Raw genomic sequence first — 72089 nt, 5'->3', positions numbered from 1 at the left:
TCGATGTTAGGACACATTATATAGCTACAGTAATAAAAACAGTGTAGTATTAACAGAGGAAAAGATGGATCCATCAGTGGAAGAGAATAGAGAACCCAGAAATAGACCTTACACTCTGTCACCCTCAGTAGCCTGGCTGTTGTATTACACTGTAGTTTTGCAAGATGTTACCCCTGGGAGGAACTGGAAAAGGGTACGAGGGATTTCTCTGTATTATTTCTTATACGTGCATGTCAATTATCTCAAAATAAAAAAGTTTAACTTAAAAAGACGCTAAAATAGTAGCAACTAAAATATCATTTTTCTGGTTTCTTTTTAAATGAAATACAACATTTTACAGTTCTTGGTGGTTTTTATTATAAAGACGAGTTTTCACTTAAAAGGGGTGTAAAAAATAACTTTTCATTATTTGAAATTTCTATTTAAGTGGATTTCAACAAATGGGCATTGACTGCACCCAAGAATTGGCAGCGATAAGACCTCAGATAGTTCTGGAAGTTAATCAGTAACCTTTTCCAGGGGTCAGGAAGGTCAGACTCAGCAACTTATTGACCTAGGAAGCTGCCGGTGCCTCCATGCATAACCTACGTCTAGGTCATCTAACTGGCTTTCATATAATGCAGTAAGAGCAGGATTTTCATCAGCGCGCTAGAGTACTTACATTTTGCCTGTAAGTATTCCAAAATCTTGAAATGTATAAGCAAGATTGTCAAGAATACACCATTAAAATATGCACACCCTGGCCGGTGGCTCAGTTGGAGCGTCAGCCTGTACACCAAAAGGCTGCGGGTTTCATCCCTGGTCCGGGCACTCGGGAGGCAAACCATCGATGTTTCCTCTCATATCGATGTCTCTCTCTCTCAGTCTCTCTCTTCCTTCCTCTCTCTCTCTAAAATCAATGAACATATCCTCAGGTGAGAATTAAATAAACAAACAAACATTTGCATAAGATTATTTTCACACATTTGCAAGTAATCTAGTCTGGGATGTTATAATGGATATTTGTTAAAGTTTCTTGTTTTGTTTTTGCCCTAAAGTATGGTTTTTCTATGTTTTAGAAGAGAGTAACATTATAATAGTGAGCTAGTTAAAATGTAATTCATTTTGAATTAGATAAAAAAATGTTTTCAAACATAACCTAATAAACGTTTAGAGTTTTAAAGTTATAAAGATTTTTGGAAATGTTTCAAAAATACTTTATAAAAACAAAGTTGTAAAAGTTGAAAAAAGGTCATCATCTGTGAGATATTAGACAATACATATTGGTCGTTGCCCCCAGGTTCTGGCACAGAGCTCCTGAAATCCTTGTCATTTCTTAAATGATAGCATTAAGAGCATCTCTTTTTCTAATATTTGTCTTTGACTCCCTGCATCAGGGAGGGATTCAAAGGCAAAGAGAAACCCTTGTAAACTCCTATGTGGTAAGAGCACTAGGAATATCCTTTGTCCTATTGAGATGACTCTGGGTTGGCTCCTGGATGGACTGGTCACCAGAAGACCAAATCATGATTAGAAACTTAGAATTTTCACATTAGATTTCACACCCCATCATCCAGACAGGAGAGAGGAACTGGAAATAGAGTTAATAATTGATCATGCCTATGTTAGGAAGCCTCCATAAAACCCCAGTAGTATGTTTTTGGAGAGCTTGCAGGTTGGTGAACACATTGACTCTGGGAGGGTGACATACCCCAACTCCACAGGGACAGAATCTCCTACTCTCAGAACCCTCCCAGACCTTGCCTTATATATCTCTTCATCTGGCTGTTCATCTGTATCCTTTACTGTGTCCTTTAATAAACTGGTAAGTGTAAGTGTTGTCCTGAGTTCTGTAAGCCACTCTGGCAAATTAATTAAACCTGAGGAGGGAGTCATGGGAACCTCCAATTTATGGCCAAGTCAGACAGAAGTTGTAGGTAACCTAGGGACCTATTACTTCCTATTGGCATCGGAAGTGGGGTGAGAACAGTTTTATGGGACTGAGCCCTTAATTGAGTTAAATTATAGGACACCCAGCTGGTGGCACAGAGAATCACCTGGTGTGGGGAAAATCCTCCATACATTTGGTGACCAGAAGTGCTGGTTCTGTGTGAGTAGTAAAGGAGACACACAGGGAAGGGACACAGAGGGAAGAACTGGCTTTTCCCTACATAGGACGAAAAACAACTAAGTTTTCACAGTGTATCATTTTTTCTGCTGCTCCATCCCACTGGAACCATCTGATTCATGCTCTTATTTCACATGACTTGCCTGATTACCTTAAATAGACTAATGATTTCTTTACCCTATTTCTAACCTCCCAACTCTAGTTCATCTTTCAAACTGTTCCCAGTGTGATCTTTTTAATAAGCAATCTGCTCACCCCTTCTCTTTTTGAAATCCAATCATTGCTTCTGATTGCCTAGTATATAGCCTAAACTTTGCTGGCCATTGAAATCTATCTAAAATCTATGCCCAACCTACCTGCCCCTCCTAAATAAACCTCCCACGCTCCATATCAGCCACACTTCTCCATCTTTTCAGAACACGACACACTTTTTCTTGTGCGGGTCCTTCCATCTATAATGCCCATCTTGGTCTCTGCCTATTTAATGATCTCACTTCCCCTCTGAAGCTGTCCTCAATATCCTAAGACAGTTCATCACTCCTTCTTTTTGCTCTCACGGGATTTTTATATGGAATAATAGTTACTATTTATTGAGCGCTTACTAGGTACCAGGCACTGTGCCTAACTAAGCATTTTACAGACGTGATCTCATTTAATCTTCCCAGCAGCCCTATGAGGTAATGTGGCACTTTTCAGAGTGTCTTCTCATTCATTGTTTGCATGTCTATATCCTCATTAGAAGAAACCAGTCTTACTCATTTTATCTGAACTACCTCCTCCTGTAATGTCTTATTAAATCGGGTGCTTAATAAATGTTTGTTGAGTGAGTGAATGATGGAATGAATAAAGTGAAATAAATATAATAGGGTGCTTTAAAAAATAACTTGTCAGAAAGGACTGGCTTTGCCCTACTGTATGTGGCTGAAATACTGAGAATATGCTTCCTAATTCAAATTTCTCTCTCCTTGCCCCTGGCATGCTGCCTGAAATTCCATCGTTCCCAAGAATGTTCTGTCTTTATATTTTATTCTTGCCACCATCAGCCTAGATTAGATTCTGTCTTGATCTATTCATCTATTTTCCAATCTTCTCCTCTTTAATTATTACTAGACACTTTGAAAGAAATCAATTTTCCTAAAATACTAGTCTAATTATATACTTCCCTTGTTCAAAAGCCTTGCATTTTCTAAAAGGAATCCTTTCTCCTTAGTCTGACTTTCAAAAATCTCCACAGTCTGGTCTCAACTTTATCTCATACTCCACTCTGTGGTCCAGTCAGTCTGATATAGTTGCCATTCTCACTTTCATGCTTTTGTTCACTATAATCCTTCTGCCTGTGTAGTTGGCCTCTTTCCCTACATTTTCTATAAAAAATCCATCCATTTCCATGATGTTTTCCTAGAACACAGTAGTCAGAAATTACCTTTTTTTTTCATACATGCTTGTTCCACTGACAGGATTATGAGAGACTCTTGAATGTTAAATTTATCTTCCATATTCAAAAGTTAGCTCTTTGAGGGATTAGGATGACCTTCTCAGTTAACTTTCCAACTCATGAATGACCCCTTTTTATTTATTTATTTTTTATTTTTAAAAAATATATCTTTATTGTTTTCAGAGAGAGAAAAGGAGAGGGAGAGAGAGAGATAGAAACATCAATGATGAGAGTCTTTGATCGGCTGCCTCCTGCACGCCCCCAACTGGGGATCAAGACTGAAACTCAGGCATGTGCCCTGACTGGGAATCAAACCACGATCTCCTGGATCCTAGGTCAATGCTCAACGGCTAAGCCACACCAGCTGGGCTGAATGACCCCTCTTTAAAGAAGTATCGCCTTCCCCATACAGGGGCAAGTCCTCTGCAACTGTGCTTCTGCCATATTAGCCTGCTTTTTGGAAATAGGTGAGTAGGTCAAGGATGGGCTCCTACCCCACTGGGCCAATAGCTTCTCTCTCCAGAGACTATGTACTTATGACAACAACAACAAAGTTCTTAGCCTGGATCTGTCTCCTACACAGAGGCTGGAAGCTAGAGAACTCTGAGGCAGCCATATAGGGCCACCAGCAGTGACATGTCTGTGAGGCTGCGTCCTCCAGAGGGACCTTTTTGTTCACATCAGGGCAGCCCTCCAGGTGACACAGCTTCAAGTGCACAAATATGTGTATATAGTGACCTTGGGTAGCCATAGTATTTGTCTTCTTAGCCAGGGATGTGGAGAGGGCTGGGCTGCAGGAAGAGAAGAATGAACCAGACATCTGGGAAGGAAAAAAAATAAACCAAAAACCTGCACAGGAGTTTAGCATTCATGTTCAGCAGGGATACTGACCTATAATTTCCTTTCCTTGTAGTATCTTTATTTGGCTGAGCTCACAGGGCAGATAGGAGTGCTCCGCCCCCCCTCCCCGCCATGTAGCCACACAACCCAGCACCCACCTGTCTGGTTCCTGATAAAGGCCTTCCCAGGGCATGCTCTCTGAAAGCCCCAGCTCTGTGCAGCACTCGGATCCCCCTGTGGGACTGAACTCAGCAGGGTGGGGCCACAGGTAGCGGAAGTGATTCAACAGGCGGGGGTGGGGGAGTCCTCTCCCCTGGGAAGGCGGCATCTGGGTCTCAGGTAGACGCTGTTCTTTCCCAGGTGGGCTGAATCCCCACTGATTTTCACCACCAGATGCTACCAGGCTCCTTTTCTAGTCCCTGCTGCTCTGGGTTGGGGATTCTAGTATGGGGTTGAGACCACATGCTCCTGGGACAGGGAGTTTTAGAGCTGAGATAAACCTCCGGCTTTGTGGGTGTCTCTGCCCTTCTTACCAGTCTCTGTGTAGCTTCTGCTGTTAATCTTTGGATATAATATTTCAGTTCAGCCAGCCTTCCGTTGGTTATTCAGGTTGATTGCTCTATAATTTAGCTATAAATCTGACTCAGCACTGGGAGCAGGTGAGGGGAGCTCCCACCTACTCTGCAGTCGTCTTGGAATCTGCAGTTGGTATTTTTTAAAGCTTTCCCGAAATAAGATTAGGATTTATCTTCATTGGATTAGATGTTATCAAATGCAAACACTGAGGGAGAGCTGGTAGCATATGAAGCCATTTTATTTGTTATCTATACTGAATCATCTATCAGATTACAGTCTGAGAAAAGATTTGGACAGTAGGGTAGAGCAAGGGTCACAGCAGGAGCAGTAGAAAAAATATAAAAAGAGGGAGGGTAAGTACTGAGTTGCGTACATCTTTTTTCAAACAGAAAATTATTAGAGAACTGGGAGTAATTGCCTAAGCCAGAAGCTATTAAGGTGGAAGAAAATGGGTTATAATCATTGTCATTCCAAAAATATGGAATTCTCTTAAAGGAGTTTTCATAAAAATGATAATTTTTGCTAAAATTTTAGTTTGAATGTCAAGCTAAAACAATATAACATCTTAGCAAGATGAACGTAATTTCTAGAGCAAGCAGCATAATTAAGCAAGTGATCATAACTTAATGCCCAATTATTAATTCTATGTTAATAATTTAATTATCAATAATGTAATTATTAGAAGACACCAGAAACTCCTTTTGTGCCTGATTTCCCTACATTGTTCCCAGAAATCAAATGTGACTTTATTCTGCTTAAAATGTCATTGTTACTGTACCTCTTCTTAATCCATTCTCTCTGGTATTGTGGCCATTTTAGTGCCTGCTTTTTGCCTTCTATTTGACTAGAAGTTTCTTGAGAGAAGCAATCGCGGTATTCATCTTTCTATCTCTCACAAGGAACTTTCTTCAATTAGAACATTTTAGTTTTATTTATTGTATTAAGCAGTATTATTTAGGTATAAATTCTACTGCAAAAAATGGTAAACCGCACCACAGTGGCTTAAAGCATGGGTTTATTTTTCTCATAGAGCAAAAACCCAGGTACAGGCAGTCCCAGGTTGGCAATATTCTCAAGGAAACCATCAGGAATATATTCTTTCCATCTCTCTTCTGCTGTTCTTGCTGTTTTGCTTGTCACCTCATGGCCACAAGGTAGCTGCTGCGCCTTTAGGCTTTGCATTTTTTTGCAGGCAAGATGGGATAGATTCAAAAGTCCCAAAGGAACATTTCAGCCCAATCTATCATTTTAAAACTTTCCTGGAACCTCAGTCAGTAACAGCTAATTGGTTAGAATGAGACATATGGCTGCCCCTGGACCAATACTGGAAAATGATTCGGGAGAAAGAAATTCTGGATAGGGGTTGAGTCAGCCAGAAACATTGTACCATACAGTTTGATTCTAATTGGAGTTGAAAGGAATATTACAGATTATTTGGCACCCCATACTGAGATCTGACAGATGGGAAGGCCATGGGCCAGAAATGTCTGAGCTCCACTGCCAGGTAATGGCAGAACAGAGACTAGACCAAGATCCAGCTATCACCATTCCTAGGCTGTTGAACATTCCATACATCTGCGCATGGACCATTAGCAGGTCCTACTTTAGAAGCTATGAGTCATTTGCAAAGACAGAATTTAGAATATTGGAACTTTGTTTCAGCTTTCTCCCAGAGAACCTTCCCCTTCCTATAAACCTTCAGATTAACAAATGAGGAAACAGACCTTCCAGTCCCCCTTTGACTGAAAAGATGGCAGAATAAACTGTTCAAAATTTCCGTGGGACGTGTCCTCCATAAATTGTTCTTTTGCTCTGTGAAACTCAGAAGGTTGTTTTTTAAAAATCCCTAAAAGAAAACAAATCCTTTATACAATGAAAATCCAAAGTTGTTCAAGGGTTTTTCCAATTATCACTCTTTTCCCTTAGTATATATTACTATTGATTATTTTTACTAGAGAATTTTTAAAAATTACTGTTGATATTAAATGACCTTAATTCTGATCCTTGACTCCCCCCAAGTAAAGTTTTGCTAAATGTATGCCACCTAAAGAATTATTATTACAATTTTTCAGTTTCTCCAAACAACCAATAGCTTCCTAGCTAGGATAGTCATATTTCAGGAAACAGAGTATATCTGCATTTCAACCAACTAATGTTCGGTGAGAGTGTTATCATTTCTCCATATCTATAATTGCTATTATTATAAGTGCTGAATAAATGGTAGCTATTGTTAAGTTTATTTTGATGTAAGTTCAACAGGATACGAGATACAAATCTTTGAAACAGTTAATCATATTAAAACAAAAATAAATTAATTTTTATCATGTTCAAATATATTTGGGCCAGATTTTTGGGACTCTTACAGTTTTCATAACTGTATCATTACCTTATACATATATGCTTAGCTATACATATTTAAGCCACTCACCTATCTGCTGTCAAGTGCAGTTATTTTATACCGTTTTAAGGATTTATTCAGCAATAATCTTGCTACCATCAGAAACTGTTCGGGAGAATAGTTTCTATGAAAATTCTACTTTATAAGCTATCATTTTAAATAGAGGGAGGTCTGGTAAAAAGATGTGTTAGCATATATTGTGTAATAACCCTACATGGTTTTTCTAAGTCAATTTTAATCTGTTTGGGGTGTGTAGTTTATCAGTTATATTTTGGTCTCTGAGATGAAACTTGCAAACAAAGCAGCGTGTGAGGGGGCATTGTCCTCTGGGTGTCCGCGTCCACTGCACCTCTAGGGTGCCAGCCTCAGGCGACAGCCAAGGCGAGGCTCCCAGACGCAGCTCTTCCTCCAGGTGTTTCATGGAGCAATTGAGGCATCTTCGCTGCGGGTGTAAAGACACCTCCACCTCTGCTTTCAGGATTGGGACTTGGGTTAAATAAAACACAATGGAAACTGTACCCTAAGTACCTGGTTTTCACCCATTTCTTAAGGCTTCCTGTGTTTCTGAAGTGGAAATTTATAAATACACAGTCAAGCTGTTCTGAAAATAAAATGTAAGTGATGTTGAAAAATAAAGTTGTAGAAGTCATTGCAAAAAAAAAAAAAAAGTAGGAGCCAAAGGAATTTCTGTAACAAAAATTCCCTAAGAGTATTTCACGATGCCCTGAAACTGAGATTGTCCGTTCACTTGAGCTACTTCTGAACCAAGGGAATGTTTTATACGTAGTTGACTCAGCCCAAGGACAGGAGCTTTAATTTTTTGTTATAGAAAATTTCAAAAACACACAAAAATAGAAAATACAGTGAACTTTTATGTACCCACCTCCCAGATTCAGTTACTATCAATATTTTGACATTTGTTTTATCTATAAACACACACTTCTTTGGCAAAATTATATTAAATTAACCATGGCATTTCACTCATATGTATCTACTATATCTCCAATTGGCAGGGATTTAAAAAAAAAATAATGATGCTATTTTTCATTTAAAAAAATAAAACAATTACATCATATATACTTAAAAATGAGCAATTCTTTCCTTAATATCAGAAATATTCTATTTTGAATTAATAATATGAAAGGAAATTGATGGTAAGAGGTGTTCTACGTTAATTAAAAGGCTTATAAATAAATCCCTTCCATGAAAATGTATAGCTGATTTATTTTTCCCATGGAGAACAAAAGACTTTTTAAAAATTGTTTTGTTTTCTTTTTTTTTTCCTAAATTTTTCTCTTCCTCTCTCTAGAGGAGGCATCAACTTCCAGTTCCTATCATTTTACAGTGGTGACTACCCACTGAAGAAGTTCATTTTAATTGACTGAAATGACACGGGGGAATCTCTGATGCATTCTTCCTGAGAGAAGCTCAGAGGTAAGTCCTAAGGGGTTATCATCCCTATATGCCTGTCATTGCTTAAAACTGATATGTTTATGAAATCTGTTCCATTAAGAGCCATTGATTAAGCTATTTCTCTATGAAAACCTCTCTTAGAATGGCTCATATTCCATTTGTTGGGTGCTCGTCTATTTTTGGCTTTCTACTTAACTTTGATGAGACGTTTTCTGAGGTTTTTCTTGTCTCTCTGTTCTTCACTTGCCTATTTCTCTATTCTGTGAACATCCTCTATTCTTAATTTTAAAAATAGATGACAGAAACATTTTGGCTTCTCTAAGAGAAAAGAAAATGTTTTTTTCACTTGATTTCCCCTCCCCCCTTCAAAGTAGTAACTCTCTTAGGGTGTTTGTTTAGAATACGTTTAGCCATTCTAATAAGCTATGTATTGTTAGAGATGTTTTCCAAAGTATCCTGAGCAGTTTCGTAACCAGGAATTTTACTCACTCTCATGGCAAAGATGCAAATACGAAAAAGAAAATTGTGTGATGCTCTGATATTTTAGAAAGGATCATGCAGTTTAGAGAATTTCAAAATACCACTCAGCAGAGGAGTGCAGACCCCTTGCAGGTGCTCAATGATTTACTTAATAAGTGTATAGTTATTCCAATTTATTTCTGTCATCAAATACAGATTTTGTGGGCCTTATTAATGTTTCAAATCTGGAAGGCATCTCAGAGAACTTTATAGCCTAAAATTCCTTCAGTTTACTGGTTGGGAAACTGAGACCAAGAGAGGCTAAGTGACTTCCAAGGTTCGCCTGAAGGTTAGAAATGGAGTTAGAACCAGAGCCTCAGTTTAATGACTGTCAGTCCTGTACTTTCTCTACAATTTTTGAAAATAAGGAATGATTATGTTACAAGGTGTGAGAAGACAGTGCTCACTCACATTAGTATGTCATACTGTGAATTGTTTATTTCAGGACACCTGAGCCTTTCACACTCTTTGACCCAGTGAATCTAGAACGTCTGACACAAATGGACAGCTGGCTAGAGCAGGAGGTAGGGTGGAGGAAGGTTTAATCTGCTTTCATTAGCATCGTGCTGGAATGCAGCTAATGGAAACTTACTCAGGTCAGGATACCTTCTCAAGGGAATTTAAAAATGAGAGACTCCCCCCTAATGAAGCAGGAAATATTGAAATAATTTCATAAAACCGCATTCAAGTTTGCATCTGAGAAGGAGAAAGGATATCCTTCACCTTCAATAATTCAATGTATTTGTTGGCTTAACACAGTCCCTGTCATTTTTGTTGTTTCATTAATACGTTCCCAAAGAGCATGTCACTTGCTTTGATTATACGGTGAAATGAAAATCGGTACACAAGCCACATTTTTGCTGTGAATAAATGTCCTGTTAATAGTGATGAGAAGGAGGTAATAACACATATGTCTAAAGACCCACTTAAGTGATTTAGTCCCAATCCCTTTTCCTCTCCAATGGCAGCTTTAGGAACTGTGTTTAGTATTTCAACTTCCAAATGGATGAGCTTTATTTAAAGCCATTAACAGCTTTATTTAATATTGGCTATTATTTTCATGTATTTTTTAAATTGTTAGCTTTATTTATATTCATATTTAAAATAACTCCCTTTCATAACACACAATTTCATTGAAAAGATACATAATCAACAACTCATGGGAGTTTTTCTTTCAGTAGGCTGGAGTTAGCACTGCTCCTAAAAAACTACTGTCCTTCACTCTGTGTTTCCAATGAGAAAAACAAATAAATAAATACTAGAAATGTCACTTTGGTGAGGTTATTAACAACCTCAAATTAGAGGGAGGCTCCTCTAAGGGGGAAAAAGGGTGATAAAACACGCCCACTTGAAATGGCCTCATAGTTGAAGCAAATGGCATGGCCCAAAAAAGTCCCACCCAGCAGGAAATGGTAAGAACAGCCTTAAAATATTCCAGAGAGATAGGTTGTTTCAATAAAAAGAAAGGGGGAAAAAAGTCTGCCCATGGCATTGATTGAATTTCAACTGAGTCTATCAAAAAGTTGGGCTGGAAAAACACAATACTGGGGAATCTAAAATCCTTCAGCATCATTGGAAATTCAGCCTCCTGCCCCCCAAATAATGGAGGCTAACACATAAAAATAAGGTATGGATACTGTTCTTATGTTGTAATTCAGTCTTTTTTTTTCTGACATTAAGCTTTAAGTATAAAATTGAACAGTGTCACAATGTAGCTAATTAATTTATTCCAATATTATTAAAATCTCTATACTTCACATCAAAGTCACACTGTGCATTATTAAAATGGTCTCTTCAAAAATATCCTGATATCCTGAAAAATGTTAACTCGCGGTAGCTTTTCCTTAACTATAGTATCAAGGAACAACCAAGAAATATTAATAGTCCTAGAAGATGATATGATGATATAATGGGAAGAACTGGGGAATTCAAAGTTAGTTTAAAGGTTTACATCCTAGTCAGTGACTTTGGATGGATCACTTAACTCCTCTGAGCCTGTCTTCCTTATGCGCGAAGTGAGACTGATGATATTTACCTTGTTGGATCTCCTCTACTGCTTAAGGAAGATTACATCTTGGCTTAGTGCGTGGGAGATGATCAATTAATGTTTATTTCTCCCAATGTATGATAAGGATAGAGCCTGAATTAAAACCTGAATATCTTAAAGTGTAGGCCAGCGCTCTTTTCCTCGAGATTGCATAAATTGTTACAGTAAGCTGGCAGGCCACACTGAGAAGACTGGGAAGGTTGGGGAGTAAAGATTGTCTAAGAAAAAAACGAACCTAATAAATTTTTTAAATGTCCAGGTGGACAGTATGATAAGGAAGAAGAAGACCATGTATGAATTAAGTGTAGAAATGATGTTTCAGGCTTCTGTGTCTCCAACATTTAGTATATTGTAGGAATCTTTGTGGAAACACAAGTACTCTAACACACTGTGTTATGTTCTGCATTGTACTTTAAAGATGCTTTCTTATAAATCTCTAGTTTTCTCAATGAAGCCTGGGTTGTTGTTGTTTTCTGTTTCTTATACTGTTGAGACATTTATTTTACAAAATATACAGGTAATAGTTAAGGGACTGGTGAACATTTGTATAGAATACTGCCACCTTTTGGTTAGATTTTAATGAGAAAGACGTGTGTTGAGCAAACTGCCTAAAAATTCAATTTTACAAATGGAAAATTGAATGGACTAGGCAAGAACTATCTCAAATATATTTACTTTTATTTAACAACTCCATTAGTGGTTGGATATAGTATTATCTGGTCAAGTCAAAAGGATTTTCCCTCTTATTTTCTACTTACTCAGTTTCTGGAGAGTGCTTTGAAAATGCCACTCTTTTGGCAGCAACTGGGTAAGATTAAATGCTCAGTCTTTGTCCTGTGCTATGGAAGGGCATAGTCACTGAAGGCGGTCACTCCTGCATAAGAGGTCATGTTGAGGGAAGGCAAACTAAAGCTTCACCATCCTTGCTGCATGTCATCACTCATACATTCCAGTAAGAGATTTGTATTTAAATGTTCTTTCTAGACCCACCTTTAAGAGCTTGGCTTTACATTTATTATCTCCTTTTTACAGATCAGGAATTTTTAACCTAGAGAAGTTAAATACATGAGAAGTCACAACTTGATTGGGACAGAGATGTACTGGAAACCCTGTCTGCTGACTCCACAAATATGCTCATAAGACCTACACTATATTCCTGAAATAGGTACATTTTCCCCCCAGTGACAACTCATCATCTAGGGTAGAAAACAATAATTGCCATGCCAGTTCTAGAGGAGGCTGACTTTGGCTTCCATTCTTACTTCTACCCGCCCTTAGAAATTCCACGTTGTCCAGTGACTTCCCTTGTCCCGTCTATTCACCCCGCCACCTGCCCTCAGCCTCTCTCTCGCACTCCCATTCCAACGCGCGGGCCAACTTCTGGCTCCATGTCTTCTCTTGGAATCTTCACCATCACAGAGTCTGCATGTCTAAGCTGAATGCTCCTTTTTCTGATGTAATTTTTCCTTCCATACTGCCCCTAAATCACTCTAGAGTTTTCCGTTCTGCCCTTCCCCAATCCTGCCAGGTACATAATCCTATTAGTTGGCTAATTGATTCTGCCTTAAAAGCACAAACCCAGGAGCTAAGAATATCGAGGTAAGTCCCTGTCCTCTAGGCTCACAGTAAATGGATTTTAGGGTCTTTTTCTTTTTTTTAATTTTAGATTCTTACTTAATGTCTTTCACATCCAATCCTTTCTTTTCATTCCCACTGTCAATATTTTAACCCAGTGTATAGTCTTGTCAGGATCAGACCCTTGCACGTGTTTCCCAGCTGGTGGTTTGTCTGCCTGTACTCTCCCTGCTCATCCCCAGCCTGAGCCTGGATCCTTTAGGCTCTAACCATTCTATTAACTCCCAACAGAAGAATCTTCCTGAATCCTGCTTTCCAATGTTGCTTCTTTGCTCATAGGCCTTTAATGGCTGCTATTGTTAGACGAATTATGTCAAACCTATTAGCCTGTTTTTTAAGGATCTCTATAATCTACTACTCTTGTTTAGCCTTATTGCCTACCATAGAAGTATTTCTGAAGGCTGGATCCTCAAATTCCCTCAGTCAGATTCACATAGGCATCTTATTAGAAACATAGGTTTCTTGTCCACCAATGAGTCATTTTCTTGCACTGCATCTGAAAATTGAAAAGCAGTCCCTGACATCTGGAAGCTGGTCTGGCACTCACAGCTAGGACATGGTGTTCTCCTGTGGAACACAAGCAATTTCACTCAGTGACCATGATGACCAATATGTAATCAAGTATCGGCACAGACAAAAACAAGAACATTGTCCAAACTACATAAATGGCCAAATATCCCTTATCCTGGATGATATGACTGATTGCTGCTTCTTTACTAATTACAATTACAGCATTGCTTGTTTTTCCCCCATCTTCTAGGTAAGAATTATGAAGATACCTATTCATAGAATTATCCCTGCTTCTTGACAGCATCTAATCTAGAGCAAAGTCCTGCATCCTTGGATCCTTTCCAAAATCACTAGCACAAACTCAAATATAAGTTTTTTCCTAACAACCTATTACTGAGGCACTGCATGGTTCTCTAAGGTGTGCGGTCTCCCTCTTTGCAATGAATCAATAAACCCAACCTCTTTCAGCTATAGGTGTGTTCAGGTTGTCTTTGGCTGGGCATTGACAGACAGATCACATAAATCTTCATTTTATTGAACTCCTCAAGTGATTCCAAAGTCGAGGTTGGGAACCACTGCTACAACCAAGCTATGCTCTTATGTTTTCCTGTAAACAAGTCATATTCATTATTACTTATCTAAGTTTTTTCTGTTCTTCAAAGCTAACTTATGTTACCCTTCACCACTGAGGGTCCCTGTACCCTGCCATCCCATGTCATCTCCTCCATCACTGAGCTCATGTCAGTGATACCCTTTGGGAGCTAAATGCAAGACGTGTCATAGCTTCCTTAAAAACTACAGATCTTCGCCCGGCCGGGCGTGGCTCAGCTGTTGAGCGTCGACCTAGGATCCAGGCGATCGGGGTTCTATTCCCGGTCAGGGCACATGCCCGGGTTGCGGGCTCGATCAATGACTCTCTCATCATTGATGTTTCTATCTCTCTCTCTCCCTTGCCTTTCCTCTCTCTGAAATCAATATAAGATATATTAAAAGAAAAAAAAGAAGAAAAAAAGAAAAAACTACAGATCTTTAACATCAGACTCTCCAGAGACAAAACCACTTCTAATCTCTCTCCATGGAGGAATCTTCCTGAACTCTGCTTTACAGTGTTACTTCTTTGCTCATATACCTCCGGTGGCTGCTATTGTTGGCAGAATTACGTTGAAAAATTTCAGCCTGGTATGAGTGAGCAAGCTGGTGCTGTTCAACATCACACTCTTCTAAGTAAAAGGTAAAAGGGAGTCCAGAAATGTCAGGCCTTTCTGCCAGGGCCAAATCTAGTAAGAGGCTCCCAGGAAGGCTCCAGAGGCTACACAGGAGAGGTAAAATCTGGCATTGTTTAGTATGCAGGAAGAAGGTAATAAATGAATGAAGAAATGTATGAAAATAATGAATGCTTGCACTCCTAGGAGAATTTTTATCATCGGACATGCTTCAAAAGCCCACAATTTATTGCATGGCAATCACAATGAAATATTAAATTACTTAAATGTATGCTATGTATAGAACAAGGGCTCATGGGATAACATGGGTGGGGTTCCTAGAAGGAACAACTTTGTACACGACCACCTAACAGATTAGGAGGAGGTAGTCACTTTATAGGATTGTAAGGAACCATTTTACATACGTGTTAAGGTCTTTTTCAAATACACTTGCTCAAGTAAAAATTTTTAGATACCAAGTTTAGGAGTCATTTTCTAAGGTCTTACTTCGCTTTGGCTTGCTGTGACAATTGCTAGCTCCCTGCTTTTAAGATACTTTCATTTTCCTGTCTTTCCTACATTTGTGTTCTTTCTATCCTTTGATGTGAGTGCATCCTCCTGTCCTGAAAAGAGTTCTGTGTAAGAAGATCTTATGAACTCTTCTTTGTTAGGAAATATTACTTTCTGCATAGTTTTAGATCGAAAAAAGGATCCTCCGTTAGGGAATATCGTGACACATCACGGGTGCTGCCTTCCGACGTCCTCGGAGCTGCAGCCGCGTAAGTGCGTTACGGCCCAGTTACCTTCTCCTGATGTGTACAGACTACGTGGGCAGCAAGTGGCAGGAAGGCAGGGTCCAGGTCTGTCTTATCGGTATCATTATGTCCCCCACATATTTCTTGCACCACATTATAATGCCTTTAATATAAAAGAAATTATAATACACCTTTGCAGAAATTGGAGAGAATGTAACCAATGGCATAGAGAGGCGGGAGAGGGCAGAAGCAAACAACCCGGAGGGCTTTGGCTCTCATCAGAATCAAGATGGTGGCAACTTGGCATGGTTCATGTGTAGGGATCCAAAATGTCTGTGGTTTCGGAGAAGGTATACAGAAATAAGTCCACACATGCTCACATTTCAAATAAGAGCTTGTGGTTGGAGGCGGATTAGCGAAGGAGACATGGCCCTTTCCTTCAGCAGCCCACAGTCTCGCTGAGGAGACAAGGCCAGCGAACAGGCCCCTGCCGGTGGTAACCAAGTGCTAGGCCCAGCCTGAGAGCTGAGCGCCGCTGGAGGCGGGGAGTGCGGGGAGGAGGGGAAACGCACTGAGAATTCAGTCACTCCCTTTCATATGCTTGCCCATGTCAGTCAGTTTGCCCATTAAAAAATATAATTTCCCAGAGGCTAGCAGCCATGCCTGTTTATTTATTTACTTATTATTGATTTGAGAGAGAGAGAGAGAGAGAGAGAGAGAGAGGGAGACGCTGATTCATTGTTCCACTGATTTATGCATTCGTTGGTTGAGTCTTGTATGGACTTTGACCAGGGATCGAACCCACCACCTTGGCATATCCGGACAGCCTCTAACCAACTGAGCTACTTGGCCAGGGCCTAACCATGCCTTTTTAACTGACTGAATTCTGATAACTAGGACACCTTCCACATCACTCATCTTAGAGTCTCTAATCTGTGAGGCAATTCTAGCTTCCCTGTAGCTGTCTCCATTAAGGTCCAATTCACCTGCCTCCTCTACTCACCTTTGGGGTTAAACTCTTAGGTACCCACTTTACAAAGTGTGTCAGTTTTGCTGGCTCTCCAAACCTCCAGCTTTGACATACTGGCTATCGAGACCTGCACCGCATTTGCTTTTCTTTGCCTTAACTGGCCTACTTAAAGGTGATATATTCCTGTCTAGTCCTCTCGGTGAAATGAATTCCTGGCCCAATCCTTTCCAGGCTAGACTGCCAAGCTATCACTCCTGCCCCCTTGTATTAGTTATCTCTTGTTGCTCAACAAATTACCCCAAAATTTAGTGGTTTAAAATAATGAACTTTTACTACCTCACACAGTTTCTCAGGATCAGGAATCCGGGAGCAGCTTAGCTGGATGGTTCTGGTTCAGCCTCTCAGGAGGCTGCACTCAAACTGTCAGCTGGGGCCATGGTCACCCAAAGGCTTGAATGGGGCTGGAAGATCCACTTCCACACTCACTCAGATGGCTGTTGGCAAGAGGTCTCAGTTCCATGCTGCTAGGGCCTCACCATAAACTTGTTCACGACAGGGCAGCTGGCTTCCCCCAGAGTGAATGATCTGAGAGAGACAAAGGCCACACTGCCTTATGTGACACATACTGCTAGTCCCACTTTATTCTGTTCATTAAAAGTGAGTCACTAAGTCTAACCCACACACAATGGGAGGGAGATGACCTAAGAATGAGCCTACCCAGGGGCAGGGACCATTGGGGCTGCTCTAGAGGCTGCAGGTTACATCCCTTTATAAGGTGACTTCTCAGTTCTTCATTTGAAATTTGTTCATATGTTTAACTCCTTGATAAAGGTGAAGCGAATTATAATCTGTTTGCCTGTGAAGCTATATGAAGTTAATATTTTATACTTTAGTCTCAAAATAAGAGTTTTCTTTCTTCCTACTGACAGATTTTCCCTTTTTTAAAATATACGTATCTTTTTACCCAATATTATCTTCCACTGAAAACTGTAGGTTACCATTTCTTGCTTATGCTGATTTGTAAGCCTGTCAGGATAACAGCACAAAGTATTCCTTAAACAATGCTGAGAAGCAAATGGAGAATTCCTCCTCCTTCTTACTGCCAGCTGAAAATATTCATATCCATATCCAAATCCTTTGCCACTCAGCTAACAAGCCAAACCCACTTCACTGTAAAAATGAGCATTTGGCAAACGTTTTCTTCGCTTACTTATATCAAATAAATAAAGGACTGTATTAGCGTGAGCATTGGTTTATTTCAGAAATAAATGAAAAAAATTCAGGGCTTGAGTCTTCAGTGTTTAGAGGAAGCAAAAATTCAGCAACTAAAACATAACCTACTACTGTCATCTTTTAAGCCAGGTATAAGTTAGAAGTTGAAAGTCAAAGCCATGGCCTCTGCCGTCAGGAGCTTACAGTCAGTGAGCATGTTAGAGCTTGGTTCCTAAAACACCACACGTGCTGTCATTCAGAAAGCAAAGTCTGGTGTCATGCCCCCATTTTATCTTTAAGGAAACAGGGATTTTGTCCATTCTTAAATACATGCCTACTTAGACAGCACTGAAAGAGTTGTCTAAAGAAGGAATGTTGCTAAAATACCCATTTGTGCAGAGCTCTCGCACACTCATAGATTTGGACATAGACCCTTGGGCAAGTGTCTGAACAGAATGAAGACAGGACTGGATTCCAGTCTCAGTTCCACCACAGCTGGCTGATTTCAACAGCATCCCTGAGCTTAGTTTGCTTAAAAGTGAAATGAGAATAACAAATACCTATACTTGCCGATTTGTTTTGATAATTAAAGTGTGTTAAACTTTTAGTGAAAGAGCTGGCACATAGTAGGCATTCAGGAAATGTTAGTTCTTCCTCCTGTATCCCACCAAAGCATACTGAATTTCTCTGCTGGGGAGCTTTTTCATACAGTTAGTAGTTGCCTCATCTTCTGGCTCTGCTGGCAGATCTGGGTGTGGAGGGGAGCTTTTCTACCTTCTGCATAGAGGACATCATTAGATTGTTAACTATATTCTGGACACTTAGGAGAAATTGAGCTGAATATTTAAGTACTCCCTGAAGTCGATGCACGATTTAGGAAATTATGCATATTAGAATGTTATGCTGCAACACGATACATTAAGTCCCAATGAAGCTGTGGTCCCTAATTCAGACTGTATTAAGTTTCTCTGCTTAAATTTTATTACCGTGTAGATCATCGATATCAAGTGAATCAAGCCAACTATTAAAGCATCACTAACAAGAGAAAGACATTTTAATGTATCAAGAAACCACTCTACGAAATTTTACACAAGATATACCACTTATTTTAAAGGTATTGGCTGAAAAGTTGCTAATGTCAAGTTTTATATTAATTTTTATTTACCAAATGCTTTGCAATCACATTTATTTCCCATCTCCAGAGACTTCTGGCAATGGACCAAATCAAACCACCACCTTGGAGAAGTGATTCTGCTGAGGTGGAAGGCACCGTTACACCACATGCCGATTGAACATTCAGGGTAATTTCATCTACAGTATCCTGTAGTGCCCCTTCTACTGTCAAAATAGCCAGACTATAGCCTTGAACCTTTTCTCGAACATGCTATCTCCCATGAATTGAAAGCTATATTGTCTCCCAAACCCCCTTCACTTTGCCACAGAGCCAGGTAAGAGAGTCAGAACACTCTACACCTTGTCCTCCTTCCAAGCCATTTATTGTTTCACTTTTGCTTAACTGCTTTTCTTACTAGAACTTAATGTAACCCTCTTCTTGTCATAGAATCTGAGTTTCCTTGTCACATCCATGCTTGATATATTTTTAAACAATATCCCAACCATGCTCAGTCTTAATCTCACACTACTCACTTTTCCAAAGGACTGATACATAAACCATGGCCCAATTTTTACATTTACAATGATAACTATGACTATGAAGAAAACACAATTACTCAGGTTGAAAATGAGTCCATTTGATCCCTGTAGACCAATTTATGAGGGAGCCACAGTAGAATCAGAAAGCTGTTGGGTGAACCTGTAAGCATAGTAGGTAAAGTTAGTTATATGATATTCTTAGTTAATGTTGTTAACCTGTGATTGCCTGATGCCTTTCTTCACTGACAACCATGTTGTTAAACAGACTAAATATTTGACCAGTTCATAGTAGATAATGCTTTCTAACCATATTGGAGGCACACACAAAGTTGCTATAGTTCTTTCTGCCTTCCTCTCAAAAGGCCCCATGCAGACTTGGAAACATGGGATATATTCTTTGGCTACAGGCTCTTTTCTTTACTTAAACACAATATGATTGATTTAGACTTAGGCATTCTTCCTTATAGTCACCTTGATAAATCTTGGGTATTCCTCTATCATCTTAACCATCCAATGATGATTATGCCATGTTTTTCCCCCAAAATTCATCATGAGGGGATATTTAGACACCCCTTTTGCCCTACCTCATGCTCCCCTAACATTTCCAGCCCGGGTGTCATTATGACAACCAGGTGTACAGTAGTATTACCTGGCAGCACCTGCCTCCACTACAACTTCTTGCTTCCTGCATCAGGGAATTTTTGCTGTAATGCCTGTGGGAACCTACTCAACTAAATTGTGACTCACATACAAACCTGTAAGTCGGAGGGACTTAACACAGTGAGGGATGAGAGGCAGTAAAGAAATAGTTCCCTCTTTCACCCTCTGAGTGGACAGATTCTGAGGTGTGGTCAATATACCTTCTCAGACTGTCCCCATATAATGAGATCACACTGGTTGATTGGCCATACTCCTTAAAAGGAATGTATGTTTTTCTCAATTGAAAAATGTGGGGCGCAGGGGTAGTTCTGTTATGCCCATTTTCACATTGGCAAGTAGAAATGCCATCATGATTTTCAGAAGTATTTTATCAGCTCCCAAGTCAACATGCATATTCTCCAGAATATTTAAACCCATCAAAACATTTGGACAATTTGCAAAAATAAACAGCATGAGAAAAATTTTAATTAGGAAAACTTAGTAAATCAAATGTTAAATTGTCTACATGATTCTCTTCTGTTCAATGTTGTAGCATAAAAAAGTGAAAAACTGGAGATTTGCCCTTAGAAATTAAGTGTTTTTCTCTTTTTAACTGATGGAAACATGCTATGGAAACTAGTCACAAAATAAAATTGCTGCATTATAAATATATGTAAAAAATAAAAGCCCTAGTACATGACATGATCTTTGAATTTTCCTCAAGAAGATATCCCATTTAATACCTTCCCTTAAATACTGATACAAAATCAGAGGTCAGCCAAACATCTTGGCAATGCTAAGAAATTATACTTTAAATGAAGTATGCAAACTCTTATTTTCATTTTCTAATCTTAGTTCAGAGAAGATGGAAAATGCAAGTATTCAGTCCCCAAAGAAATATTAACTCCTCAAACTGGGCTGCTTTGGAATAAAAAGTCCTACATGTGTGCCCTGTGAACTTAGTTAATATAACTACAAGTACTGCAATTTCTGCATTTCCTGATTTGTACTAAAATTGCAAGTATATTAGTTTAATATTTTATAGGGGTTTTGGAAGACTGCTCTTGAAATTTTCAAGGTCTATACAGGGTTGCCATTCCTCTGGAAGCAAAAAGCCAGCATCTGACAATAATTCTCTATAATCTTTTACTTGGTCAAAGGCTCTGGTTGATTATAGTTGTGACTTTTACTCACACACAAATTGAACACTTTCACAAGTAAAGAGGTTCTTCTTTCTCTTTTGTTCAAAATAACAAAAATTAGCCCGGCCGGGCGTGGCTCAGCAGTTGAGCATCGACCTAGGATCCAGGCGATCGGGGTTCGATTCCCGGTCAGGGCACATGCCCGGGTTGCGGGCTCGATCAATGACTCTCATCATTGATGTTTCTATCTCTCTCTCCCTCTCCTTTCCTCTCTCTGAAATCAATAAAGATATATTTAAAAAAAACAACAAAAAAAACAAAATAACAAAAATTATACACCATACCCTCTCTCTATCTCTGTCCTAGATTCATCAAAGTATTACATCTAATCCCAGGCACCCTGATTAGTTACCCAATCACCACAGATACTTTTAAAAAGGGACAGTTTTTATCTGAACACTCAAATTGTGCTTAAATGCTTTGCAAGAGTTCCATTGACTTTATTCTTTATTCTGTCCATTGTTTGTGGTTTTTATTTCTTTGTTTTTGTGGCCCTATACATCTATAGGGCACTCTTTTATTGACTATTGACAAAAATCTATTCAAATAATAAATATTATCATAATTCTAAATTATTTTGTAGAAACAGGTTTATATTCAGATGCATAGACTAGCCTACATAAACCTTTCTCTCCAAAAAAAAAAGGTATGTAATTTTGTTTTCACGTGGTTATAAGAAACGGTAAACTTTCTGTTATTATTTTGCACAGCAACATTCATAGACCTTAAATTTTGGGTATATTGATGACATTACCTGGAAACTTGGTAGAAATCAAATATTCCAAAATTCAAGAGAGTTGGCAAATGATTTCATAATAATTATGACAAATACTGTATTACTTCATTTATCCGAGGTACCCAGAGTAGTGAAACTCATAGAAACAGGAAGTAGAATGGTGCTTGCCAAAGGCTGTGGGAAGGGGGAAATGGGGAGTTGCTGCCTAATGGGTGCAGAGTTTCAGTTTTGCAAGGGAAAAAGTTCTGAGGATCTGTTGCACAGTGTGAATATATGAAACACTACTGAATTATACGCTTAAAATAGTTGAGAAGGTCTTAAAAACTTACCAAATTGCATATTTTAAATATGTGTGGTTTATTGTATGTTAATTATACCTCCATAAAACTATTTCAAAAACATTGGAAAGTGTAATTTTAGCAAGTGACTAAAAGAATATAGACTCCCAAGTCAGAATGCCCGGCCTCAGACCCCAGCTCTGCCCCCTCTAGTGCTGTGACCTTGGGCAAGTCATTTCATAACTCTGTTCCTCAGCTTTCTCGTCTGTTAAATGAATTTATAATAGTACCGCCTTACAGAATTTTCTTTGAATTACATGAGCTAATAGTACTCATACAGCAAGTAATCTAGTACATTGTTTGTGCTAAATAAAAGAATCCACCTATTGATCTCACTCCTAATGTATTTCTACGTATGGATGTTAACAGAGATTTTTTTTCTAAGTGGTTGCTCTACCAGAAATTTTAATTATTCTCTTAGCTTATCTGAATTTTAAAATCTTTTTATTACATATAATTTTTATATGTGTGACTTTATAATAAAAACAATAAAAGGGTTTTTTTAATGAATAAAAAATAAGTCACATGGTCCATCTAGTTTAGAAGTTTTTCTCTCTTGATAAAACTGAGCAAACGTGGGTTGTTTTAGAAATCCTTCTAATATCTTTAGCACTATTATTGAAAAAAGATACTATTGTATATGTATGAGAAAAATAGTTTACAATAACAATCTGCAACTGTTATGAAAATTAAAGTTTATAATCCTCTAAATTTTTATAGTTATATCATCAATTATAGAGTAATTTCCTAACTGTGTGTAGCCTGGGTGACAATAACCCAAATTAAATGCAAGGCCGCAGAAGTTTTTCATATGGATGTCTTGCTGACCCACTGTTTTTGCTACAGTGGGAAAAGCCACGGTAGATTTGGTGTTAATCCTGCTTTTCCCCTGGACAGAGTCAGTTCTGGCCTGCTCTATCTCTCATTACTGTGATGACGGCTCTATCCAGATGCTAAATACTCGGGAGACACTCCAATACAGTGTTAAAGACTGAACACTTCATCCCCAAAGAATGTAGCATTCCAAGAGAAAACAGGCCTCCTCTGACACTGGTAAAATTGTGAAGGTGTGTGATAAATTAGGCATCAAAATGAGAGGCCACAAATTCTTAAAGGTGCTCTGGCCCTCACAGTGAATCCCTCTTCCTCTCTTTCCAACACAGAAACAGTCATATATTTTAAATAATGATAATAATAATAAAGTGTGCAAATAATCACTAGTAGAAATAACAAAGTGTTTTCAAATATAAAGTGTTACAATAAGCTTTATGCAATTAAGAAGGCTGTTCTACATGGGAATTAGAGAATAAATAGCTAGAGATATAATTAACAATCAAAACTGAAATATCTTAAACTATTTGAGGAGATTTATTTTGAGAGGATGGGCAAGAATACTTTGTCCTTAGGGCACTGGTTTCTTCCATTGTCTTTCCTTCTTGTCTTTCATTTCTCCCTCCCTCCCTCTCTTCTCCTCTCCTTTCCTTCCTTTGTACAGAAATGTTCATTTCTTTACATTCAAAAAACAAAGGATTTTAAAAGTACCATTTACTTGAAACATCAACTTACTAAAGAAATACAAAAAATTTTAAATCTAAAATGAATTTTATTTATATCAAATAAAACAAACGATGGCTTGTTTTTCAAACAGATTTGACTATAAACTAGAATAATTGTATTTCAAATCAAAAGTACGCAAAATATCATTTCTAAAATGATCAATGCCTATATTTGCTTTAAAAATGCAAAATAATCTGCTTCAAAAAAACAAATTATGACAAGTGTTAAAATTTACTAAATAAGAGATTTATTTTGCTAAAGCAATGTATAAGTCCAAGTATTTTTTGTTCCTTCTTACTTTTTACTGCAGTGTAACTTAAAGTATACAACCTAAGTATATATTTTGATGAATTTGTAAGTTATAGCCATGAGCCACCAACCAGATCACCACAGAGAACCCTTAAAAGACAATGTTTCCTTCAATTTTAGGTACAGAAGTCTTCCCTGGAGATACGGTTTAAAACGTAGATTCCTAGGGCACACTCAATATCATTATGTCTGGATGGGTCCCTGAGACTGAATATTAAATAAGCACTGCCATCTGGACAAACTCTGCCCATGAAGGAAGCCTAGCTTGACTCATAACTCTAGACATTCCATTACTCTCAAGATAATTTTATTGGAAAATCTAGGTGGTTTTCTACTGAGGATGAATGTTTATGACATTTTCTGTCCCTGAGTAATTTTAAGTTTTAGTGTTATTTTCTGCTTCCTTGAACCAGAGTCACCTAAATGAAGTTTCCATCAGTTCACGGCAAAATGAAAATTAAGTGCCTAGTGAGTTTTTAATAAAAGTTAAATGTATTTAAGGATTGTTCTTAATTTTGAGATTATGTTTTCCTACTTTCAGGATTTTGAAATGCCCCCTATTTTATGAAATCATTTCACAGTAAAATAATTTTTGTTGTTGTTTTTTAATTTAGAAAAATAAGGACTTAGTCCCTGTTGTTCCTCTGAGCCTTCAGGTCTGCTCGTGAAATTTGACAGCCACCGGGTAAAGCAGAGTGCCACAGCCTGTACAACTTAAAAGTCAGGGTATTTTCTCTGCCAGGGCATGTCTAATTTGGCTGAAAATTTTCTACTGCTCCAAAAAATGGCATTGGCACCTTTGCTCTCCTTCTGTAAGTACCACATCCATTCGAGGAATGGGGGGGAAATAAAACCACCCAACCACTGTTAATATACGGATTCATTTTTCCCAGTGCTTTAATGCACAATTTTTTTAAAGTCAAAAATATATACATGAGCACTTGATATTTTTCTGCAACATTTTCCAACATCACTAAAAATGTTTTCACTGTAGTTTGTCTGTAAAATCTCTTCTATGAAAGCTCCCTAATTTATTACTCCACATTTAAATTTTAAATATAGAGGTGGTTTCTACTTTAAAAACATTTCCCCTTAATCTTATTTTTTCCATCATCATTTATCTCCCCTATTGTTTTTACTTTAAAAATATATATATAAATAACACTACAGTGAAAATTTTGTACACATTTAAAAACATTTCGTTAAGAGAATTAAAAGAATGAAATTGATCAGGGAGGGTATTAGCATTTTTTATATATTGTGATTCAGTTATCTATAGTCGCATAACAAAAATTCCACAACTTAGTGGTTTAAAACAACAATCATTTATTATTTCTGTACGTAGAATTGGCTGGGTTCAGTCATGCAACTGTATTCAGCTGAAAGTCAGGCTGAAGTTGGAATGTCCAAGACAGCTTCACTCATGTGTCTGGCACCTTAGCTGGAGTAGCTCCAATAGCTAGGGGCTGGCCTGGCCTCTCTCTACATAGTCTCTCATCATTCAGTTCTCTAGTCCGAACTTATTTGTATGGTAGCTGGATCCCATGAGAGTGAAAGTGGAAGCCACCAGGCTTCTTCAGACCTAAACCGACAACACAAAGCAAGCATGACACCAGACCAGATTCAGAAGGAAGAGAAACAGACTCCACTTTTTAATGGAGAAGCTACAAAATCACACTGCAGAAGGGCACATGGGATATTGCCGTGGCCATCTTTGGAATCGAATGACCACATATCCCATATTTTTATTTTTTAAACCATCAATTTATAATAAAAAGTGTATGTAAAATATACCTCTCAGATTGGCATGAATTAAAAGAGTCAGCAAAGATGTGTATCAACAACTGTCAAACGCTCCTGATGGGAGTGTTATCTTGAATGCCCACTTTAGAAAAGTTTGGCATTAACTGCCAAAGTTCATTGGTATATACCTTGAAGAAATAGGTGCAGAAGTAGAGCAGAATAAATATATAAGAAGGTTCAAAGCAGCATTATTCATAGTTCATTACAGCCCCAAAGTGAAAACAATCCCAAAGTTCACTGTCTCGAATAGGTTTTTTAAAATGTTTTTATTGATTTCAGAGAAAGGAAGGGAGAGGGAGAGAGATAGAAACATTAATGGTGAGAGAGAATCATTAGTCCGCTGCCTCTTGCACGCCCCCTACCCAGGATCAAGCCTGTAGCCAGGGCATGTGCCCTGACCGGGAATTGAACCATGACCTCCAGGTTCATGGGTTGACGCTCAATCACTGAACTACACCGGCCAGGCGACTCTAGAATAGATTTTAAGAAAATGTAGAATATTATAGAGCAATGAAAGTAAACAAACTATATACTCCGCAACGTGGATGAATCCTTAATATTGAATATAAAATACAGGTCACAAAAGATGCATACCATGTGATTTCATTTATGTAAAGTTCAGAAGTAAGCAAAACTACACTATGCTGTTTAGGGATGGATACATAAATACTATAATTATGAAGAGCATATGAAAGCTAAAGTATGAATTTGACCTGGTAAGGAGGAAGGTGAATGGAGGCAGAGGAAAGGAGTAGCTGGGTGACAGGAGGGAGTTGGCTGAATTTGAGGGATTGAAGCCAGTGAGCAGAAGGATAAACAGGAATTTAGGTGCCAATTTAAGCAGTTTCAAACTTCATGCTACGAGCAATGAGAGGCCATTGATTGGTTTAAAGCAGATGACAATATGATCAGGTTTTCATTTTCAAAGAGTAATTTTGCCTGTTGTGTGTAAAATAGATGAAAGAAAGTCAATCGTGGGTACAGGAATATAATTAGTAACCTATTTTAAATGGCTTCAGGTGAGAGATGACATGGCTTCCACTGGTGCACTGACAGTGATAAAAGAGAGGAAAGGGTGGATCGGAGATAGGCTTGGACGGTGGACTCAATAACACTTTGATGTTTGGGGAGTTTGGAAAATAGAGCGAAGCAGTGCGACTTCTACTTTCTGGCATGTTCAACAAGGTGCCATTGATCAAGAAAGGGAACACTAGAGGAGAGCCGGATCTTGATTTTTGGATTCCTGGGCTATGTGCAAGTGTAGATGTTACTGAAGCAGCTGCATGAATGATCTGAAGCTCAGAAAAAGTGCCTGAGCCAGAGAGAGAAATGATATTTTTCCTTTTAATGTACCATGACAGTAAATAAAATAGGGCATAGCTAAGGTACCAAGAGCAGATAAAATGACTCAGAAAACAAACACACACACATACACACACACACACACACACACGGAAGCAAGAGGCAGTGAAAATGTTAATATTATCTACATGTAAATCAGTCTACATGATGAAGGGGCACAGAGGTGAGTAAGATATGGTTCCTAGTGTACTGTCGATGGAGGAGACAGACACTTTAGCATATCATATATATTTTACCTGGTTTATTACAAGAACTACAAGATGCTGTGAGATCCCAGAGGAAGTCAGTTAAGTCTGGAAAGTTGAATAAGAATTAGAAGAAGAAAGGTGGGAAAGACATTGCAGGCAGAAGCAAAAAGATGCACAGAAGCACCGAGTCTTGAAACAACATCATATACAGTATGTGTGATCACAAGCAGTGCAGTAGTATTAGTACACAGGGTTTGAAGGTTAGCCATCTGGGGGTCAGGCATAAGAGAGAAAGACCCCCGCTGTAGCCAGTCTTGCATGCCCTGTGAAGGAAGGAGTGTAGGATTTACACCGTGGGAATAGGGGAGGGACATGGTCATATTTGCATGTTAGGGAGATGACTTAAACCAATCATGGAGAGCTCGGGCAAAGCTGAGCAGAGCAGAACTGGTTAGGAGAGAAATAAGCTGCTACGTGTACAGGGAGTGTTGAAAGGGATGAAGAGGGGCAGTACATTTAATAAATATTTGGGACTGCTCTCTAATTCAAAAAGCCTGTGTGGAAGATCCTATTTTCTCAGTGCAAGGTTCTTCCCAGCTTTCAATTCAGTTGACAGGGATTCCGGTGATGAGGAAGCCCAGGTTTTAAATCTGAATTCCTACAAAACAAAAAGCAAAAACAAGCAAATAACAACTATATGGGGAACTATATAGCACAGCAACTATATGGGGAAGCTAAATCGCCTGGGCAATATTTACAACAAAGGTAGGGCACCCCAAAACACAAGTGGGTGGAGCCAAGCCCCCCATAGTCATAGATTCTCAGAGTCTTTGTGGGAGGAAGAAGGGAGCCAGCGGGCAGCAGCTGTAAAGCGCAGGCCCAGCACAGTCAAGGGCAGGGGAGCTCAGCCGCCAAGGTCGCGCGGTGCTCCGGGCTCAGCAGCTGGTAGCGCTCAGCCGGGGTGGGGGCTGCATGGCTGCAGGGGCTGGAGCAGCAGAGTCCCCCTGTAACCCCAAAACTGTGACTCCCGGGTGCTCCCACCTAGGACGCGACCCCACACTGAGGAGGAGAAGCTGCCAGGACAGTATAATCTCAGCATCACCTGTACAGCTGGGACCAAGTAAAGACCCAGCAGGCTGGAAACGTCCAGGAAATCCCAGAGCGCAAGCCACCCAGGTTTTGACAGCTACACAGAAACAACAGAAGAGGGAGCATGCCGAGGCCAGAAAAGTCTTTCTCCACCCCTCCCTGTCAAAGCTCAGAAGAAACACTAATTCCCATAGAAAGGATTAGTGTCGAGGAAAATCCCATACAAAATTATAATTTAAAAAAAGGGAGCAAACTAACATCCCTACAGACAAGGAAAGCAGGCCAGGAAGATGTGCCCACAGAACAGCCCCAAACTGTAACGTGCCATCCAAAACAAGCCTCAAAGACACGAAGGCGCGAAAGGACACCATAAATCAGTGAGAAAAGCTCAGCATGGAGGTGACAGGACTCAGAGGAATTGGACACGCTCAAAGGAAACAATCAGTGCGAAACAAAGGCGAAACCAACGGAACAGAACAGGAAATAAGCCAACAATGCCTTAAAATACAAAGTAAAAAAAGAGGATTTTTTTTTTTTTAATTTTTAAAAGAAATTATTTTAAAAATCCAAGAGAGATGAAGGGTGAGAAAGAGCAGCTCGTACGCAGGTCTCTGCCAGCTACCTCAGGCCGGGCCTCTGCTTTTCACCTGCCGCTGCTTCGCAACCCTTCTCTTAGGCACCTTTGTATCTTGTGGCCCCGCTCAGTTTTTGTCACATGGCAGGCACAGAATACTTTTGTTAAATAAATGGTGCTTGACGCCCTCCTACCCTATCTTCAGGACTCAGAGAAGCCTTCGAAGATAAGAACACCACGAAGCCAGCTCCCGCCCTTCCCTGGCACGGAGTTAATTTTCCACTGCCACTTAGCAGGAGGAAGGGGCAGATCGCCCTTTCAGGGATCAAATACCAGGAATCGGGTTCTTTCCTCTCAACAGTCCTACTTCCCCCGTGCCCACTGGACCCTGTGACATGAAAGTTTTGTCTATCGTGTAGAAATTTTCAGGACACAAACATATTCTTTTGCCCTAAATCACATATATTAATTCATTCAAAGCAAATAGTTATTATGCAACAAACAGTTATTGGGCGGTAATGAACAAGACTACAGGCTAGGTTCCTGCCTTCACAGAATTACCTTAAGGTGAAAAGTATGCAGACCGGAAATCACATGAACAAGATCATTACAGATGGTGACAGCACTGGGAGGGAAGCTGTGCTAGACAGCAAAATCAGGGAAGGCTTGTCCAACCATATCCACAGCTTCCTATCATCCTGTTAGTTTGATGTTAAAGTTCTCACATGCCTTTCTGTGAATCTCAGTTGTTGTTGTTCTTTGGGGCTACCTATAGGCCTTCTTTCCCTTGTCTTTATTTCCTCCAAAAGGTACATGGGTATAGAAATAAATACACCCCACTCCTGACCTTGTAGAAGTCAGTTTAGTGGGAGAGACAGAGGTGTCAACCGACAAGTAAATACAACATAACAAAGGGTAAGCCACAAGTATGAACACGGTTACCCTTCCTAGTAAACTCTTCTGCCTTGGGCCTCTGGAGTCCCTGGAAAATCCTGTTTTTCTGTTTGGATTCCAGGATGAAATTCTGCCTGGCTCCCTCCATCATCTCAATATTTACTTTTTCTGAAGAAACTTGATTTGCATATAATACTAGCTTAATTCCCTCATATCCAGTAGATCCTAGCATTGGCTTGTGATATATAACTTACAGTAACATGGAAAAAATATTTTTAAACACCTTTCTTAAAAAGTCCATATTTTTCACATCACAATTTTCAAACAAGTGCTATATACAATTTTTAGCCAGATAACTGAAGCTGGCTGCTGTAACACAAGAGAATGTGTTCAGAAGGTAACTGTCATTGTTAGAAGTCTGTACTGCATTTCAGTATCACTGTATTTCTATCAGTATGTTAACTAACCACATGGGTCTGGTAATCAGGCAGTGAGTGTTTACCTGGACTGCAGGAATTTTTAAAGACAGATAACACAGACACAGAATATTATATAAAAGACACAGAGAATCAGAAGTATTTAAACAGATACGTAGGTGTTTTATGTTCTGAAGTGGCTCGTTGTTTATATCCGCTTGTCAACTCCTAGAATCATCACAATTCTTTCAGGTCCCTCTCAGATACTCCCAACTCCTGGGAACTCCTCTTTTCTCCCAAAGAATGGGGTAGCCCCATTCCAGGCCCTAGCGTTGGGGAGGGCAGTGATGAATCCCTCGTCCCACACCCTTCACTTCGCTTATTACAAGGCCCCAGGACAGAGCAGAGTGAGCTTTATATGAGGTGAGAAGTGAAGAAGGAAGGGAATTTAAGTCTTCTGAAGGCGCCTTCTCTCCCGTGATTCTTTCATGAGGATGACAGCAGGACTGAGGCTTCTGGAAATTCTCACAGGCGTGAGATGGCGTCCAATAAGGTCCCTCCAGAGCAAGTGCACAGGGTCAGGAAAAAGTCACCTTCTAAAGATATACACTCCAAGAAGCAATAATTATTTTGGGAGGAGAAACTTAGCAAACACCTAGATGTAAAAAGTCTGCGCTTTCCACATAATTAAAGCACTCCACTAATACCTCCTGCACATCTCTATCATGGCACTTACTACACTGCAGCATAATCGGGCTGAGGATCTATCCCTCCTGCCTACCCGAGAGTTCTTTTATGTAGTAAGAGCATTTTAGTTGTTTTCTTAACTTCAGAATCTAGCATTGTGTCTGGCACAGAATAGGACCGAATAAATAAATGTGCATTGAATGAACTGGAAATACTGTGTAACTAAAGAAGGCAGACATATTAAAATGCAACAGGCATCTCCATGTGGTATATAAAAAAGGCAACTGGATTAAAAAGAATGTTATTTAGAAATATCTAAGACAACTAATCAGCCATGAGTGTCTAAAAACATATCCACTGCAGTAGACAATTACAAAATACGGATGACTTTCTTTCAAGAACATGTAGGTCTGGACATCCAGGCTCTACGCACAATTACTCATTTCTACAGCATTTCTTGAGGACTTGTTATATGCCAGGAATTAAGATAGGAATTGGGTCTATAACAGATATTCATAGTCCTTCTACTCAATATGTTTAGTCTAGTAGGAGGAAACATGGTTTAAAAAATGGGCTCAAACCTTAAGGCCCTGAGATAAGTTTGTTGCCAGCAGAGAGAGGCAGGAGGGAGTGATTAGTTCAGATGTGCTCTGCTAATGGGAAACACAGAACAGGGGAGATGATGCTTCATGTGGGTCTTAAAAAGTGAAGAGGTGATCAGTAGAGTGGGAGGGGGCAGAAGGGCACTTTAGACTGAAGGAGCTGCTGGGGAACAAGTGAAGAAGTTTATTTTCTTACAATTCTGGGGGCTAGAAGTCCAAGATCAAGGTGTTTACAGGGTTGTTTCTTCTAAGGTCTCTCTCCTTGGTTGGTACATGGCTATTTTCTCCTTGTGTCTCCATATGGTCTTTCCTCTGTATATGTTTGTGTCCTAATCCCCTCTTACTAGGACACCAATCATATCAGATTAGAGGCCACTTAATGACCTCATTTTAACTTAATTGCCTCTTAAAAGACCCTATCTCCAAATACAGTTACATTCTAAGGTACTGGGGGTTAGGGATTTCAACGTATGAATTCCGGGAGTGGGGCACAATTCAACTCATAAAAGTGTTAGATGTGCATTTAGATCACCCAGGCAGCAGGGTGCAGGACAGGTAGACAGATGCAGAATCTGGGATAGGGAGACCCCTTTGGAAGACTACTGCAGATGTCTATGTGACAAATGATCAGAGCCTGAACTAAAAAGACAGATGCGTGTATCAAAAGGAGATATTAGAAGAATCACTATGAAAACTGGTCTACAGGATAGAATTCAAACTTATCAGCACCCTTGACAATAGACCCCTCAAGTCTTGCCATTTGACATTACACATGCTACCCTGCAGGCACAAAGGCCTTCTCAGAGTCTCCAATGTCACTGTGCCTTTCTCAGGGCTAAGCCTCTCTATGCCTGCTCTTCTCTCTGCCTGAAACCTTCTTTCCTCTTTTCTTAGGCAGCTGAACACCTGTTCAGGTAGAGGTAGTCAAATGTTGCCTTCCCTATGAAGCTCCAACTTTCTCTGGGAGCAAGTCACTTTCTCCCCTAGACTCTAAGGAGCATTCTGTGCACAGACTTTCTCACATTGGGCTATGAATTATTTTACGTCTTACATACTTGCTACCCCCATTAAACTGTAAACTACTTGTGGGCTGGGATTAATTTCCTTTCTTTGATTCCCCAGAGCCTGAGATGGTGATCAGTGAATGGAAAACATTCAGTAATACTCGGTGAATGTATGAGAATCAAAGCCTTCACCTGATACCACCTAGATACTACCAGGTGAGCTCTTGCCTGTCTTTCCAATGTTATCTCTCTTTTAAACTAAAACACTACGAAGAGGCTAAAGCAAAAAGTCAGATTTTCCACATTTGGAGCTAAATCTCTCTTATAAAAAGAAACAAGATATTTTCACAAACCAGCAAGGAAAATTCCAGAGGAAAAGCCAGGCAAATCAGCAGAGTTTCCAATCTGTCACCACTTTAAACCATCTTGTAAATCACTTCAGTTTAATTTTAAAGGACAAAACACCACTGTCTTTATGTCTTTTTCTTTTTAAGAATTTAATGAGAGGCTCCCATTGCTTATCTGATCAAATCCAAGTTTTCCAGTCTGGTTTTGAAGAACTTCCACAGCCTGGCTGCATTTCCACTGTCCAGGCAGCTATCAGAATTACCTTCCTGACACACAGACTGAATTATTCACTCTCGTACTCAAAAGTACTTCAAGGCTTCTCATGACCTGAGATAAATTTCAAATTCCTCACATATTTGGTGCTGGTCTTTCTTTCCGGTGTATCTTCCCTGACAGTCTTCAATCTTCGGCTAACTTCCCAAGTTGTCTTTCTCAGATATTCCTTACATTTTCCTGGTTGTGTGTGTCTACAGTGTTCAGATTGTTCCTGCACCACCTGCACTACTCTCTTCCATACCTGTTGTAAAAGTCAGCAGTCCCAATACAAAAAGCATCCAGTCTACCAAACTTCTCCATTTTTTCTGCCTCCTTGAGAATCAATCTCTGTTTGAGGCCAGTGTGACTGGAACCCATGCTGCTTCCATATCCCCCGTCTATTTAATACTCTATCTTTCCATTACAGTTATTTAAATAAGTATTGTAACATGTCTATCAGCATACATACACACATCTTTTAAAAAACTCTCCCTAGACCCCATATCTCTCGCTACATTTCACTGCTTCCTTTCCTTGTAAAATTCCTCAGATCTATTTATGTTGTTTCACTTCTTTCCTCCCATCTTTTAAGCTCACTCCAAACAGCCTTTCATCTATGACCCACTGAAACGGTTCTTATCAAAGCCATCAATAACCTGCATATTTTCAAAGCCGATATGCAATAATACTCAGTTGTCACCTTGAGCTAACAGCGCCATCTGACACAGTACATTGCTTCTTGCTGCTTGGACCACCCCCCGCTTTCGGTGCCTAGGACACCACTTTCTCTTGCTCCTCTCCTCTTCTCCATCTACTGCTCCTCTCTTTTCCCAAAACATTTACATTCTAATCTTCTCTAGTCCCATGGCATTCCAGGAAATTTCAGATTACAACTGTCATTTCACAGTTCTTAGAGGCTACAAAGACTATCCCCCCCCAGTTTAGCAGCCTATGCTATGAGGTAGTCTCTGCTTCATGGGAATTCTGCCTTGCTTTCCCAACAATACTGTACATGGCACAGTGGCAAAGATCATATCACACTCCCAAATCCTGGAAAACACCTAGCTCAAGGTTATGTGCACGGTGAGTAGCAACTACATCAGCTGAACCAAAGCAGAATCTCCATTTTCATACTAGTCATCACCTCTTAGATATCTACCAAGGATCTTATTCTGCCTCAAATAGTATTCCTGATATTAGTGCCCATACATATTCCTTTGCCATTCTTCCCCCACACTCTAGTCACCAGTAAGTGTCTGCTTTGTTAAGTCCAAATTCTAGGAATCATGTTTAGAATTAAACTTTTACTCTGAGGTAGTAGATTCTCATGCAGTTGTAAGAAACAGTACAGGGAGATCTTGTGTACCCTTTCCTCCAGTGGTAACATCTTGCAAAATTAGGTACAGTCTGTCAGTTCCTCTAGCAATTAAACACAGGCTCACTATATAACCCAGCAATTCCACCTCTGGGTATATATCCAAGAGAACTGAAAACATATGTCATGTATATGTATAAAAACATATACATGAATGTTTGTAGCAGCATTATTCTTAGTAGCCAAAAGGTAGAAACAACACAAGTGTTCATCCATGAATTAACGGGTAAACAATATGTGATATATCCAGAAAATGGAATATTTGGCCATAAAAAGGAGTGAAGTACTGATACATACTACAACTTGGATGAGCCTTGACTTGAACACATTAGGTAAGTAAAAAAAAAAATTAGACACAGAAGGCCACATATTATATGATTCCATTCACACGAAAATCCTGAATAGGAAAATCTACTGAGACAGAAGGTAGATGAGCGGTTGCTTAGGGCTTGGGGAAAGTGCACAAGAGGAAGAGGTGGGGAGGGTGAGAGGTGATGATGGGTCCAGGTGAACTAGGGCTTTTTAGGCCACTATTAGACGTATCTTTTACTCTGAGTGAGGTAACAAGGCTTGGAGGGTTTGGGGCATAATTTGACTTTGGCTTTTTTTTAAAGAATAGTCTGTTGATTTTTAGGGAGAGAGGAGAGGGAGAGAGAAACATTGATGAGAGGGAAACACTGTTTAGCTGCCTCCCCCACACCCCCTTCTCACCACCCTGAACCGCCCTCTTCAGTCGCACGGGACGTTCCGTTTCTGAAACACAGGAAGTCCTTTCCTGCCTCAGGGCCTTGGTTTTCGCTGCGCCTCCCGCAGGGCACGTTCCCACCCAGGCCCGAATCGGGGTCACCCCCTCGTAGGTAAATTGTTACCCTATCCCAGTTTTCTCTTAACTACCCTCATTAAAACGGCCCAGCCCGCGCATCCCCACTAAGTTATGGCTCTGCCTGTAATCTGAAATTATCTTGTTTCCTATCTAAAAACGACTTAACAAACGCTTACAAGGCGATTACTGTCTGCGAAATTAAAGCTCAGGTTCCCCCTCGCAAGTACTTTCTGGAGAGCACGGGCCTCGTCGTGTCCTCTGCCCGCGTGACAACGCACCCTGCGGTGCCCCAGCCGTCCGCGCCGCGTCTTCTCCGTTTGCGGAGCGGGTGGCAGGACAGACTTTCCAACAGAGGAAACGCGCCCGCCGCGCCGCCGGGTCCCGGAGCAGCCCAGAGCCTGGGAAGCGCCGCGCCTGCGCGATGGGTCTCCCAGCACCGGGGACTGAGCCCCGCCCCTTAACCGGGGCCGGTTTCACCACGGCGCATGCGCGCTACCGGACCTGTCTGTTCGTTTGTCGGCGCTACCAATAAAGTTTTAGTGAGCGGAGGCTCTCCTTTTCCTTCGCAAGATGGCGGAGTACGACTTGACTACTCGCATCGCGCACTTTCTGGATCGGCATCTGGTCTTTCCGCTGCTGGAGTTTCTCTCGGTGAAGGAGGTGAGCGGGGCTCTACGCGCGAGGAGGTGGTGGGAGCGCGTGAGGCGCGGGGCGAGGCCGGGGGGCGGCGGCGGCGCCCCGGGCCGGCCTGACACACGTGTGGGGCGGCCGCGAGTTTGGTCGCGGGCCGGCAGTGAGGGCCGGCTGGTGGCTCAGCGTCGTCGGGGTTGATGGGCGCCGCGGCCTCGCGCCCCGAGGAGGGGCGAGGTGGCTGCCGGAAGTGCAGGGCCGTGAGCGGCCTCGGCGTCACCCGTGGAGGTGCCCGCGCCCGGGGCACTTCCGCGCCGGTTCCTCTCGGAGGTGGACGGTTCGCCGCGGGCCTCGCTCCAGGCCGCCTGCTGAGAGCAAACGCGGGCTTAGAGATTCTCCTTTTCCTTCGGGAACTGCGGGCAGGCCTGCGCTGGGCCTGCCGGATCGTCTGGATTAGTTTTCTTACACGGACACCCAGCACTTGAATTTCCATGAAGTTGCGAGTTCTTGGCACTGAGTTTCCCTGCTCGTCCCATCAGCAGCCACTTCTAGCGCCGCCGCGTTTTGTTGGACGGGGACGGGGACGGGGGCCCCACCCGCCCGGGAAGCGAAGCCGACACCTTTTAGCCTAGAAGTGGTTTTCCAGTTACGGGTTCCTAGACTTCGAGTGTTTTGAATTGGTGGTTAACGTTAATTTAGCTACTCAAGGAAAAGTTTTGAAATGTTGAGCTTAGGTTATACTTTGAGTTTACCGGGAAATTGATGAACTTTAGTAATCATCCAGTAGTATTACTGTGATGAAGGGATTCGAATATAGGCCAGAAAAATAAACGAATTCTGTTCCTGGAAGCAGGTTACAGTGTGTCTACTTAGGGAACTCTAGATGAGGGAAATAGATTGTGTGTCCCAACAGCAGTAAGACAAAGAAACCCAACAAATAAACATTAATTTGTTCTGATAACTTTTCAAGTCTTTCTGTACATGGTTTATTGGACAGACATAGTCCTCAAATTCACATGATCCTTTCCTAAACAAATATAGACAACTCTAAAGTTGCTGATGCTAGGGAATACCAAGTTTATTTTCAAAATGTTCAAGAATGTCTTTCCTTATGAAGCTTTATTTTGAAAGGACTTATTTTTGCCGTGGCTTTTCTTCACATAGGACGTACTTACACCCGTAGAGCTTGGATATAATACTCCAGGTCTGCCTTCTGTTTCCTTTTCTGGATAAGTAAGGATAATTTGCCACAGCTCAAGGAATAGAGAAATAACCATATTTTGAAATCCTCTTCCAGCTACTTGTAGAAATGCTTTTAAACTAACCAGATTTCATATTTTTATAATGTGTTCTTTATACTTTCATTTTTCAAGACAGATAAAAGGGAGGAATATGTAAGTGTGTATCATAGGGCAAAACAAACTATAAATGGCAGCTGAGAATCAGTGGAAAACAACTGTGCCCAGTACTTCCTTCCCTGGAGAGAACGTTGGTGAGATGGCCACAGTGCACCCAAGAGGCAGGCAGACAGTTGCTGGAATATTTATTTAGCAACTGCTAAGTATAGGGCTACCGTGGAGATGTGATAAATCCCAGGTAAAATCCAGACACCTCACCGCTAAAACCGCACCTGTCCTTTAGAGGAGAAAAGGTCTGTACGTATAAGGTAAAAAGTAATGTGTGAAAGAAGTACTGGAAGAGTGCTCTCAAAATTGAGATTCTAGTCAGTGGGCAAAAGGACTTTGAGGAAGAGAGGCTTTATGTTGAGTTTTGAAGGCGGTGAGGAGAGTCAGTGATCAGGATACATGAGGGCAGTTTGATCAGTTGCAGAATATAAGCTCCATGAGAGCAGGAACTTTGTTTTGTTCTTTGCTCTGTTCTCAAAACATAGAGTCTGGCATAAAGGCTTTTAGTGATTATTTAATAAATGAGTAAATCAATACATATTTGTGTCTGCTGTTTTATATTCTCATGTGAAGTGGAAGGCCAAGTAGTGTTTAGGATTCTGAGCACTACTAGACTCCTACTTGGTTTAGGATCCTGGCTCTGTCACTTAATACTGCTGTGCCCCAAAAGAATTCCATTCTTCTCATTGGTAGATCTATATTATGAAAAATTTCATTCCATTGTTATAATATTTTTTTATTTCAAAAAGAATTGTGAAAAGTTTTTCTTTCTTAACAGTACTTATATATAGTATCCTTGAAAAGCCTAAAATAATTTCTATCTGCCCTTTACAGAATAAGTGTGCTTAAGAGGCTAAATTAGAGAGGGTGATAGAGAAACCAGTAATGTCTGATGGCAAAGGAGCAATACTTTGACTCTACAGTAGAGAGAGACAGTACAGATGAAAAGCTAATAATGGTTGGCGAGGAGAGGGGGCATGCTAGGGAAAGGATGTTTTCACCTAAGATGAGGGTTTCTATAGAGCAGGTTGAAAGGGCACGTCAATTTTTTTTTTTTTTTTTTAGTATATCTTTATTGATTTCAGAGAGAGGAAAGGAAAGGGAGAGAGAGATAGAAGCATCAATGATGAGAGAGTCATTGATCAATCCCGCAGCCTGGGCATGTGCCCTGACCGGGAATCGAACCCCGATCGCCTGGATCCTAGGTCGACGCTCAACCGCTGAGCCACGCCCGGCCGGGCAGGAGCGTCAATTTTTTAAGTAAACTTTTTATTATGTATTACATTCATACAGAAAATTACCCACATACAAATGCTTTTTTCAAAGTGAACACAATCCAGATCAATAAATAAAACATTAAAAACACCTTAAAAACTTTTTTTCTGACCCCTTTTAGTCATTACTAACATCTCCCAAAGGTAAGCACTAGTGTGATGCTAGAATAGTTTTGCCTGGTTTTGATTTTATGTAAATGGAATTAAGCATTCACCAGCATGTACTACTTTGTATGATTATTTATTTTTTTTGTGTCCAACATTGTGAAGGTCATCCAAGATTTAGGATGGCAGTAGTTTGTTGATTTTAAATGCTGAATATTAATTCAGTCTAACATTGGTAGACTTGGCTGTTACAAATACTGCTGCTATGAACATCATTGGAAATGCTATTTCTCTTGGGTACCTAGGAGCAGAATTACTGGGTCAAAATATATATTTAACTTTAGGAGATAAAAATAGCTTTCCAAAGTGGTTGTATACCAGCCAGCAAAGTAAATGTTTGTTACTCTACATCTACCCAACACTGGTGGTGTCAGTTTTTTAGTTTTTAGTGTCGTTTTAGCTTGCATTTTCTTTTATGAGTAATGAAGTTTAGAACCTTTTGAATGTCTGTTGGCCATTTGATTAAATTTTCTGAAGTGCCTATTAATCTTTTAGCCATTTTCAGTTGTATTGTCTCTTAGTATTTTGTAGGAGTTCTTTATGTGGTTTGGAAGATTCAGTTTTGATCTCATGGGTATACCAATTTGACCACCTTCATCTTTTTGTGGTGTGAAATGTGGAATCTTCTGCATTTTTTTCTCCTTGACAAAATTAAACTTAGTATAAAAACCTTTCTTTTGCTGAAGCCCGTGTTGATGACTATCTGATTAAAAAAATATTTTTATTTTTATTGCTTTCTCCCTGAATGCTATTGTTAGAATTCCTAAATATTGCTTAATACACTTCATGTTTATGAGAGTTTGCTTATTTGGTCCCTTTACTATGGGTTAAATTATATTTCTTAAACTCTTTGCCAAGCAAAAACCTGATATGACATGACTGACTTAGAGAATTGGTTGCTAATTATGTTTCAGTGGTATGGATGGGGAAGCATTATAAAGGACTGTAACTAGTGAAAAAAAATGTGGGGGTAGAAGAGAGGCTACCTTAAGTAGAAATGGTCAGGCATCACGTGGATGTTGAGATATTAAAATGGTAAATAAATTTAATAGTGGATTTCTAATTACCTGGATATGGAGAGGAGACGACTGTTTGTGCTTACCAGTGGAGTTGGTGTGGTTTTTTACTTAGGCACTGCAAAGGATAAAAAATGGCTTGTAGGGACACATAAAAAATAAGGTAATCAGAAGTCGGTGGGAATGGATCTGCAGTGTGCAGTTGCCTTCATTTTTAAATTATTAGGTAAACAAAATATTCTTAGTTTCTGTAGGTTGATTGCTTGTCTTCTTACATGAGGGTGAATTGAAGTATATTTCCAGGTCAACTAATCTTAGTACTAATCATTTTATTTGGAGGAACTTCATTGTACTTATTAGAAAGTAATTTTCTCTTGCAGATTTATAATGAAAAAGAATTATTACAAGGAAAATTGGATCTTCTTAGTGATACCAACATGGTAGACTTTGCTATGGATGTATACAAAAACCTTTATTCTGATGATATTCCTCACGGTAAGTTTTGTCATTAGAACTGAACTGAAGCTTGTCTTGTGAACAGAGGATGTGTGAATTAAAGTTTTGTGATTTATAAAAGGGCTTTAGCCATAAGTCTTAATAATTTAAAAGTTCTTTAAATGAAAGGTAATGTAGGTCTTCTAAAGCATATTATTTTCTCATCATCAAAGGTGTGAAGCTACTTTGAAATGTCATCATCAGATACCTTTGGTTCATAGTATAATGAAAGTTGTGCTTCTGAATCAGATTGTTACCTTAGAATTATCTGAGAATTTGGCAGTTTTTTTGGTTTGCTAGCTTTTTCAGTAAGTATCTTGTGTTCCTTATAGATTTATTTTTCGTCTGGGTATGGCCATGGTCCTCAAAAGTGTAGTCCCCAGGACCAGCATCATCAGTTCTCTTGGGAGAGCTTGTTAGAAATGCAAATTCTCTGGCCATACCCCAGATCTACTTAATCAGAAGTTGTTGGCTGAGGCCCAGCACCCAAATTGGAGAATTACTGGTCCAGTGTTTACCAAATCCATGTTTTCTGTGTTAATGTTCCTTAAAAAAAGGTGGTCTGTAAGTTTGAAAAATACTGAAAAATTCTATATCATTTCTTTTATGCACATAGTATTTTAAAAGAATCTAAGAACTCTTTCAGTAGAGAAATACAATTTACTTTGTTTAAATTGACATCTCTCAAAATTTGATCACAGATCCCCTTCTGTATTTGAGAAACACTGGTCTAGTGTATACTTTGTAATATGTAATGCAGAGTTATTACATTAAACATAATCATCTTTTGACTTATATCACAGTTCCCTGCAATAACATTCACTCTTTAAATTTTAGTTTGTGGTGAAAAAGTTCTTATTGAAACTTCAAAACATGCTAGCAGAGAAGGTTATATGTGAGTTTTCTCTGACTCTTCATGATACAGTAAAAAGAAACTATAGAATTGGGTTTGAGAGATTACAGAACTAGTACATTTATAGCAACAAGAGAGATTACTGACTGGATTTTAATTCCATTAAACCTAGTTGAAAACCTGTAGTAATAATGTAAATTCCTCTGAACCTCTGTTCAGAAACTCTCGGATAACATATTCACCTGAGAGAATTTATCGAGAACAAATATAAACACTGGGAATGAAGTCTCTGAAATGTAGAATGAGATCATTTTTCCCTTGACACTCTTCCCTTCTTTCCTCCCCTCCCCCAGGCTGTATCTGTATATTCCCCAGTTTCTCTTAAGAGTAAAAGGAGGATTCCTTCTTCCGTTATGTGCCTTTGCAGTGCTAGAAAGAAGAAATTTGATCTGGGGAAGTTATTGAGTTGGTGGTTATTGGCATATGAATCTATAAGGGTAAATACATATATGCAAAGTTTAAATAAAATGAAAAATTTCCAGAGACATCCTCCTGGGGAGCAGTTATAGTTTAACATTATAGTACTCCTTTGCATTTTTAATTAGCTTTGAGAGAAAAAAGAACCACAGTTGTTGCACAACTGAAACAGCTTCAGGCGGAAACAGAACCAATTGTGAAGATGTTTGAAGATCCAGAAACTACAAGGCAAATGCAGTCGACCAGGTAACCTCTCCTTACATGGAATTAAAAAAATTACCTTTTCTGGATTAATACAAATGCAAATTCAGACTTTAATTGATTCCTTTATGTATTGTTTTTTATTTATCCTTTTTGTGTAGGGATAATAATAAATGTTAATACTAAATTGTTTTTAGAACTTGTTTACCATTTACCTAAATTTGATTATGTTGCATCAGTTCTGTCTACTTCCCCCCCTTTCCAGTGGACATTTGGCAATGTGTGGAGACATTTTTGGTTTTCACAACAGGAGGGGTGATACTGGCACCTAGCAAGGAGTAGCCAGAGATGCTGCTAAACATCCTACAGTGCTTTGAACAGTATCCCACCCTCCAAAAAGAATTATTCAACCCATAATGTCAGTAATACTGAGGTTGATAAACGCTGTGTTTGGGCAGTACCTAGAGCACATGGGTTACTAGCTGTAAGGAAAACCTGAGCTCGCTTTATCAGTTTGCTACATTCTCCCATATCCTTCCAGCCTGATGCCCAGTCCAAGGAGGGTAGTGTAGAGCTGATAAGGTTATTTTATTCCTAACTTCTCCTTAGCTAGAAATAGACTTATTGTTTGGTTTCCAAAGAAAATGTGTTGCCTTACTCTGACTTACTGTATATCACTAATTGAAGCCCTTTAAGTTGTTTGAAATGTTTAAAAATAAAATCTACTAAATAGAATGTTGCCATTGTAGTAAACCTTAACTACCAATACATTTACTTGAGGAATTGCAGAAGATTCTGCCATGTTGTACCTTTAGTTCGTAAGATATGTGATCAAGCCACATTTTAGAGAGGCTGGCTCTGAATTTTCACTTGTGATTTGGGAAAGTGTTGCCAGATATTTTTTAGAAAAGCAGCAAATACTATACTAATGCTATACCATATTTATAATGTGTTCTACTGTACCACACCATATTTTACTACATATGTATACACACAGGCATATACATACACATACACATACACAGAGATAGCTATATCTTACAAAGCTATCATATATATGTCTATTTATATATAGCTATCTGTGTGTGTGTGTGTGTATATATATATATGTAAAATACTACTTATATATACTTACAATGAGTAATTATAGACCTTCAAGTCACATGTAAGTGACCGCAGAGGGACAGCTGAAATAATCCAGAAGTTAAGGTACAAGAGAAAATTCAGGATTTAAGTTCCAAATTTAGTCTAGTCACATAAACACTTGAAAATAATGAGATTAGGATATGAATAAGGTGAGTATGGATTTGTTCACCAAATATTAGGGAGAGAACTCCTTATAGCTTAATAGCCACTAAATTGGAGATAAATGAAAGGATGGAATTGTGTGTTAAAAACTTGTACCCCGGCCCGGCTGGGCTTGGCTCAGCGGTTGAGCGTCGACCTAGGATCCAGGCAATCAGGGTTCGATTCCTGGTCAGGGCACATGCCTGGGTTGCGGGCTGCAGCCAATCAATGACTCTCTCATCATTGATGTTTCTATCTCTCTCTCTCCCTCTCCTTTCCTCTCTCTGAAATCAATAAAGATATATTTAAAAAACAAAAAAAAAACACTTGTAACCCAATTAAACATATAAACTACTTTCAAAGTAATAACCTCCCTGCCAACTTCACATTTTTAAACTTTATTGAACATACCATGTTGTGCTTCTAGTACTTTCCCAGAAATACCCTATCAGCCAGAGGACAGTGAAGGGTCTGAGGAATGTAACATTTACTGACTATGATCCACATCAAGTGTTAAGTTTTTTTTATGTCTTTATGTTGAAATTTCATGCACATTTCATGTTCTGTTTTATAATATACCGATGTTAATTTTAGTGATAACGTATTCACCCCTCATTAAATAAATCTTCAAGTAAAAGTATGCTTCTGAAAGACATACCACAGCATGCATTCTTGTAAGAAGCATAAAAAATGTTTTTATATTTGAAAATGCCTAGAAGGTAGGCACTTGTACCCGTCTATCACTTGTTTTTTGGTGTCTTTGTCACCATTTTACCATCCTGCCAACATATCAAATTATGCAAAGCAAAAAAAAAAGAAAAAAAAAGTTAAATTGGGTTATTTGACACTTTGGTATGGATAATTATATAGAGTGTGTAGCATACATGTCATATAAGTTAGGCATGATTTATTAATCTTGTAAATTTGCTAAATTACAGCCCTTGTGAAAAATATAAACTAATTAGGAGAGGGACAAAATTTATATATAGGATTAATTCCTACTAGTTTGTGCAGTAACCCATTTCAATCTCTGTTCTTTAAGAATATATTTTGTATTGGAAATGTACTCTCAAGAGAGCAAATACAGAAACTCCTCGACTTATGATGGGTTCTGTCCTGGTAAACCTATGATAAGTTGAAAATATCATAAGTAAAAAATGCATTTAATATACCTAACCTACCCAACATCATAGCATAGCATAGCCTATGTTAATCTCAGAACGCTTTCATTAGCCTACAGTTGGGAAAAATCATCTAATACAGTGAATACACTGTAGCGTGTCAGTTGTGTTTTTTTGTGTGTGTGTTTTTTTTAAATATATCTTTATTGATTTCAGAGAGAGGAAAGGAGAGGGAGAGAGAGAGATAGAAACAGCAATGATGAGAGAGTCATTGATCAAGCCCACAACCAGGGCATGTGCCCTGACCAGGAATCTAACCCCAATCGCCTGGATCCCAGATCAACGCTCAACTGCTGAGCCATGCCCGGCCAGGCGAGTGTAGTTGTTTATCCTCATGATCGCAAGACTGACTAGGAGCTGTGACTTTACTGCTGCTCCCCAGCATCATGAGAGAGTTATCACACCACATATTGCTAGCCCATGAAAAGACCAAAATTCAAAATTTGAAGTGCGTATCATTTTTGCACCATTACAAAGTTGAAAATTGGTATGTCAAACCATCTTAAGTTCGGGACCATCTGTATCATTTTTGGTAGGTTACCACCTAAGTAGACTATTGATCTTTTTATAGAAATAGTCAGAATGTTCTGGTTTTATTATTTAAAAACACTTCTAAAGTCTTTACCTTAGATGCGGTAGAACAGAACACGTGATTGTCAATTAGGACTAAAAAATATGAAATGAATTTTGAAGTTTGCAATTCTTTGAGTTTTTATTCCTTGTTCAAAACATGTAATGTTCTGTTTATTCTGGAAGTCTTGTTTACTTTTGGTGTTTGGGTATTAAGGTATTTAAAGTGGCTTTATGTGGATAAGTTAGAAGTTGGATATGCTTATTTTTTCCGTGGACTATGAAATGTAGTAATTTTTGTTTTTTTTATTAAGGGATGGTCGGATGCTGTTTGACTACCTGGCGGACAAGCATGGTGTAAGTCATGTCTTTAAAATTTTTATAGTTGTCATGTTATAAGGGTAATTAAAGAATAGTGCTGTATAGATAGGTTCCTGGCTCTACAAGAATATCATTTCTAGATTCATTTATTAAGTGTAATACCTGGTATGTTTTTAAAACTCTAGTTTTTAAAAATTACCAATGATAGGAAAATAATATACTTATCTTTAGATAACAGAAATTCTCAAAACTTTGGATTTATTTTTTTTTTTTCAGAATAATCAGATAATAGTTAGTGTTTTATATTTCTGATGGATTAGCCAATAAGTAAAGACAGAACTAAATTTGAATTAGAAATGTCTTGATTAATAAAATTAAGTAAAACTTTGGCTGCCTTGTGGAACAGAGTAGCTCTTAACATTATCAAGGCCTTCATAAAACCCAAAATTCATAAATAAAGGAATGTTACAGGCTTTTCTAGCCATCTCCCACTCCTCTTTCCCTTGCTTTAACTCAAAGCCTAAAGCTTTGCATATAATCACTTCTGTAAGTTGCATTCAAGTGTTATCTCTCATTTAGCTACTATTGTAACAAGAGGCATGCTCACCACTGCAGATTACTTGTTTTGGTTTCCATGTAAAATGTTTAGTGGATTTGTTAATGGTCTAGTCTGGAGCCCTTCTCTTAGATTTGTTCACTTTCACTTGCATCAGCTCTAAAAGTTGGCGTAAATTTGGAGCCAGTTTTCACAGAGAACAGTTTACTGTACATATTATTTGTACTGAATCACAAAACCTTACATATGTTTGGTAGTTGTCTAAACTGAGCCACCAGCTAAGAGACTTAATACATCAAACTTTCAGCAGCAATTCAAGTTTGTATCAATTGTAACAAATTAGGTATCATTACAATTCATAATTCTTTGAGGCTAGAACTCTGAATGTTGAATTTACCAATTCCTAATTTATGTTTTAAGGTTATTTATTTTTGGTGGCACCTTTTGGGGTACTTTGAAAATTTACTTCTGAGGACATTTAAAGGAGTAAATTTTAAAGCTCAAAATTAAAAAGTAGAGCTCAGCTTGCTTTTTTTTTTTTTTTTTAGTTTAGGCAAGAATATTTAGATACACTCTACAGGTATGCAAAATTCCAGTATGAATGTGGGAATTACTCGGGAGCAGCAGAATATCTTTACTTCTTTAGAGTGCTGGTAAGTAAGTTTTTCTTTACCCTCTCTTCTGGTAGGGTTCTGTTGGGTTCTCAAAACATGTCTATAGATTGGGGTCTCCCATCTGTTAGCAGCAGTTGTTGGTAAAAGGAGAAAAAAACTTTCCCCACCAAAAAAAAAAAAAATAGATACAGGAAACCCTGTACAGAGCCTCAAAATTTGGAGGGAAAATGCACTTGTCCTTAGAACCCCCAAAAGTGGGAACCACTGATTTGTTATTTTATGTATAATTGTATTTTAGCGTTAGCAGAATTCTGTCATACAATGAATATTACTGTACAGAACAGTGAATGGCACATTTTCAGTGCTCAATAAATATTTATTGAATAAATCCATTATTCTGGTATATGTACTCCTTAAACTTGTTCTAAACAACTTAGTTTTGTAATCCACTATTAGAATATAAATCTCAGTGGTTTTTCATTATGCAGGGAGTAGATGAGTTTATTTGGTACTGTTTAGAGCAAATACCTTCCCTGGTACCTTGATTTGTCTGTTTCACAAGTTCCTAGATTCAGTGCTTTTCTTAAGGAAGGAGAATTCTGTGAAGCTCACACCTTCAAATTCACAGATTTTTTTCTCACTCTGCCTTTTCTTTAGATACTTGTATTAATACATGCCTTCTAGAGTTGTCAGAATGCCCTGGATTTAATTAACCTCTCATTTGAGAAATTATAATTTGTTACTCACTTTGGTTAGTAAGCAAGTACCTATGTCTCTGATTTCTATAGTTAATGCTAGTAGTTGGGAAATGACTTCTTTTAGGAAAACTTTATGTCTTTTAACTTTGGAAGAATTTGTTTCTTTTGTCTATTTTCTGGTGCCTTTTTCTTTTAGCCCAACATGTCACAAAGAAAAGACTTGTGGCTGCTATTTTGGTTGTTTTCTCAGAAATTAAATTTTCTATTTTGTGGGGGTTGGGATTGGTGTTAATTCAGATAATTTCTACACCTAAAAAACTACTTAGACAACTTCATTTTTTAAAAGTGCCTTTCTCTAAAGAAATCCAGGTTTTCAGTTTATTTCCAAGATTGATTTGTAATAAGAATATTTTTCTCTTGCTCCCATTTGTAAGCAAATCTTAACTTACAGGTTAGCTGTGGTTAGCTTGCAAGTGCATTGAAGGTAATCGGTGATGCTAAACTTGTAGTGAATTATCAGAAAATTCCATCAGTTTTACTTTGAATATTATGAAGGATTTAGGAGAGCAAAAGTTGATTACTTTGGAAATGTAAACAGCTTAAACCAGGATTGTAAAATCAGAAGGCTGATATGATTACAGGAACATGAAAAGAGCTGGTTATTCATATCATTTGTTAATGCTGGGAGTGAATTTTGAGAATGAAGATTTAGTGTCATGTTAGAGTTCTAGCACAGTAAATTTATTGTTGCTGGTTAGTGAGTGAATGTGCCATTTTGCTAAGACATGGAAACTTAAGGTAACTGCTGGAAATCCAGATATTGAAACTCTTCTAGCATATCCACCCTTGAAAGCAGGTTAGTATGAAGAGCCAACTGTAATGACATGGACTTGAGCCAAAGTAGTATGCATGAACCTTTTGGGGATTAAAAAACGTGCTGTGCTGCTACAAAAAGCTTTTATCCAAACACATATCATGTATTCTAGTTTTAATAGTATTATTATATTTATGTAGTATGGTTTTATAATTAAGTCTGAAAATTTCTACAAGTGATAGATATATACTTACAGGTTTGGGGAGTTTTGTTTACTTTTTTTAAATATGAAGGTCCAAGTTACTTCCCAACCTTAAAAAATTCTGGGTTAGTTTTAGCTTTCACATTGACGAAAAAAATGTTACGCTGGAACTCAAATGACATGAGGTTAAGTAATTGAATACCATTATCTGAACACAAAATTAATATTTTACATTAAGAGCAGTCAACATATAGTCATTGAATAGTGCTTAGAAATTATGTGCAATTAATGTTTAAATTTTTCCCAGCTTGTGCCACAAAACATTTGAGGTAGATGGGAGTTGGTCATCTTCTGTTGGCATATTGATAGAGGCTAACAAAGCTCAGTTTTGATGAAATAAAAATTATTTTACTTCTCTTTTTCTTTTTATTGAGATAGGCAGTACTATAAAATGAATGTATTTGTTTGAAATTTTGTTACTAGCAAGGATAAAAATCGTGTTTTGGATTTGGGATGAATACTGTCAATGTTTTACTTATGTGGGTTTTTTGTGTGTGTTTTTGCAATAGCCTTTTTTTCATTTCTAAATTCTTTTCTGGTGATTGGTAATTCTTCTAAATCTATGGTTAGGGAAACATAAGCTATGAAAGAACCATTGTAACTATGATCTGAGATTAGAATTTGACTCTCCAAATGACCTATTGTAGGTCAGTGTTGTATAAATTAAAGCTGTGTGACCCTAGAATCTACCTTTATTTTAAAAAGACTTGGTGGCTTTTAGAAGACATCAAGGAATGTTTAGATATGCCCTATTTGGAGGTGAAACTTCTTTGATTTGTGCTCCAAGAAATGCATTGATTTGAAATGACACAGTGAAGCAGATTTGGTAGAAATGTTTTAACATTTTTGTTTTAAAAGTTATTAACATTGTATTTTAATTATTTTGTTAAAATCTGCCCTCACTGTGGCCTTTGGTCTGGTTCCAAAATACAGCCCCTCCCCTCATCCAGCAGCTATTTGAAATAAAAATGATTTTAAGGTATAACGACTCTTATTTATCATCTTTTTGTAGGCTTGTTTGTTTCTTTGTTTTTTCCACTCAGAATTAAACATTTTTCTACTGTTAAGTACATGGCATTTGATTTAAAGTTACTTTTCCTTGACTTAGAAAGCTTGAGAAATTATGACTTTTGGAAGCTTTAGGATATTGACAGAAATTTTGGATCTAATTTACCCAGTTTGATAATGTCAGTATAAAAGACATCTATTTCATATTGATTTTCAGATACACAGTCTGATACATTTTCTGAAATTGGAATGTGTCTTAAATTGATTGTGGTTTGGATTTAACAAACATAAAATAATAGCGTATCCTTAAAATTGATGGCATCTTAGATTTGATGTAATATTTTAATACTCAGACTTCTTTGTTAGGATCAAACATTTTATCCTTTATAACTTGAACAGTGATTTCATGGTTTTTTATAAATCAGTTTTTAAATTCCAGTGAGTATTGACAAATGCATATACCTATGCAACGACCACTAAATCAAGATAACGAATCTCTCTCTTCCTCCAGAAAGACCCTTATTCCCCTTTGTAGTTATACCTTATCCTGGTTTATCCATTGATCTGCTTTTTATCCTTAGATTAGTTTTGCCTGTTTTAGAATTTCATATAAGTGGGAGGATATATGTAAGTTTGTGCCTGGCTTGTTTTGACTAGCAGATTTTTGAGATTCACTGCTGTTATTGTATATATCAGATCTATGAATATGATACAATTTGCTCATATATTCAGCTATTGATGTACATTTGGTTTACTTTGTTTTTGTCTATTACAAATAAAGTTGTCATGGATATTCATATAATTAGAACCAGTGGTTTCATGGATATGTGTCGAAATTTAATTTACAGATTAATTTGTTATTTGCATATTCTTAGAATTTGCTAAATGTTATTGGCTACAGTTTGGGTTAATTACTGCCATCAAAGGCAGAATCTCATTATAGGCCGAGTCTGAATTAGATATTACTGTGATTCTCGTAATTTAGACAACCTGTAGTACTTGGTAATCATTTCTAGTGTCATTGCCACTTGATACCATTTCCTGAATTTTTATATCTATCAAATTATGGTATAATCTCTTTACATGTATTATGTCATTTAGATTGTACAGCAGCTGAGGTGGGTTCTATTACTATGCCCGTTTTATAGATGAGGAAGCTAAAGTTCAGACAGTTTGGCTCTTTATACTAAGTTGTAGAGCCAGAATTATTGGTGGTTGGATTTCTAGTCTTGCCCATGCAATTTTATTTAACATGTAATTGTACTATATACTGATAGTACTTTATAGTTGCACTACCATGTAAATGCTTCAATGAAAAATTAAATTCAAAATTTTAACTTGGGGTATAGAAATGTATTCTTTGTCCAATACCCTCACTTGCTTCTGCTGCTTTAGTCTATCTGATCATTTCAGAGTCTTTCTGCCCAATTATCTTGTCCTGTTTTGAGTGTGCTTCTTGTTTTTGTTATTTAGCACAGTCTTTATAGGTCTATGTTTTGAGTTTGAGACACTCTTTTAATAGTGGCAAGAAGAGGTAAGGTGTCCCTTAGTCTGCTCCTTCAGGTTTAGACTACAGTATAAAATTTAGAGCTTTCACGATTCGAAGTGTAACTTTGGGCAAATTATACTGTCCTTACATCAGTTTCCCCTCTGCAAAATGTGGATAAAAGAATTATTCTTTACCTTGTAGGGTTTTTGTTAGGATTATATGAGAAAGCAAACTTTTATTGCTCAGTGCATATTCCTTTGATAATAATTGTTACTAAGCAGTAGACCTTTTTTTCTCTCTTCATAACCCCTTCCATTTGTGTCATAATTTGGAAAACTTTTTTTGTTCTGGAAATAATTTCTCTAAATTATAAATGAGACCCAAAAGTCTTGATTTCCCACATCTTCACCCCACTGATTTTAGCAACAAATTGCCTCTGAATCTAATCGTTTCCAAAGTTTTAGGTGCCTAAAATCTGATTAGTTGTGTATAAGTTATCTGAAATGGGTTACACAAAAACACTGGTGGTGTGTCCTAGTTTTAAGTTACTCTTTATTTGCTGATCTAGGCTGAGTACTAAAGACCTGAGGTTTTGTGTTTTTTTAAGTATAATTAAGTTAAATGAAAGTGGTTTGAATCAGTGTGATCCAATAATGATTTAGATGACTGGAGTTTTGGGTAGAGAGCCACTGGTCTTTTAGTAGACTAGATGGATATAGGGTATAGAATATAATTAATGATGATATCTCAAACAGGTTCCAGCAACGGATAGAAATGCTTTGAGTTCACTCTGGGGAAAACTGGCTTCTGAAATCTTAATGCAGAATTGGGATGCAGCCATGGAAGACCTTACACGGTTAAAAGAGACCATAGATAATAACGTGAGTTCAACATCTTTAGGATCATTTTCTGGAATTTCTATATGTTCTTCATACTTTCTGATAAGGAAAACACTGTGTACTTAAAATGAAATTAAAAAAAGACAAATAGAAGAAAAATGAAATTTAAATGTTTAGATTAGCTTTTGTTGGCCTGACATAAAAAATCACAGTGGGTTAGTGGGTTGATTGGTTTCATTGAATCTCCTTGAAGGAAGCTGTCACTTCTTTTGGCTCTTAGAGAAAAGAACTCAGTTTTCTTTTTTGTTACAACTACTTGGCCTTTTTTATCTGTGTCAGTGAAAATGACACAATACTATTAGTGCCATCTATTATTGAAAGTCCTATGCAGAAGATGATAGTTTTCATCTATAATGTCTAATAAAACTATTTCTTTTGGAGTATTTAGTTCATTTAAAATGTTTTCTGAAGTCAGTATAATTTACAGCCTCTGTAAAAATGTCTTAGTGGACAGTATTGACTCTGTCTCTGAAAATGGTGAAATTTTGAATGTTAATGATCATGCAGATTAAAGGTCCAGAAGATTGGACTTTGATCACGACCCTAGCACATGCCTTAGAAGGTTCTCGTTTTTAGCTAAAATTCTGAGATGAGCAATGCTTATTACCTTGCCTCTTTCTCATATATTAATATTTCCTGTGTGTACTTTTTTAACCCTTTAGTCTGTGAGTTCTCCTCTCCAGTCTCTTCAGCAGCGAACATGGCTCATTCACTGGTCTCTGTTTGTTTTCTTCAACCACCCCAAAGGGCGAGATAATATTATTGATCTCTTCCTTTACCAGCCACAGTAAGTTAATTTCACTATATAATTTTGGTTTTAATTATATGAAATTACATAAGTTTTTTTTAAAACTTAAAAATGTATTTTTCTCCTACATTTGAATTTGTTGCCATTCACCCCCCCCCCATGTGGTATGTGGTATATGTGCTTGTTAATTGAAAAAGCTTATATGGGGGAGGATCACTTTGTAAACCACTATGCTATATACCTGAGACTAATATAAAACAATACTGAATGTCAACTGTAACTGAAAAAAATAAAAATTTTAAAAATGGTGATAAAGAAAAAGCTTATATGTAATTCTTAAGGAAATTATTTGATAAAAGTGAACTCTAAGCCCTCTATAGTGCTATGTAAGTTTGGTCCCTGGGCCAACAGCGTAAGTATCGTGCAGAATCTTGGGCCTTATCTTATGTCCATTTAGTCATATAGGATATTAAAGATTAGTATGCAAAGGTTGGAATTTTAAAAATTAATTGTTACTGCCTAATCAAGGACATAATTGAAATGCATTTTTCCAGCTGCAGAAGTGTAGTGGGGAAAAGTAACAGTGACTGTTCGTATAGCAGGACGCACTGTCTGTAGTTGTGCGAGGGTTTCCAGAAGAGTGTATTTGTTTGTTTGTAATTCACTGATGTTTAGTTATTTTACCAAGTGGTGCAGCAATAACCGTGAATCATTTGTTGAGTATTTTCATCCGCCCGAAAAAGAAACCTCGTGCCTATAGAACTATATTTTTTATAACAGAAACAACCTGTTAGAAAAGTATGGAAAACTATTCAGTAGTAGTACAGCTTTCAGTTTCCACCAAAATACTGTATTTACTGTTTTCACTTGCCATAGGGTCAGGTTACCATCATATTTTCTTCCTCATTAGTAATGACTTTTCATGACTTCAATTTTGTGTCATTCTAACTTTTTTCATATGAGAATATACCCACTTGGCTTGACAGATCATTATTTCATCCATTTTCCTGGACTTGCATATTCTTTAAGTAGAACAGTTACATAGCTTGTAATTTGCCTTTGTATGTCTACAACCAGTATGTGTTTTTCAATTGTCTCTGATGGATAGTAGAAATTAATGGAAAAAGTATCATATTCTTCCACTGGTACAATTTACTGTGGTTCTTAGAGTATATATTAAATTGATAATTTATATAGGTTATGATTTCAAGCTTTTTTAAAAATATAAAAGTACTTTTGAGATAAATTATACTTTTGTCCTTGAAGTGAAAGTTTAGATGCAATTGCAGGTTAAAGTCTCTTACATCATATATATTACCATTTCTGCAATAATTTATTCTGAATCTAAAATGGAGATGATTTACACATTTGAAAAATGTTGAACTTTTAAATGTAACATAATATATAAGATAAGGTATCAGGTGTAAGATAGAGCAGTGTTTGTAGGCTATTAGAGATGAGGTTTGGCCACCAAATGTAGATGTTATTAGGGAAAAGTGCATTTGTAACATAATGCCCTCGTAACTCTCCAATTAAAAAAAGATTTAAAGTTTAGTTAGCACAAGAGTGTTTAATTTGTTTTCTAAATAAAGTTTCCAGTTTTATTAGATAGTGTCCAGAGTTTATCCTGGACTGGCCTTCCTGCCTTTCCCCTGCATGTTCTAATTCCTAGTACTTTTGATGCAGGTGTTTACCTGCTCTAGCTCAGCGTGACCTCAGGGTCCCAGCTGAAAGTTTATCCTCCAGAGTCCTACTAAGTGCTCCCCCTTTGTCCTTTTAGCTTGTCTTTCTGGAAGTGCCTTTTTCTTCTTTGTACCTCTCCGAAGTCTGCCTGCTTTTTAAGCTCCAGTTCAGGTTTACTTTCTTCATGAAGTCCTGTATATTGTGTCTACCATATATTTGGTATTTAATTATGTAATGCCTTTAAAATAAACAAATTACACTTGCCTTATCTTCTCAATTATATTGTAAATGCATTCAAGGGCAAAATTTTTATTTTTTATGTTCTTTTAACATCCTGTACAAAATAGATACGTAAGTATTTTTTATTTGGGGGCATATTTTGTCTTTATCCTTTGATTACTAAGTGTTCTGGCTTACAATTAGAAAAATTCCATAAAATTGCACAATTGGGGCAGGGTTCTGCTAGAGAGAGAAAAATAAAATTAGATTTCAAGTGTAAGGATGGTATAGCCTCTCTTCTTACATGGTTTATAACCCAAACAACACAAGAAGTAGTGTAAGAACATATTTAACTAAGTACAGATGCATTGTACATGCTAAACACAGTTTAACAGCTATCAGTGAGACCTGGAGAAGTTAGAAGAGTCCAGTGAAGATGAGAATTGATCTGGCCTTTAAATTTCAAGTGACAGGGAAGAAAGATCACAAGAAAGAGAAAAAGAACAAAAGAGCACAATGATCATGTGTAGGCTCTTAACCACATCTGTGGTTTCGCTTGTATTTCAACTAAATATATAATTACTGATACTATCAGAATGTGAACTAAGATAACTTTACAAGAATCACCCTTAATCCCCACTCCCCTCTTGTATGTACCAGTCTACATATATATATACATACATACATACATACATACATGGGAAGGACCTCTTCTAGCATAGAAGGTAGAGAGTTCCTGCTATCTTGGAAGTCAAGAGCCATGTTAGTGCAGTATACCAGGGGTCTGCAAACTATGGACCATTGACTAATAAATCTGGCCTATTGCCTTTTTTCTTACGGGTTGTAATACAAGAATGGCTTTTACATTTTAAATGGTTGGAAAAAAGTGAAAAGAAGAATATTCTGTGACATGTGAAAAATACATGAAGTTAAAGTTTTAGTGTCCATAAATTTTTATTGGAACATAGCCACACTCATATTATGTACAGTAGTCCCCCCTTTATCTATGGAGGGTACGTTCCAAGACTCCCCAGTGAATACCTGAAACCGTAGATATTTGAACCCTATATATATTATGTTTTTTCTATACATACCTATGATAAAGCTTAATTTATAAATTAGATACAGTGAGAGATTAATAACAATAGTAATAAAATAGAGCATTTATAACAATATGTGTAATAAAAGTTATGTGGCTTTAGGACCATTGTTAAGTAAAATAGGGGTTACTTGAACTCAAGTACTGCAATAGTGCAATACTGGATCTGATAACTGAGATGGCTACTAATTGACTAATGGACAGGCAGGTAGTGTATACATATATATACAGTGTGGATATGCTGGACAAAGGGATGATTCACTTTCTGGGCAGGATGGAGCATGACAGTGTGAGATTTCATCACAATATTTAGAACTGCTTGCAATTTAAAACTTATGAATTGTTTATTTCTGGAATTTTTCATTTAGTATTTTCACATTATGGTTGACCACAGGTCACTGAAACTGTGCAAGCCAAAATCACAGTTAAGGGGGGACTGCAGTATTATCTTTGGCAGCTTTTGAACTGTATGGCAGAATTGAGTTGTGACAGAGATCATACATAGTTGCACTCTCCTGGCCTCAAGTTGCTGCTTTGTGCACTGTGAATCCCAGGCATACCTAGACCGTGATTCAAGTGCTGTTTATTACCGTACTGCAATGTTTTGCTTTTTTAATAACCAGTGCATACTCATCAGGTCAGAACAAGAGGAGAAAAGTGGACTTCAGATGTGCTTTTAAGGCACAGTGGGGTAGGAATTATTTTGTATCAAATTAGAAAGCAAAACATTGAATTTACACTGTAGGTATGCAAAAAGAATACAGTATACATCCATATTCCCAGACTGTAAGCACTCATAATATTCCCACTGACAGCAAAGCAACTGTCAGAAAAGTTAGGAAATTTAAAACAATATTTTAGCAGAATTTCCTCACAAAAATTAATGAAAATGAGGCTTCAACTAGAGTAAATTTCTGAGTGGCTCTTTCGTTGGCCAAGTAAAGAAAGCCATTTACCAACGGTGATTCTGGTTCATGTTCAGTTGCAGCAGCCAAAGAAATACGTCTAGAAAAAATAAACTTGTTCAAAACTATTAGCCTTCGGTGAGAACAGTTTTGGGTTTGAAGATATTGGCAGCAACATCAACAATCAATTTAAAAACAATGGATATGATTTTTAGTGGTTTTCCTTGGCTCTTCATGAGTCAACAGATGTTACCAATATGGCTTAGTTGTTGAGTTGAGGAATCTGATGGATTTGATATGCCTCTATGAATATAATCTGTGTGGACCCTTTTACCTGCGGGCACTTGTGATTCATACTGTAGGTGAAACTATAGGTGAAAATATTTTCAAAGTTACGAACACACTAATTTAGTACAGACTGAAGTGGAATTGGCTAAGTTGTGCTAAAACTTTTGGTGGTAAATACGTATGGAGAAGAAAAAGGCTTAGTTGGACAAATTTATAAAGCTTTTGGAAATGGGAGGTGTTCAGAGCTTATGATTATTGATTGTATTATTCATCACCATGCACTTTGTGGAAAATACTTGCATCTGTGGTGTATTATTGAACCATTAGGATCCACAGTGAACTTATTTGCTCTAGTGGAGTTAATGTGTATCAGCCCATGAATTTTTGTCAGAAATAGGAATAGAGTATCTTGATTTCCCCTACTACACAGCAGTTGGATGGCTTCACAATGATAAAGTTTAATTGTGACTTTTTTGAGGTTGAGGTGAGACTGGAAATTTTCTGAACAAGAAAAATTGTGCTCAACCACTATTACATCCTGAATGGCTGTGGAAATTAACTTTTGTTATTAACTAATGTTTCTTTACTGAAATTCAACCTAAAATTACAAAGTGAAATAGTACTTATATGCAAAACTTATACTGTAGTAGTTATTTTGATCATGACTAACATGTGAATCACAAATGTCTAACCACTTTATACATTTTTCATTCTTTCAAAAGTTAAAATGAGACCATTCCCACACAAATTTGCAGCAGATAAATTTTTTGAGCCCAAAATGTAATTCCAAAAAGTTTTAAACCTCATTGTAATTACAGAGGAAATTTTTATATTTCAAAATTTATTTAGCTGTGCAATTGAATTGGAAGTGATTCATCTGCAGTATAATGATATATTAAAGGGCAATATCAGAAAAAGAATTTAGAATTGTATAAATTCTTGCCAAGTGACAAATATGCTAAAATAAAATCACATACCTGTCAATTGATAGCAGTATTTGTTGGTACTGATGTGCTTGAAAAACATTTTTAAAGATTAAATATGTAAAATCTCATTACAGATCAACATTAACAGATAAATATTTGCAATAGATTTTAATAATAGGAGTCTCTAACATTTGAACCCAACTAAATAAAGTTATCCCATTAAAGAAATTTAATTCTTCTCATTAGTAGACCTGTATTAAATTTTCTACTAAGCTATTATATTTTTTACTTTTATCAATAAAATACTTTGGAAATTTATTTTCTTTTTATATAAGTACCTGCATAATGTTCTCAGTTTTGCTCTTTGCCTGCAAACCCTAAAGACTTCATTATCTATCTGGCCCTTTACATATATTTTGGTAACCTCCGCTGTATATACTCAAAGAAAGAGAGAGATTATTTCCCAAGGAAGTCATCCTCCAAAAAAATAATGAAGATCAATGTGGTGTAATGATGTAAAATTAGAATAAGTAAAAATAAGTGTTTAGTGTCATATACAATGAAATTAAAGTTTTTTAATACTATGTGAATAAATTTATAAATGAATTCCATAAATGCCTACTAAAATTACGTACTTTAAAACTGATACCAAAAACAACAATCATGCTTTCCTGAACTTATACATGAGATCTCTGGCAAGAGGATAGAGACAAACAATTGTTTTGAACCAATAGTATAGTTTAAATTTTTTTACCTGTATCTCAGGTGTAATTTTTCAGATAATAAAACTTTTAGCTGATTTGTTTAGTTATCTTTTCGTGGAAATTGTTTTATTCTTAAGTAAGTATTCATTCTTTTTATACCCTGTCTTGTTTGGAGGGGACTTAAGGTGGGGGGGGTAAGACTAGATATTGTGTTGAGTTATTGTCAGGTTCTAGGGTCCTTTTAAAGAGTTCAAACAATGTTTTTTGGGGAATCTTCAATAATAAAATATAAAGATTTATTAATATTATAGTCTAGGGCAGTTTGGAAGATGAGGTATCTGAGGTTGACCTTGAGGGATGGCTAGAATTTAAGAGGTTTGCATTTGGGAGACCAGTTCATGTGGAGTGAGGTGTAAGGAAGGAAAGCAGGAAGCAGTCAATGATGGTTTGGTGGGAGCTGGAGCTGGATGTGTACTTTGGTTCTTGAATATTCAGCTAAGAGAAATGGGCTTTACTGACAGATATTTCCAAACTTGTCATAGTGCTGGACACTCAGAGGTACGTATTGGATAAAAATTGGGGGCTGTTTGAGTGTTTTCTTTAAACACTTAATATGTGATTATAGGTCTAGAAAACGTGGGTAAGTTAGTAATATTAAATAGCCTTTATATTTTTACCTTAGGTATCTTAATGCAATTCAGACGATGTGTCCACATATTCTTCGCTATTTGACTACAGCAGTTATAACAAACAAAGATGTTCGAAAACGCCGGCAGGTGCTAAAAGATCTAGTCAAAGTTATTCAACAGGTAAAACCTAAAATCTATATTGATTTTTCTTTTTTTTTAAACATTCCTGAACTTTAGGTTTAACCTTTTACTACTCTTACTTCTTAAGGTAAAGATGTTTTAAAAATAGGAGGAAAGTATATATGAAGAGACAAAATCCCAAGAGCCCCAAATGGACATTTATTATCTTTAAGTTTAAGATATACTTATGTTAGATGTGGTATGAATGAGTACTGCTTTCTGCTAGGTGGATATTTAATATACATTGTATATTAGTGTTGCTCTTATTGCAAAGAGTGAAGGAGATATGGAGCCTAGAACTGTTTGTTGGGAGGTCAATATGCATAATCCCAGAGTAGTGACCTTTACATAGAATATAATAGTAGTAGTTTCCAAGTTGTACAAAAGCTGCAGCTCTACTGGCTCATTTAGTGAGTTTCTCAGCAATAACTGGGTTAGAAAAGAACTTATTTATTTGCTATAAGAATAAATTAAATTCAAAAGACAGTTTCATTCAGTAGGGTATAAATACCTTCATCACTGTTTATTAAGGGATACTTTTGGCAGTAGAGGAATTTGAAAGCTTGTGGAATAGTTCTAGGATGAGAATTTAGAGAACTTGGTCTGGAAGGCATTAAAAGCTTAAGGTGTGCCTGGAATCAGGATATGAGCAATTGCTTTGAGAAGATAAATGCTAGGTAATTTGCTAGAAATTAATGGTAAGGGAGGAGAAAATAGGAAGATTGGGATATTCTAGGGGCAATCTTCTAAACAGTGTTGAATTAGATCCAGTTTGACCTTTGACTTTATTTTACAGGAGTCTTACACATACAAAGACCCAATTACAGAGTTTGTTGAATGTTTATATGTTAACTTTGACTTTGATGGGGCTCAGAAAAAGCTGAGGGAATGTGAATCTGTAAGTATGAATTTTTACTTACAAATTAGCATTCTTAAATTTTTACATATTGTAAGAGCTAACCTTGTAGTGTTTTATTAAAGTAATTTTATCAGAAATGTATATTAATCTTAAAGTGTATATTAATTTTAGAAATGTGCTGGGATGAAGATGTTTTTAATGTTGTTGCCAGTTGTGTACCCTTTTAGTTAGGACAGTTTGTTAAACATTGAATGTATTATAAATTCACATATACACCCATAATTCCATGTCTTATGCTCATTGGGTAAATATGTGCAATATTTAATATGTATGGGCAAGATTGTTTGGAATTGCATATCACAACTGTAATTCTCAATTTGTTTTATAAGTGGGCCTATTTTTAGAAATTTTTCACATTATATTTAACATTTGTTATAAACCAGTCAAACCAAAAGTGTGATTTTCATAACTACCATGTCTTCTCTTGGTTAGTGGAAACTAAAGTACTTTAAGAGCAGCTGAACAAGTTAAATTTATGGCTTTTTAAATTAAGTTAGTTTTGAAGTTTTAACAAATTAAGAATTTACCTGTTAAATGCATTTACCAAATCCACAAATGACTATTTGTCAATTTTAGTTTTGAGCCCACACATTAGCACAAAAGTGGACCAAATATATTGAAGGACTAAGATCTCATTTCTCTAAGAAAGAGAAAATTATGTAGATATACCTTCTGAAGTGATTTTCGAACTTTGGACAAAATTTTATAGTCCAGTGTAGTATATGTTCATGTAGTCATCGGTATTACTAACATGTCATATGGCATTATTAAATATTGGTGTATATCTGTTATACTAAGTATCTAGGCCTTGCTAAGACAGAGGAACACTTGGTTGCTATTTTTGAAGTTAAAATATTCTCTTAATTATGATACCATCTGTGGAATAGGAGCCACCCCTTGAATTTTTTTCCTTTGTAAAAGATTTCCCAGTCTACTTACTATCAAGAAATAGGCATATCTTTACTCCATTCATAGCTATTCAAAATAGCTGTAAAAGATACGCTATCTACAGTGCAGTTATGTAGGATAATAGACAGGACAAAGTTACTTTGTCAAGATTCTTCACATCATCAGTGGAACAAGGAAACATTGCTGTTCTTAGGTCTTTTTCTTGTAGCATTTGTTTACTTGTTTACGTTATTAGAAGCTTCAATATAGTGTGCTAGAAAGTGCTGTGGTGTAGAACTTGTGATACTAGATGAGAGAATTTGAATGGAATAGTGAGTAAGGCACCGAAAGTTTTGAGTCAAGTTAAAATTGCTTATCAGTGCCATTAATTTTTTTTCTTTTGTATTTTATACACATAGGTGCTTGTAAATGACTTCTTCTTGGTGGCTTGTCTTGAGGATTTTATTGAAAATGCACGTCTCTTCATATTTGAGACTTTTTGTCGCATCCACCAGTGTATCAGCATTAAGTAAGAACATCCTGATTTGATTTGTATTTTATACTTTTAAATTCCTAGAGATTTCCATTTATTGTAAAGTTACACTTAATAGGATTCTAGTTAATTGAATTTTATTTCCCTTTGCTTTAGAAGAAAAAGGAAACAGTCTGATAGAGATTTATTAAAAATTCTTACTTTTGTTTGAATTCTGGGTTGCTACAGACTCAAAAATATCTGTAGCTTCTGTGTGTGGCACAACATGATCTTTGAAAATGATAACTTCAAGGCAATATGATTGTCAGTTACTTTTTAAAAAACACTATTGTAGTGTTAGTAGGAAGAAAAGAGAAGTATACAGTTTTAGAATGGTTTCAACAGGAGTTCAAATAAGGATTTAGTCTTTAATCGGAAATATTTTTGAAAGACCACATTTGGTAATCATTTCAGTTAATTGAGTTTGTTTTATTTGATTATATATTTGAATTCTTATATAGCAAACTCCAATGACATCTTAAAATGTTGAAACATGGAAAAATTATGGTGAATTTTAGTTGAAATGTTCTCTATTGTGTGAGAAAAGTATTGGGGAAAAATGTGAAACTTACATAACCTATTAGAAACTAATTTTACATGTTAGAATTTGAAAAATAACCAATGCCCTTTGGCCACAGATGAAGTCAAACAGTAAATACTCCATAAATATTTAAAAACCTACTACTTTAATGTTTGCCTCTTAGGAATTGTGTGTAGACCAAAGTTTTTCTTTAGTGACATTTGTTTTTGCTAAGGCATCCATATTTGCTTGCCTGATTTTAGTGGGCTGTCACTAAGTGGTTATTCAGAGCTAGAAGTACAGTGGGATCATGAGGTTTTTCCTATGGAAATTAAAGCCTTGACCTCAGTTTTTTAGTACTTTACTGTAGTTAGCAGACCTATAATTTTTTTTTTAAATATGTTTTTTATTGATTTCAGAGAGTGGAAGGGAGAGGAAGAGAGAGAGAGAGAAACAACAATGATGAGAGAGAGTCATTGATCAGCTGCCTCCAGCACGCCCCCTACTGGGGATCGAGCCCACAACCTGGGTTTGTGCCCTGACCGGGAATTGAACCATGATCTCCTGGATCATAGGTCAGTGCTCAACCGCTGAGCCATGCTGGCCAGGCAGCAGACCTATAATTTTAAAAATCTGATTCTCTTAAAGAATACATACAGCCCAGCCGGGTGTGGCTCAGCGGTTGAGCGTCGACCTAGGATCCAGGCGATCAGGGTTCGATTCCCGGTCAGGGCACATGCCCAGGTTGTGGGCTGCAGCCAGTCAATGACTCTCTCATCATTGATGTTTCTCTCTCTCTCTCTCTCCCCCTCTTCCTTCCTCTCTCTGAAATCAATAAAGATATATTTAAAAAAAAAAAAAAAAAGAATACATGCAAATTCCTAGTATGTTGTGGTTGTGAAATAGATAGGTGTCACCTGTATGTGGGACTCTGGTGGAAAATACTTGAATGCTAGCATTGCTTTTTTTCTTTTAAGATTTATAATTGGGCTTGTGAAAGAGGGATGCTAATATTTTTATTTCCCTTGTTGAAATTTCCCCATATTTAATTAGAATTTGGTCACTTGGGGTTTTTTGGTTTTGTTTTTTTAAAGCAGATCCTCCTTTTAATATCTTTAGCACCCAGTATACTAACTTTGTACAGTATAGGTGCTCATAAATATTTGTTGAATGAATAAATTTATTTTCTTTGTATTAATGAGTTCATTTTGTTTGTCCATGCCAGTGCTTTGTTATGCTTTGAGGGTACCATGAGTAAGAAAGTTTGTTCCAGTTTTAGCTTTTTTTATTAACTCTGGGACCTTGTGTTCATTATTTTGCTTCTTAGGATTCAGTTTACCACCCTTACCTTATCTTAAGTAGATAGGACAAAATAAAGTATTTGTCTTATCTACTTAAGAGAGATGTGCAGCTTAAATAAGGTAATATAGTGGGACTGCTTCTATAAACTTGTATGTGACATTATCATTAACTAAGAATTTTTTAAACTTAAGTCAGTATAGTTTTTTTATATATGTGTATATTTTTAAATTTATTTTTGTTAATCCTCACCCAAGGATATTTTTTCTATTGATTTTTAGATAAAGTAGAAGGGAGGGGAAAGGACGGGAGAGAGAGAGAAAGAGAAACATTGATTGGTTGCCTCCCGCACATGCCCCAACCGGGGCTGGGGATCAAACCTGCAATCCACCTTGCGCCCTTGCGAATCGAACCCAAGACCCTTCGGTGCACGGGCTGATGCTCTAACCACTGGGCAACACCGGCCAGGGCAGTTTTTTAGTGTGTTTTTTTTTGTTTGTTTTTTAATTATAGTTGGCATACAATATTATATTAGTTTCAAGTGTACAACATACTGATTAGACATTTGTATGCCTTACGAAGTGATCACTCCGACAAATCTAGTACCTATATGACACCATACGTAGTTATTACAATATTATTGACTGTATTTTCTATGCTGTACTTTACATTCCTGTGACTATTTTATAACTCCCAAATTGTACTTCTTAATCTCGTCACCTTTTTCACTGGTCCTCCCAATCCCCCACCCATCTAGTGACTACCAGTTTATTCTTTGTATCTGAGTTTGTTACTTTTTGTTCATTTATTTTGTTTTTTAGATTGCACATATAAATGAAATCATACGGTATTTGTCTATTATTTCACTTAGCATAATAATCCTCTAGGTCCGTAGTCCGTTCATATTGTTGCAAATGATAAGATTTTATTCTTTTTTATGACTGAATAATATGTCATTGCATATACGTACCACATCTCTATCCATTTATCTGTTGATGGACACTTGGGTTGCTTCCATATCTTGGCTATTATAAATAATGCTGCATTGGACATAGGGTGCATATATCTTTTTGAATTTGTGTTTTGGATTTCTTCAGATAAATGCACAGAATTGAGATTGCTGGATCATATGGTAGTACTATTTTTAATGTTTTGAGGAACCTCCGTACTGTTCTCCACTGTGGCTACACCAGTCTGCATTCTCACCAACAGTGCACAAGGGTCCTTTTTCTTAACATCCTTGCCAGTATTTGTTTGTTGATTTATTAATGATAGCCATTCTGGCAGGTGTGAGGTGATATCTGATTGTGGTTTTAATTTTTATTTCCCTCATGATTAGTGGTATTGAACATCTTTTCATGTCTGTTGGCTAGCTGTATGTCTTCTTTGGAGAAGTGTCTATTCAGGTCCTCTGCCTACTTTTTTTTATTGAATTGTTTGTTTGTTTTTGCTGTTGTGTGAGTTTCTTATATATTTTGGATAATAACCCCTTATTGGATGTATGATTGGCGTATACCTTCTCTCATTCAGTATGTTGTCTTTTCTAAAGTCCAAAAATCTTTTCTCTCTTCCAGTGATAGTATTTTTATTTTACTTAGATTGTTTAAACACTTTTGTCTACCTATGGAATGTTTTACTAAGATGATTTTGAATAGATAGGTTAATGCATTTTCTTTAAATATTAGGGAATAATTTTAGAGCTGGAAGAAATCATAGGGAGCTTCTAATCCAACAATGCACAATTATTGAATTATTGACAATAGAACTTTTCAGTAGAACTTTCTCTATAGTGATGGAAATGGTTTATTTTTACATTCCTCAGTATGGTAGCCAGTGGCCACATATGGCTTTTGAGCACTTTAAATGTGGCTCAGGTTTCAAATTATAGAACCATGATTTTTAAATTGTGTGTGTGTGTGTGTGTAGGTCTTGTTTTCAAATGCCATATTATATATCTATGAGTATATATATATTTATGTACAGTTACCCTAGAACAACACAGGTTTGAAATGCACTGGTCCAGTTATATGTAGATTTTTTTTTTCAATAAATACAGTAATGTAAAAGTATTTTACATTTTTTTTAACATTTTCTCTAGTTTATTTTGAGAATACAGTATTTAGTACATATAACATGTATTAATCAACTTATTGATAAGGGTTTGGTCAGCTCGTTTTCGGGGGAGTCAAAAGTTATATGCAGATTTTTGTCCAGAGGATTGTTGCCCCTAACCCCCCCTATTGTTTATGAGTTAATTGTATATGTGTAAGCAGATCAGATAGAGCTCCTTCACCGTGGTTAGCATATACCTTTATTCAGCTTCTCTCCTGGCTGCTAAGACACCTCTTTGGAACCCTGGAAACAGTTCAGGAAACAGAGTTCTACAAAACACTAATTCAGTACAATTCCTTCTTGATGTAGCTGGAAACTTAAGACTCAGGCTTTAAGCTAGTTAAGTCTTATTTGATGAAGGACCCTGGGCTAATAGGTCCCTGACATTCATTGTATTTTACCTCAATATGAAACCTTTATTTTTTCATTGTGAACAATTGATATTTTTAGAAATAACAGATTTAGATGAATTTGTCATGAATGTATCACTTGAGCCAGAGAATAAAAATGGAAATCTTAAGTCATCGTTTAACTGTGTGTCTCAGAATGTCTGTAGAGTTTTATTTGTTTTACTTTACAAATACAGAGTCCCTGAAGCCACCGCATACTTCCTGGATCAGATTTCCTAAGTATACTGTGCTATGACCTGTAATGGGGCTACTGTGTTGTAGCTTAAGGATGGGTGATCCAAGGGACATCCAGGATTGAGAACCACTGCATCAGGTTGCAATTTTTTAGGCACATAATTACAACCTGCTAGAGCAGCAGTTTTCAACCAATGTGCTGCAAGAATTTTTAAAACCTGCAATACCTCACTATTTAGTCAGGGGCACTGACCTCTTTTTCCTTAGATTGTCAAATTAAAAAATGACAACCAACACAGCAATAGCTGTCTGATGTGAATGGATCAAAATTATACCTATTTGTTTGGCACATCGGCACAAAATACATTTTTTTGGTGTGCCACAGAATTTTAGTAAATAGTTTATGTGTGCCATGAGATGAAAAAGGTTGAAAGTCACTGTTCTAGAGTAATGGAGTGAAAAATCAGTTTAATACCTTTAGTATATAATAAATTAAAAAAGCAGAGGCAGAGCAGAAGGTGTAGCTTCAGCTGAAAAAGGAAATATTCTTAGAGCAACAATGAGATCTCAGGTTGTAAGAGTCAAGAAAAGGTGAGGGGCCATTCATTCAGTAGGACTCAGTCCTGGGGATAGGTCTTTTCATGTTTTTAATGGATTAAGAATATGACTGAAAATAATGTTAAGCATTTAAGTTGGGTTTTTATGAATAGGGCAAACTCCAAGATAATGATCTATTGATCTAATGTTTACCTTTAAACAGTACATTTTTTTAAAAAATTAACTTCTTTAATCCAGAGGTTTTTAAACCTAGCTCTACCTCAAAATCATCTGAAGAACTTAAACAACAACTTAAACTTAAAAAGAATAGATTTTTTTTGTCTTCACTTAGACCTTCTGAATCGGAATCTCTGGAATCAGAGCTTCAGTTGTTCAAGAAGAAAATATTACAGCCCGGCCGGGCATGGCTCAGCAGTTGAGCATCGACCTAGGATCCAGGCGATCAGGGTTCGATTCCCGGTCAGGGCACATGCCCGGCTTGCGGGCTGCAGCCAATCAATGACTCTCTCATTGATGTTTCATCTCTCTCTCTCCCTCTCCTTTCCTCTCTCTGAAATCAATAAAGATATATTTTTTTTTAAAAAAAGAAGAAGAAAATATTACAAATATGAAGGAACAACTCTTCCGGCCAGACATTGAGTAGATAAGATAGTAAGGAGCACACCCTCAGAGCTTAAAATCCAGAGAAAGAAACAGATATTAAATAAAGATAAAATTATGAACTATGGATAGATGTTTTGAAGAAAAATACAGGGTAATTAGGATGACATGGACATAATTTGTATATTGCAAAATCAGAGAAGTAATTTGAAATAAAGTTTTCGTAAACCCCGATAACTCTGAATGGCTTATCTTTAAGTCCCAAAGTAGTCTTATTTCCACTATATACTAATTATGACAGATTACTCCATTCACTAGTTTATGTTTGCCTATCTCTGCCTCTAATTTAAAATTATTTGATATTTGGTCTTTTTTTTTTATTATTGCAGGGAAGGAGACAGATTTGTCTCTGGCCTCCTTTTTTCCCCAGTGGACAAATTTCAAATACTAAATAGAATAGTATTGTAAAACCCATGGTTGTTTATTAAGCAATTCTTTCGATTTATGATTTGGAACATTTCTCTGTTGATAAGTTTCTTGACTAAATGGCTGTAGGCACATGCTATAGTCATATCTTTATTAAAATGCATATTAAGAATGTTTTTATCAGTTTATATACAACTCTGTAGATTTGTAGGATAAGTTACGAATCTGTTTACCATAAAATATGCAACATATGTCAAAAAAGATTGCTGTGGTGGGATTTAATTTAGTATAGCTGAATAGTTTATTGGATATGGTGTGTGTCTGAAATTTAAAAGCTGTTCTAGAATAATTCTTGGACCCGTTTTCAATTGTAGATAAAAACAAAGTATGGAAATAATATTTTGAATGTGTATGATAAACATGTTGGAGCATACATTAATATAATTTCCCTATAGGGGGTTAGTTCAGGCTTTCCACAAAATATTTGCCAACTGCTCTTGCATTTCCTTAAGTTATGAGGTCATTCCTACGTTGGTTATTTTATCTTAATATTTTTTTAAAGTTCTTATTACCAAATAGCAATTTATATTCATAATTATACTTTCTAATATTAGCGAGAAAGAGAAAGGTGTGCTTCCAGATGCAGAGAAAATAGTTTCAAAAGCCATTATTGTATTTCGTATTTCTTTGTTAACTATAAAACATATGTACTCTTATTTTTGACTAATGAGATGTTGAGAAATTCATCGAAAATTTTAAGTTGTCACACAGCATTTATCATTTCCCAGTTTCTTCTACTCTTATAGTTAAAACACAGTTTACACTTAACACTTATTCTTTAGTTAGTTGTCTTAGCTTACCCTTGTAAAAGACTGGAGTACTTTGGATATGCTAAATTTCTGTCCACACTCTTCAGTGAAAAGCAGGCCAGAGCCCTGGTAGGGTCGCTCAGTTGGTTGGAGCATCGTCCCTTCCACCAAAAAAGGTTGTGGGTTCAATTCCTGGTCAGGGCACATACTTAGGTTGCAGATTTGATCCCCTGTTGGGGTGCATGCGGGAGGCAGCCAGCTGATGTGTCTTCTCTCACATCAGTGTTTCTCTTTGTCCCACCCCTTCTTCTCTCTCTAAAATCAATAAAAAACAAACAAACAAAAAACTGTTACATATCCTCTGGTGAGGATTTAAAAAAAAGCGGGCCAGAGGTTCACGTAGCTTAGTGCTAAAGTCAGTAGTATTTGAAATATACTGTGCTTATCAAATAAAATTTGAAAAGCCAGATTATTTAAAGATGTAATATAATAAGCATGTGACATGCTGGAACCCAGATCCTTATCTGTTAAGATACATTGGGGGGTGGGGAGGCACAGTATGGGAGGGAGACTGTCTAAATTTTGAAAACCCGATAGAAAAATCAACCTAGAGTTGGTGGAACCCTAGTCTTTTAGACTTAGTTAATGTTTTTTTTACTTTTTTCATTAGCATGTTGGCAGATAAACTGAACATGACTCCAGAAGAGGCTGAAAGGTGGATTGTAAATTTGATTAGAAATGCAAGACTGGATGCCAAGATTGATTCTAAATTAGTGAGTATTATGTTAACTATGCTGCATAACTAGATTTCAGTTGCTGGTTATTTTATACTTTTCCTGAATATTTATTAGGACACTTTATTAAGAATTTATTTTGTTTTAATAGTTCTTTGAAGGCAATAGAAACCTCCTATTTTTTTGTTACTGGGTAAATATCATCTCTCTACAATACATAAAAATATATGCAGCAGTGCTTGTAACTTACCTGGGATCACTACAGGATCACTTTTCCTGTCTTATTTTAGGGTCATGTGGTTATGGGTAACAATGCAGTCTCACCCTATCAGCAAGTGATTGAAAAGACGAAAAGCCTTTCATTTAGAAGCCAGATGTTGGCCATGAATATTGAGAAGAAACTTAATCAGAATAGTAGGTCAGAGGTAAGAACCACATATTTTCTATTCTTTGTGGGATTTAGCAATAATATAATTGTTGCATGGACTTAATTTCAGAACATAGTATGAGTTGTATCTGATTTTGTATTTCTGTTTGCTGGCGGTATGAACATTTCGTTTAAGAGATTACTAAATGGAAAACTATTTTTCTTAGATGTATTATATGCATTTGTTAGGGAAACTGAAAAAAATTAAGTGTTCCCAGTGTATTATAACTGTTTCTTTTCCATCAGATCTGTTTAACTATGTCAAAAAATATATCGCCCTTTTTGATAGAGATCCTAAGAATGAGACATTAAAAGAGCTTGCACAGCTTTGTATTTTGGAATCCCAAACCGCTGTTAATACTCTTTAGCCATTGTATTCATGTGTGACTGGAGGGTGGGGCGTTTTTAGGAAGCAGCTGTGGAATATTCAAGGACCTCATTTGAAGTTTAGCAGCAGGTTTCTGTCCTTAGAACAGTCCTTCAGTTTTAAGAGAAGGATGGGTTAGGGAATTTCTGTCAGTGCCTTTTCCAGCCAAGTCTAGAATAACTGAGCCTGAAAAACAACCTTTGTATAACAGGTTTTTTTATGATTTGGTGTCAGTTTGTATTGATTTTTGGTATAACGGTGAAATTGTCATTGCTATACTTTATCATTCGTCAAAAATATCAGATGGTATTTTGGTGTGTTTATTTTGTTCTAAGTGGAACATCTGACATTTAGTAATTGCAGAGTTTGTTAAAGTCTTAGAGGATGGTTTGGCAGGAATAGTGCTAAAAAGAAATTCTAGTATCACTTTTTTCAAAGTTTTTTCAGAAAGTACTTTTTTTTTCACCCTGTCTTTTTGTATATTTTAGGCTCCTAACTGGGCAACTCAAGACTCTGGCTTCTACTAAAGAACTGTAAAGAAAAGGAAAAAACTATAAAGGAAAGATAAAATAATAAAACCATTATATAAAGGGTGATATGCATTTTAGAAACAACGTATTGAGTATAAGTTTTGGAGAATTTGAATAAAATTGGCTGTGTTTCATTATCTTGTGAACTTCCTTGTATATATAAGTGTGTTTTTTAACATTTTATTTTGAAATAATTGTAGATTCATAGGAAGTTGCGGAAATATTACACAGAGGGCCCCTATAACCTAAACCTAGTTTCCTCCAATACTTTCATCTTATGTTACGATAGTACAATATCAACCAGGGTATTGACATTGGTACAATATATGTGCATAGCTCAAACTATCATTGTGAAGGTCTCCTTCATACTACCTCTTTGTAGTCACACATACCCCACCGTTCCCACACAGGTCAATCCCTGGCAACCACTAATCTGTTCTCCATCTCTATGATTTTTGTCATAAGAGTGTTCTAAAAATGGAATTATACAATGTCGCCTTTGAGATTAGCTTTCTCTGGTCATCATAATGCCCTTGAGATCTTCCCAAGTTATCAGATATATCAGTAGTTCATTCCTTTGTATTGCTAAGTTGTAGTCTATGGTCTTGATGTACCACATTGTTTAACCATGTACCTATTGAAGGATATTTTGTTTTTTTTGCATTTGAGGGCTGTGATAAATAAAGCTGCTGTTTTTTAATTTCTTAAAGTGGCGCCTTATCATTCACTAGGCAGCTACAGAGACTAAATTGTAGACGCTGAAATTTTTTTAATCCTCACCCGAGGATATGTTGTTATTGATTTTAGAGAGAGAAACATCAATCAGCTGCCTCCTGTACGCACCCCAGCCCGGGATCAAACCCACAACCTAGGTATGTGCCCTGACAGGGAATTAAACCTGTAACCTTTTGGTGTATGGGACAAAGCTCCAAACAACTGAGCCACCCAGCCAGGGCATAAGCTGAATTTTATAAATGCCTCTTTGAATATTTTAAACATATACACACAGAGTTTACTGCACACCTGAGGTATTTAAGATGTATATAAAGTCTTGATTGAGTCTCCTTTACACAGAAGTGGTTTGATTTTCTCTTTGGTTCTTGGTAATGGTGGAAGTAAAAATAGAGAGGCAAATATGTATACCAATGATTTCAGATGTTTTCCTTCATTTTTACTTCCAGTGGTCAGGAAGACAGCTGGACAGGATACAAAATTATTGACTTCCAAATTCACAGTATTTTGAACTTTGTTGTTTGCCAGCCTACTGTTGATCTCCACATATGACCACTCTTGTTTTCCATCTGGTGGATGTAGAGACAAAGGAAGGGATATGGGTATAATCAAATACCCTCAAGCATCTTGAAGAGGTCAACTGGGAAGTAAACAGTTTGGTTCTAGTTCCACTGTTACCACAGGAACAACTGAAATCTGAAATCATATTTGCCTCAGTAGTAAATGTCCTTAAAATACTGAGCAATAAGGACCATCAGTAAGAAAAGTAATCAAGGTCAGGGCCAAACCATCTGCTGGAGCGAAATGTTTAAAACTTACAATGAGTCATTAATTAGGCTTAGAAAATAGCCTGCCATTACACTGTTTTGTGTGTTTTCCATGCATAATTTGTTCCCCTGCATTTTTTAATTCTCTCAGAGATCAGACCATCCTCTGGAAAAGTGTTAACTTCCTGGAGAGGTAGCACAAACACTGTTATGTT

General features: G+C 37.3%; 1 protein-coding gene across 1 annotated transcript; it reads left to right on the top strand.

Annotated features, from left to right (window-relative positions):
• The first annotated feature begins 18826 nt into the window (after positions 1–18826).
• Positions 18827–71075, top strand: EIF3E (eukaryotic translation initiation factor 3 subunit E). The gene is made up of 15 exons (XM_081117008.1): positions 18827–18920; positions 32791–32888; positions 35678–36133; positions 40345–40459; positions 41918–42035; positions 45343–45385; positions 46454–46558; positions 51546–51671; positions 52352–52476; positions 58944–59070; positions 59867–59968; positions 61297–61406; positions 68988–69090; positions 69342–69476; positions 70334–71075. The coding sequence occupies exons 3-15, from the start codon at positions 36044–36046 to the stop codon at positions 70370–70372; spliced, it is 1338 nt and encodes a 445-aa protein (XP_080973134.1). The 5' UTR covers positions 18827–18920; positions 32791–32888; positions 35678–36043; the 3' UTR covers positions 70373–71075.
• The last annotated feature ends 1014 nt before the right edge of the window (positions 71076–72089 follow it).

The sequence above is a fragment of the Miniopterus schreibersii genome (genome assembly GCF_964146895.1).
Source record: "Miniopterus schreibersii genome assembly, chromosome: 17".
Taxonomy (NCBI): Eukaryota; Metazoa; Chordata; class Mammalia; order Chiroptera; family Miniopteridae; genus Miniopterus; species Miniopterus schreibersii.
Note: the sequence above shows the minus strand (reverse complement) of the source record. Positions and strands in the feature narration are given on the sequence as shown.

Excerpts from the sequence above, each read along its gene's own strand:
- EIF3E (XM_081117008.1), top strand. The coding sequence starts at position 36,044 with ATGGCGGAGTACGACTTGACTACTCGCATCGCGCACTTTCTGGATCGG. Across the intron at positions 52,477-58,943 it reads CTCTTCCTTTACCAGCCACA|GTATCTTAATGCAATTCAGA; the intron begins GTAAGTTAATTT and ends TTTTTACCTTAG. Across the intron at positions 59,071-59,866 it reads TAGTCAAAGTTATTCAACAG|GAGTCTTACACATACAAAGA; the intron begins GTAAAACCTAAA and ends TTTATTTTACAG.